Consider the following 72,089-nt stretch of genomic DNA (forward strand, 5'->3'; position numbering starts at 1 on the left):
AAGTGAACTTTGTGGTGGATAAACACCGCGTGCGTGGGTTTTCTCGGGGTTCTCCCACTTTCTTCATTCCACCATTTCATTCATTACTCATCATCACCGTCTCCTTTTGCCTAACCGGCATAACCGTGGGACGTAAAACTCAAAGATTTCCTTTCATTTTAATTTCGAGAAACTTCACCCAAAGAAAACTCATCCTCAAAAGTAAACCACCTCTTGTAGAAATTACTTATGCCATATGTTAAGTAATGAAATATATGTTTATGAAATAATAAAATTGCATGAGTACTATTTTACAAAATTGTCAACAACAAAAAATCATCCACGAGTAAATTGTCCCGTGTAGATATTCTCATGATAACGAAATATTTATGAAATATGAACAAAATCGACTGTCATTTTTGGGAAAATCGTTTGAAAGAAAAAAAAAACACCTCGAAGAATAAACTATCCTTCTCGATTCTTCCCACAGAAATAACTTAAATGACATGATGGGGTTATTTTTTGAAAATTGGTTTATGAAATAGAAACAAAATCGTTGGACCTGTTTTTAAGAAAATCGCAATTTTCAATTTTTACCCTTATTTTTAGGGGTAGCAAGAAAAATCGGGAAAATCCTGGAGGATCACAAAAACCTTAAGTTTAAATATGGCTGAGATACGTTGAATGGTATGACCTCTAGGTGAATGTACACTCATGTCCAAAATTATTGTCGCATATCTTTAAATATGTTGTTGTTGGAATTTAATTTGATAACGAATTCGCCCGGTATTTCTTATAATGTTAATATGTGTACAATCGGCGAAGACATTTATATGGCAAATTTCATCTCAAAAGAGCAGTAAATAAGTACAATAAAACGAAAATAACACTTCTTTTCCATTAGCAACATTTTGTTTTACTCATTCTAATTTTCGTATTTATAATTCTTTTCCTATGAAATTTACCACAAATATACATTTTCAGATTATACACATAGTATCAGTATTTAAAGTACCCTGCAAAATCATTATCAAATTATATTCTTACAAGAAGACAATTATAGATATGCGACAATCATTTTGGCCATGAGTGTACATTAGGACGAACAGATACATATTGATATCCTATGATTGGTATACTAAGTTCTTGTTGTACTTACTGTATTTCTATGTTTTGTGAAAATATAATTCTACCACGAGGATTAACGGGATGAAACTTCATTTATCGTTGTCTATAAGTCTGGCTTACAGAATTAACAATCATCAAACTAAGTTACGTCATGATAAACAACAACTTACTCTCATGGAGGAGTGAATACATATTTCATGGGAAGTTTCATCATCATGTCGACAAACCTATATCAATCAGCTTCTTTCCTCAACCTCCTGGTTGAGGTGGCGGCGTTCTCAGCTGGGCCATAGGATCAGTCTTCTGTAGATTCGGTTTCGATCAGGAAGACTGCATATACAAGAAGAATCTTTTAAATTGTGCAAATACATTTTTCTCTTTCAGGTTATCTATTGTTTGTGTTGTGTGTCTAACATGTCTAACATAGAATAGTAAACACGATTAACATCATATTGTCAAAAAGACATGACAGATACTACTACATTGCTCTTCAGAAGCAACTGTAGTGAGATCATGATAAGGTACATTACAAGATGTCAATCGGGTAATGCTAAAGAAAATTAGAGCTGGGTAATATGATAGAGCAACAAGATTTTCGAGTATCGAATTCTAATAGGGCTCAAAAGTTGCGTATTCGCATGCTAATCAATGGAAAAATAATGAAAATAATCATACTTTGGATCTTCAGTTCGCGAAAACGGCTTAAAGTTTTAAAAAAATGACCCAAAAAAACACTAATTTACGTTTACGCGTAAGAATCACATTTTTCAGTATCGAATTCTAAAAGAGCTCAAAAGTTGCGTATTTGCGTGCTAATCAATGGAAAAATATCGAAAATAATTACTTTGGATCTTCAGTTCGCGCAAATGTCTTTCTTTTTCTTTTTTTTCTTTTCTTTTTTTTTTTTTTTTACAATAAACACCAAAATTTATCTTTACACAAGGAACATACAGATTACTTTTTTCTTTTTATTTTCTAAGCGTCAAAGTATTTTAGTGGTGTGAGGTCATGCTTAATAATTAGTTAATGTGAGTGATTTTATGTATTTTATTTTCATAATGATTTTGCAGCTCTTCGCCCATTTGTCAACGTTTTCTTCTTTTTCTTTTCATGAAATGGCCCAGAACTCATCACGAGGAGGTGGCTGCAATTCGAGTTCCACTCACATCCTAAATTATATTAATTTAGTGGAGGATGCTGTCTTAAATTCAGATTTTTTAATCAAATTTTGGCATTGTGTCTTGAGAGCAAAGTTGCTCTAATGTAGCCATCTCTGTTTTCTTGTCCACACACTTTTCCTGCAGACTCCGTAACAAGTTTGATACCTTTCGACTTCCTGAGTATGGCATGGAAAATTTAAGACGTCAACTCATGAGCAGATTTGTCATGCATAAGTGATGAGATAGTTTCTGTGGTCAAGCTTTCGAGCACTGGAGGGGGTGATAGATTACATTTTCTCCAATCTTATCAGCTCACTGTAGTTCGTGGCATCAAAATTTATTGAAGTTGCCATAAAAGTTCCAACAGAGCAATTCAGGCAGGGCAGTGTGCTCCAGATGTGGCTATAAGAGATTCCTAGACCTCTGAGTTACTTTCAATGGCTGACATGTGCAAACTGGGCCTTACGGTTGTAGGTCAAACAAATCCTGGAAACGAACTCAAAGTGCTTGTAAACTACATTATAAAGACAATGTTCCTATCTCGTTCGACATAAAGAGATATCAGTCAGTGGAATATGGATCTAAACTAGGGATGGCCAAAATTTTCCGGAATCCGGATTCCGGAAATTTTGTTTTCCGGAATCGGAAAATTTACTTTCCGGAATTCGGAAAAATTCCGGAATTCGGAAAAATTCCGGAATTCGGAAAAATTCCGGAATTCGGAAAAATTCCGGAATTCAGAAAAATTCCGGGTTTCGGAAAAATTCCGGAATTCAGAAAAAATCCGGAATTCGGAAAAATTCCGGAATTCGGAAAAATTCCGGAATTCAGAAAAATTCCGGATTTCGGAAAAATTCCGGAATTCAGAAAAATTCCGAAATTCAGAAAAAATCCGGAATTCGGAAAAAATCCGGAATTCGGAAAAATTCCGGATTTCGGAAAAATTCCGACATTCGGAAAAAATCCGGAATTTAGAAAAAATCGGAATTTTTCCGAGATCCGGAATTTTTCCGATTTTACTTTCCTACTATTTTACTAAAATCCTTAGCTAGTAGCTGTTAAAAGAGAAACACAATAATGAATAGGCTATATATACTGTATTAATTTCTTGTAGTTGGATATGTCTTTATCATTTACGTAGACAATTGCTACTGCAGTTATTTACTACTTTATGAGAAAGGTCTTATTTTCACACACAAAAAAGTCGCCGGTATGTCTCAAACATTATCGCGTTCCCACCTGCAGCTGCTCCAAAGCACTGCAAACTACTTTTTAACCAGGCGAAAGGCAGTGAAGGAAAATAAATCTCAACAAATATTCTAATAACATTCGCTTATTGTCAACATACCTACAGTGAGCGCAGAAAGTGTTCGTACACCGTGCATACTTTATATTGAAAACAGCTAGCATGAGAACGGGAGGTGGAAAATATATATATAACCAGAATTAAGGCTACACATTCATACATTTTATTTCTATATACAAGAGAAAGGCCTAACAAACACAATCACTGTTTTGTTCAGAAGAAAAGAGAGAATTCCTTTTTTGTAAACGCAAAAAGTCACCGTACACTTATGCTTGAATTAATGCTTACAAAGTATATTACGTTATTTAATATTTTGTGGGATTACCCTGTGCGTTAATGATTGTCTGTAGTCTTCGTGGCATTGATTTCACCTGTAGTAGTTCGTAGTTCTGTAGCTTCGGGACTGATTATGTCCCATTCTTCTTGAATAGCTTTTCTTAGGCCTTCTTTAGTAGACAAGCTGTGCCTTCTGATTCTTGTCTCCAGAACAGATCATAGATGTTCTATGGGGTTCATGTCTGGGGATTGGGGAGGTGTGCGAAGCTGTTTCAAGGTATTATAGAGTCAGGGGCGGATCCAGAGGGGGGCGATCGGGGCGATCGCCCCCCCACAACAGGAAACTCTTATTTTATATATAAATAAACTCATCCATAACAAGTTTGGAGCTCTTAAAAGTAGCAGTATTACCGCCGACCGCTCCCCCCCCAGAAGTCCGTCCTGGTTCCGCCCCTGGCAAACCTTGCAGACAGGCCTCGTTCAACAGTACAAACAATAATTGCGATGTATAATGTTTCTATCACTGTGCGAAACCATAAAAAAAATAATAAAAATAATAATAATAAAAAAAGAACTGGAAGACCAAGAGTGTTGAGTGAACAAGTTAAACGTTACATTATTAGGGAAAGAAAAAAGGTTACAAAAAGTAGTGCTGTGCAATTGGCAACGGATCTGGAAACACGCGGTGTTAAAGTATCAACCAGTACAGTGCGGAATATTTGCAGGGTATCATGGTCGGATAGCCAGGAAAATGTTCTGGGTGAACAAGACAAATCGTATAAAGAGACTAAAGTTTGAAAAAGAGTATAAAGATAAGGGATCAGGCTTCTTTCTGGAATAGGGTCATATTTTCGGACGAAAGGAAATTTAATTGTATCGAGTCCAATGGGAGGCGTATGGTATGGCGCAAGGTGAATACAGAGATGAATCATCAAAATCTCGTCCCTAAAGTAAGACACGGAGGAGGGTCCGTGCTCGTCTGGGGCTGTATGAGTGCCTCAGGAGTGGGTCGTCTCCACCTTATCGAAGTGTATATTAACATATTAAAGGAATATCTCCATACTAGTGCGCAGAAGATGGTTCTTGAAAACAATTTATTGTTCAGCAAGACAACGACTCCAAACATACAGCGGAAAATACTCGATTGTGGCTACTCTATACAGGGGCGGATCCAGGACGGACTTCTGGGGAAGGGGCGGTCGGCAGTAATACTGCTACTTTTAAGAGCTCCAAACTTGTTATGGATGGGTTTATTTATATATAAAATAAGAAAGTTTCCTCTTGTGGGGGGGGGGCGATGGCCCCGATCGCCCCCCTCTGGATCTGCCCCTGAGGTTTGCTATCTTTCTCAAAGACTTACCCTTCTTATGCACTTTAATAATTACTTTTCTTGTCTCCTCATTTGTTTCTGTTCGGATGCTTCCCATTTCGACAGCCCACCGTGCAGTTTTTTCACTCCTATTCACAACTAAACTCATTATGTTACTCGTCATGCTATACAGAGGTGTATACTCTGGTGAATACTAGTGAACCCCAGTTGTGGTATCTTTGTTTCGTATTCGTACGTCAGGTGTACGATCACTTTTTGCGTCTACTCTATATATTTTCTACGGAATTTATTTACTTTCTGACCATTAAACTTGTCTTTGTGGTTCTTTATTGATATATTCATAAAGCTTAGTTTTCATTATTCATATTGTGTGTGTTATTACACTTCTTAAATTTTCTGTTTCTTTTTCGCAGGCATTCTCGTTTCAATAGCATAGGTGTGCGAACACTTTCTGCGCTCACTGTATGTACAGTAAATACAAATTTATAATTTTTGACTTTACGAAGTATACAATGTAATTGTTCAATAATTAACATAAGCAGGCATTCATTAATTTATATTAATATAATAATTAACAAAACTAATAAGCGGGTGATTGATGACTCAGTGGTAGAGTTTTCATCTATGATATTCTAACCCAGGACATGTGGGTTTTCGATGGCTAATTTTGTGTTCGAAAATTTTCCCGGTGGTACTCTTGGTTCCCTTTCTTATATTTGTTCCATCATCACTCATTAACGAATTTAGTTTATCAAAACTCTATAGCCATATATTCATTCTGTCCGTCAGTGAAACAAACAGTCTCAAGAACTATCTGATGGATTACCAATCAATTTTGGCCATGATGTACAGAGTCAATAGTTAAGAATCGAGTTCCCTGATGAATGTAATATTCAAACCGGAAGCGGTACAAATCAACCATTTCCGGTTTTAACGTTAATCATTATATAATAAATATGGTAATAGATAGCGAGAAGCGGTTTCCAGTAATCGACATATATAACATTCATGTAGATAGAATGTTACCCAGTTTGTGCATCTGCTGAAAATAATGAGCTTAGGTATTTAGAGAGCATTTTCCGCTTTAGAAAATGTGTGCTTGGTAAAGAATGTAGAGAATTAGCTGAGTCAGGCACGTAGCTAGATTATGGTAATAGGAAGGGGGGGGGGTCTGTCACGAAATACTGTGGTTATTTACCAGGGGCTCAATCATTCTAAACTATTTTATTGACAACATATATTGGTTCGTTTAGCCAAGATTTCTAATGGGGGCATGATATGAAATACTGTGGTTACACACCAGAGGCTCGATCAATCTAAATATTTTACTGACAACATACCCATATTGATTGGTTAGGACAATAAAATGAGGATATGTAAGTATTTTAATAAGAAGCTATGAAGAAATCTCGAGTAAAAGAATATAAAAAAAGTATTGAAAAAGATATCGTCTTCCGAGGCCATTCGAACGGTGTCGAGAATTTTGCGTCTGGGAAATTTGCGCCCTACCTCAAGAACAGGGAAAATTGCGCCTGCGATGTACCTCCACCGGGAAGTTTGAGCCCTGCGAAATAAAAGAACCTATTGGAGCTTACGCATTTCCTCGGAGGGGCTGACATTACAACATAAACAATCCTCCCCCCACAACCATGCCATTTGTGATTTATTTTCATTGTGGCTATATAAGGGGAGAATAAACTTCAATATAAGCCAAAAAAACACAACGGATCAATGCAATCACTGCTTCTTCCAGAGATGATTTTGGGGGAACACTGGCCTCCCCAGAGCTCTCAGAGTGCCCCCTCGAAGGAGACCAAAATAATACGTCTATAATATAATAATAAATAGAATAGTACCAGCAGTGACCCCCCTCCGGAATACTAAATGTGCCCCCCGGAACATTTTTCCTGAAAGAACGACTGAACGCAATTGTGTGTTTGAAGTGTAATTCCAGCAAGTAAACACACTGTACATAGTTTTCTTGATAATATTACTGAACTGATTTTACATTCACTTTACATTTTCTTTTCTATATTTTGTGTCCTGAAAAGCGAAACAACTCGCAAGGATTGTGAACAGAGATATCTGGGTAGAGCCAAACAGCCTTTTGTAGATTAAATTATACTCTTTGATCATATTAATAAATAATTATATATCAGTCATTTATACGTTTATTGTAAATTTTGTAGTATAATGAAAAATTGTATTTGTATGGATTGCCCTTTAGTGAACTAAAATTGTATTTTTTTCATTTGTTCGGAATATTATAACGGATGGAGTAACTCACTGAGACGATGAGAGGCAAGCCTAGTTCAAGTGCGAGTGGAAGTTACTTTACACAATACAATAATAAGTTGAATTGTAGGGCGCTAACATCCCAGTGCAAATATATAGCCGGCGCATTTTCCCCTCTTTTTGGGGTAGGGCGCAAACATCCCAGTGCAAATATATTGCGAGCGCATTTTTTCCTATTTTTGTGGTAGGGCGCAAATTTCCCGGGCGCAAAATTCTCGCATTCAAGGAAAATATAATGTCCGTGAAGTTGACAAGCCACTTATGTCAGACTCCAATTTCGACTTTAAACGTCGCTAGTGCTACGTTAGTGTTCGATAGTGACGCAAATCGTTAGTACTCCAACTGCATGCCAACACGCCCACTTCTAAGAATCATCTCAAAAATGAGGTTAACCGTTAGAGCAAGTAAGTGCTCATTGGTGCCATTAACATTAACGTTAATGCCTCCATCGTACGGCCCTTTGAGTAATAATAACACCACGTTTTTTGCTAGTCTCAATGCGTTCCTATATTCTCGCGAACATTCTGACGTGCCCAAGTTAGTTACTTTTTTTGGGGGGGGGGACAATTGTTTATCTGTTATTGTTTATTGTTTATTGCTAATCTGCAGAGTAGTCCTTACATTAAAATGCCATTGTCCTTGATAATCATTGCGTATTTACAAGCAATTTGTTATTACTGTTAGAAGATATCAAAAAACAACAGATAAAATCTACTACTTAACGGTCCATATTTTTCTTTTACAGTACATAAACGATTAATAATAATAATAATAATAATAATAATAATAATAATAATAATAATAATAATAATAATAATAATAATAATAATAATAATAATAATAATAATAATAATAAGACTATTCCAGCATAAAAGTTATCAATTGCATCACACTGGCAACAAGCGACGCATATTTTAACTTCATAAAAAATCGTTTCTCACGATTTTCTGGAAAACTACGTATGATAACATCTTCATTATGTCAAGTTATCTCAGTGTGATATATGTCTTACCTCTGGACAATATCACAGTAAAACAAAAATTAAATATTAGGAGTACATCGTACTTTTGGATTACAAAAAGAAAAAATAATTTTTCCGAATTCCGGAATTTTTCCGAAATCCGGATTTTTTCCGAATTCCGGATTTTTTCCGAAATCCTGAATTTTTCCGAATTCCGGATTTTTTCCGAATTCCGGATTTTTTCCGAAATCCGGATTTTTTCTGAATTCCGGATTTTTTCCGAAATCCGGAATTTTTCCGAATTCCGGAATTTTTCCGATTTTACTTTCCGGATTCCGGAAAGTAAAAATTCCGGAATTGGCCATCCCTAATCTAAACATATTTTGAAGGTATTTCAAACAATTAGACATTTGCCAAACGTCATCAAAAGAATTATCGATCCTCTGATTTAGAGAAACGCATTCTTCTGTCATCCAAAGAACATTGTTAGCTATGACAGTGTATGAGAGATAACACATACGAGTGTTGGGTTACGAGAGAGTGCTAGAGGCAAGATCCGAAGTTGGAATCTGTTAGAACTTTTGTGGCAACTTCAATAAATTTTGATGCCAAGGACTACAGTGAGCTGATCGATTGGAGAAAAGGTAAGCAGTCGCCTCCTTCAGTGCTCGAAAGCTTGACAACAGAAATTAACTTATCATTTATGCATGACAAATCTGCTCATGAGTTTGACGTCTTAAATGTTCTATGCCATACTCAGGAAGTTGAAAGAGGTGTCAATCCAACTTGTCACAGAGTCTGAAGGACTAGTGAATGGACAAGAAAACAGAGATGGCTACATTAGAGCAAATTTGCTCTCAAGACTTACAAGGCCAAAATTTGATTAAAAATTTGAATTTAAGACAACGTCTTTCACTAAATCAACATAATTTAGCACATCCTAATTGGTAGGAGAGTTTAGTAGGATGTGTGTGGAATTCGAATTGCAGCCACCTTCTCGTACGGAGTTCTGGGTCATTTCATGAAAAGAGAAAGAAAACGTTGATAAATGGACGAAGAGCTGCAAAATCATTATGAAAATAAAATGTATAAAATCACTCACATTAACGAATTATTAACAAACATACCCTCACACAACTAAAATAAAGTACTTAGACGCTATAGAAATAATAATAATAATAATAATAATAATAATAATAAGTAGTCTGAATATTCCTTGCATAAAGGTAAATTTTCGTGCTTTTTTGTCATTTTTTTTAACTTTTAGGCATTTTGCGCGAACTGAAGATCCGAAGTGTGATTGGTTTTATTTTTCCATTAATTACCATGCACATATGCAACTTTTGAGCCTTATTGGAATTTGATACTCAAAAATCTTATTTTTTCGCGTAAAGGTAATTTTGGTGCTTTTTTTTTTTTTTAGTTTTTCAAACTTTAGGTCGTTTGCGCGAACTGAAGATCCAAAGCGTGATTTTTTTTCGTTATTTTTTCCATTGATTAGCACGCAATTACGCAACTTTTGAGCCCTTTTAGAATTAGATACTCAAAAATTTTATTCTTTCGCGTAAAGGTAAATTTTGTTGCTTTTTTGGTATTTTTTTTTTTAATTTAGGCCGTTTGCGCGAACTAAAGATCCAAAGTGTGAGGGTTTTTTTTTATTATTATTTTCCCATTGATTAGCATGCGAATGCGCAACTTTTGAGCTCTATTAGAATTCGAACCTCGAAAATTAATTTATTTATTTTATTTTATTTTATTTTAATTTTTATTTTTTTTATTTTATTTTTATTTTTTTATTTATTTTTTATTATTTTTTTTTGCTCCGCCCTACTGCGTAATTGTATTTAGTAAATCGTCTTACTGATTAACACTAGTGTTTAACTGATGAGTTTAGCCGAATTGTCTCTGGAATCTCTTAAATGCAGTAGGCAACAGAAGACTTCCTTTATGGGTGTATATGTGGACACGTACCACTATCATCTTAGCTAACTATGGAGTCATTACGCTAAGCAATATATATACCAGTTGTTCGAGACTAGAACAAAACGGCTGCCATAGAGTTATTCAGAAAGGATTTTGACATAATTTGATGTGAAAATTGTTGCTGATAGGTTATGTCTTCAAAGCAGTTCCAAAAAGAAAAATACGTAATGTGGGGTTAAGAGGATAAAACGAGAGGAGGCAAAGTGGACATAGTGAGTGGTAATGTAAGGGGAGTGGCCTGGGAGAGAAATTTCCCCCAGGGCCTATCTTCGATTGTGCTAAAGTAGATTATCAGTACTGTATTTTCGCAGTACTCTCTTCATCCTTCGTGAACTAAACGTCCTTTCTCGGATAAAACCTTCTGAAGTTGTTCATACATGAACAAATGTGTTAAAACCTACCGAAGATAGAACATACCAAGTGGTTCGCATTATGAATATTATATTATTTTTTCTCATAAAGACGAATTCATCTGTGGAAAGCGTTGAGAGTGGACTTACCTATGCAGGAGTATATCCAGCAGTTTTATGTAGGAGGGGCCAGTCGTTTTTTAGGGGGGGGCAGCTACAATGTACAAAGCCAAAGAAATTGTGTTGCAGCTAGTGCTCTTGAGGCCTGGAAAAACGGAAAATTTTAGTTTCCTTCCGGAAAACTAAAAAGCTGGTTTTTAGCTTATTATTATTATTATTATTATTATTATTATTATTATTATTATTATTATTATTATTATTATTATTATTATTATTATTATTATTATTATTCGTTTTTTCTCCATAAATTATATTCCAGGCAGTTTTTATTATGTTTAACCAAGAACTACTGTCTCCGCCAAACGTTATACCTTTCTACATAACTATTTTAGTTTAAGCTCTTGTATCTTCATAAGACTGATTTTCTTTGAAATTTCACTTAATTTCTTTAAAATTTCCTGACAAAAATATTTATTTATTATTCGTCACTAAAAAAAAAAAAAAAAAAAAAAAACATAATTTTATTAAAAGCTATATCTCATTTACTGTTTTAGGAACACTCCACATATTTCGTAACGATATTTTTTACCAATTTTTACCCCCTTCTCCTCCTTGTCACAGTTCGTAACGCAAGGCCGAACCTCTTCAACTTTGTTACGTAACACTTTTTTATTTTTGTTTTTTCACCAATTTTGATTATTTTGGGGGTTATTACAATTAAAAAAACTATTTTTAATGGTAGAACTGTTTATTATAAAATGCTTATATTATTGTGATATATTTGTAGCGTTTTTCGCCAACAAATCAAAGTATTAAAAAATGGTAGACCCGTAATAATACTGCGGAAGATGCAGTTAAAACAGGAACTAAAGAAATAACATCGACCTCTTCTTCCGAGATCCAGGATGATTCGTGCATTTGAAGTCCGCCAGTGTCAACGACGCAAACTTCTGTTTCTCGTTGACCACAGATTAGAAGTGGCTGCACACGTGAAGGAGCAGGGTCATCACGTTTGTGAACAATTTTTCGAGCATCTTCTTTGGACTTTGGACTTCAGTTTACCACTTTACAAATTCTTCTTGTCCTAAAACAGTACGAGAATGCAAATAAATTCGATTTCTTCAGAAATCTTTAAATCCAAAAATTAAAAAAAATAGTACGATATTAATATTTGACGAATCTTTCGGTTTTTAATATCTTTTGGTCTGCAAATCGTGGATCGTTCCGTCGCGGAAAATATTATTTCACGAAAAAGAGTTTCTTCTGTTTCACATGCGAAACCTCTGAGAAGAAAAGAGTGGGTAACGATTCGAATCCAAAGTTTTAAATAATATTCTCAAAAATAGCAATACGAGTGGGAACGCGAAGGAATTTTAAAGCGGTGGTCACTATCACTAACAACTAACTCCAGAAAAGCGTGTGTCGTAAATGCAATGCTACGATAGCCACAAAACGGAGTTTTATTGTATTGCAATACACACAGAGTTTCTCACCAGTCATGTTGGTGTCTAGTGCATCTTGGAATCCCTACTGTATGATTCAATTTATATAGGCTATAGTTCACAACTTTCCAAAATAATGGAAATCTTTCTCTCTCTCTCTCTCTCTCTCTATATATATATATATATATATATATATATATATATATATATATATATATATATATATATATATATATATATATATATATATATTATATATACATTATATATATATATATATAATGAAAGTGACTACATTTGTAACTTAACTCTTGAACGACCCGACTGATCGCGATCACATTTTCAACATAGATGAGTTTCGGGCCGGGAATGAATTTTATCGCTTCACTTTGAAGATGCACTTTGAAGAGAAAGGGAAGATATGTAAAAATTATCGAAAATGACCAATATTAATGTCGAATCCATAGTTTTCGGGGTGGCTGATATGAACAATGACACTTCCGATGTCATTTAAATCCAAATTTTTGTCCCCATTAGTACTCCTAAGCGGGATGGTGACGTAAAAATTATTGAAAATTACCGATTAATTGGAATCCAAGCTGAAAAAACGAATAACGTTGTTTTCACCAAATTTTCCATCTGATATAAATATGTTTTTTTAAACATTAGTTACAGCATACAAAAAAGGTAATGCAGGCCTACTTACAAATCAGTTTAGAACCATTGTTGTATAGTAGTATTTATAGTACCTTGTTAAAACATTTGTTTTCAAACTGTCAAATATAAATCACAGTAAATTGTGTAATATGCTGTGAAAAGAAAAAGTATACCATACTATTTTCCAATCCGTGTAAGGAAGAGATACCATACTATTTTTCGATTGGTATGGTAAAATAGTATTTTTCCATACTATTTTACAGTAAATTATTAATTATATGTAAAATTTGTTAATTTTAAGTGACTGAAACGAGGTAATCTTACGATGATGTTTTAAACGTTGGTCATTTGGGGGGGGGGGCAGGATATCATTTGGGGGCCCTGGTCCGGATGGGCACCCCCTTGGCTACACCTCTGTACCTATGTAGGAATTGATGCTTTATACCTGACATTGCAAGAAGTTGATACTATAAATACAGACTTGAAGATAAAAAAGAATAGAAGAGCAATCTACGAAAGTTTTGAGATGTGAAATAACTTACATACTTAAAATCAATTTAACACTTATATTTTCTCAAAGTTTTCACCATTACAGTGTACACACTTTTGCATCCTCGAAAACCACTTTTGGAAGCAGTGTTGCCAGTCTTTTTCTTCAAGGTTTGAAAGTTCATTCTCGTAAGCCACTACAGCTTCTTCAGGGCTGCAAAATCTCTTCCCACGCATGCGATCTTTGATCCTGGGGAACAGAAAAAAATCACACGGGGCCAGGTCAGGGCTATACGGTGGATGAGCCATAAGTTTGACCTCCGTAGATTCTAAAAACTGAATTGTGATGTTGGCCGTGTGTGCGGACGCGTTGTCATGATGAAGCAGGATTCCACGCAATCCAGTTCTTGGACGCCGTTCCCGAAGCTTCTGGAAAACTTTTGTTAGACAAACAGTGGTGTACCACTGAGCAGTAACGGTCCTTTGTTCTTCAAGTGGGACAGTTGCAACATGGCCAGATTTGAAGAAAGTTGCGACCATCTTCTTCCCCACACTTCGCGGTCGCTTCACTTTTGTGGGTGGATTTTCGTCTGGAGAGATCCAAACTGTGGACTGGCGTTTATTTTCAGGGTCAAATTGATAGATCCAAGTCCCATCATCAGTAACAATGTCAGAGATGTGTCGAGAATTGCCTCCATCAAATCTTGCAAGCATTTCTTCACACCATTTCACACGCATGCGCTTCTGCTGTTCAGTTAAAGTGTGAGGCACCCAACGAGATGAAACTTTCCTGAGCCGAAGATGATCATGAAGAATTTTTGTTACTGCTGGCGATCCAATGCTCACTGTAGATTCAATGTCCTTGAAAGATGTTCGAAGATTTTCTCGAATCATTTGTTCCACAGCGGCAATATTTTCATCTGACCCAGCTGTTGCCGGACGTCCAACTTTCACTTCATCTTTAAGCGATGTCCGGCCTCTTCTGAATTCACCAAACCACCGAAAAATTGTAGCATGGGAAGGAGCAAAGTCCCCAAATGCCCCCTGCAAACGGTCAAGGCTTTGTGTCTTAAAGGATCATTGCCCGAAAATGTTCCCTCTCGAGCTCCATTCTAGACAGCCGAATACTGCTCACATCAACAAACAAGTGAAGGCGATACGGCCACGCCGATAAGCGAGGCGAGTTGAAACTTGCTTCGCTTTTTCGCTCTGAATACCACTACCGAACGCAATTGTTGGAATTCAAATACTGTGCCAGAACAATGCGTATCTCAAAACTTTCGTAGTGACCCTCGTATCTACTTAGACAAGAGAGTGTTTATTGCACTTCAATCTATTAGATGGATGCATTCTGCCATTTCTAAAATCATGTCAGTGAAAATGGACTATTTCGGGGGTGTACTTTACTCTACATTTTCTGGATAAGCACATACATTATTTTCCATTACAATTGCAATCTTTACAAAAGGAACTTTTTATTTTAAGCCTAAAAATGAGTTTTCAGGGTTTACAGTATATCTGGGAAACATAACATTATTTCAAGTTTAGCTTGGGGACAAGACTCCCCGAAATACATAGTTTCACGTTTTTCATTAGTATACTATATATATCATTAAAATGTATACATATCTGAAACTCAGGAAGTGACGCCTCGGATAAATGTAGCAGAATCTGTTATTTTAATATTATTACAATGTACTCGCTTCGCTCCTATTGTTGGAGCAAAGTGACTAATGCGTACATCTCATTTGCTACATGTTAATAATTTTTGTGCATATTGGTACAATTTCATTTGTAGTAATTAATAACAGTATGGACATTATGTCTCTCTATATATATAAAAAAAATACTTTCCAAATAAACTATCTGCCACCACAACATAGTTTATAATTGAACTATAGCTGATTTATTCGCCTAGGGGTAAAAGTAGATCTGAAAAGGTGGGGGACAGTAGATAGCGGCATGACGTCACGCCGATCCCCCTGCGTATCTTTGCCCATTGCATTCTTTTTAGAAACTGGGGGACGCCGTACATATTTTTTCGAGGTGGGGGGACGGCGTCCCTCGCGTTCACCTCACTTTTCACCTTGTCCCATTCACCCCGCGTTGACTCCCATACGAAAAGCTGTGATTCAATCATGTGCTATGTTTTTTTTTTTTAAATATCTTTATATTAATGATCACAACAAAAATAGTCACAATTCTCTCATATTCCATATCATCATCATCATCATAGGTATTCTGCCTTTATTGGCAGGTCACTTGCTGCAGCTGAGAAGCTTCCATGCTCCACGGTCCTCCGCTTACTTCTTCGTCTTCGCGTATGATCTTTCTGTTTTTATATTATCCATTAATTGTAGTCTCCTTCGCCCCCTCAATCTCTACCGCGTCACCATACCCTCTAGGACGTCCCTCATGATACAATCTCTTCTTAGGCAATGTCCCAACCAGTTTCTCTTCCTCTTCCTAATAATATCTAAAAGTGTTCTTTTCTCACCCACCATTTCTAACACTCTCTCATTCGTTTTCCGCTCGACCCAACTAATTCTTTCCATTCTTCTCCACACCCACATTTCGAAGGCTTCCAGTCGATTTTCATCACCTTTACGTAATGTCCACCTTTCCGTCCCATACAGTACAACACTCCACACGAAGCATTTTATGAGTCTTTTTCTCAACTCTTGATTCAAGGTCCCACAAAACAGACTTTTCTTCCTCCTAAAGGCTTCTTTCGCCATTCCTATCCTTGCTTTTATTTCACTTTCGCACTTCATGTTATTACTAAGAATACTACCCAGATATCGAAAACTATTCACTTGTTCTATTTTCTCCTCTCCTACTTTTATATTTGACACAGACCCCTTCGTTCCAATCACCGTGGCTTTTGTCTTTCTAACATTTATTTTCATCCCATATTCTTCAAAGCCCTTTCTCATTTTTTCTAACATTTTATTGATTTTCTTTCCAGATTCTGTAACAAGCGCCATATCGTCTGCAAATGTTCAACATCTAATCATTCTACCTCCTACCGAAATGCCATCATCATCATATAGGCTCTTTTTCACTATCTCTTCTAGATAGACATTAAATAACGTTGGCGAGAGGCAGCATCCTTGTCGAACTCCCCTTCCAATTCCATAAATAATATATAAATAGATGGTTTAATGACGTCACTTGATGTCTTTCTCGTCCCCCTTCCCACATACCTCGTATTCATCTGAAATATAACTCCGGTAAATTGCAAACCAAATTTTGACTATTATTATGAAAATATACGTAAAATTAGGGAGTTTATTCTCTAACATTTTCAAAAAATAAATTCCAGAAATTACCGTAACAATGACAACAAATATTTAATTTATGTATCCCAATGCCTAGTTACATGTTTCAAATTATTTTACATTGTTTACTCAACAGATGCCGGGCACTAAAGATCTTCAGGTAATTATAAGTTTTCTTAAAGTATTTAGTATTTTCAATAGTGTAATTAAAATTGCTGTTTAGGTTTAATTATTTGTTCACAATGTGAATATGTTCCTTTCGTCTATAAAGTAATAGCATGATGTGTTCAAAAAGCTCTTAATCACATACGGAAAGTGATTAAGAGCCTTTACAAGAGGTCACTTTTACAAGAGGTCAGAGTTCGGGTTTTGGCTGGCTAAAACACTTTGCCTTGCAAGTAAAACAAACAGTTCATCAGAGAAGCAGTAACCTTCCGAAGTCCCTTACTATTTTGGGTTAGTAAAACCCCCTTAATAAAAAGGTATATCTGTTTATTTTACAAATTGATACGCCGAAGCTTTCGTCCCTCTGTAAGCTATAAGGTAAAATTGTCCTTAATTGAAAACTATAATTGTTTACTTGTCCTAATAAGAAACAGCAAAGCAATTTTATGTTCAGTATCAGCATTATCAATTTTGAAATCTTTAAATTGAAAGAGTACAGTTTAAATTACAATTAAATCGTCGCAATATATCACTGTAGAAGTACTCAAATATTAATGTTTAAGTCTAAATATGGTTATGGTCCTTGTTCTAATTTGAAATACTAAAATTGGAACAATCCTGAAGTTGCAATTAAACTGTTACAATAGTTTTAAACCTGCACACCCTTGCGGTATTTATTGGCACTAGGAGGATATATAGTGACATTTATTAGCGTGATTGTGTACTATTAGGGATTAGCGTTTCTTATGTCAGGGTTTCTCAATCTGGGGGTCGCGAGAGTGTTTCATGGGGATCTCCAAGATAAGCGGAAGAGATAAATATAATTACAACCTAACACCGGAGAATATTTTCAAATATTATTTTGAATTTTGTGTGATCGACATGTTTTTAGTTTTATACATAACCTACTGTTAAGAACAACAACAACAACTGCAAAAATAAGTCTACTAAACATTTTCAACAGATGCAGAGTTGTTTGAAAATCAATTTAAATGAAAGAGATACGATATGAAGCTAATGAGAAATACCAGAAAAATACAAATGCAACAAAACCTGCATATTGAAATACAATTAAACTTGAAAGCTAATGAGATACGTGAGCATGGTGTGATTTTACTAGTGTGGCAATGTCCGATTCAATCTTCCTGACGCACATTATCAAGTCATTTAAAATACTCAATAACTTTTTTTTTTTTTTTTTACAACTGTCCACATCTTTTTAATCAAAATTAGAAATCATATTATTTTTCCATCATATGACCAAAAAATTAAGGCAGTTGTGAAGTTTTAAAATTTTCAAATGACCTCCATTTTGAAACAGTATGACGGATCGGATTCGATATTTGTAATATGAAAGAACTGATCAAATTTGGTTTTCAACCATTCGCTTTTAGGGCAGTTACTCTATCCACTATATACGAGAAATGGATTCTACTATTTTAGAAATAGATGGATATCGTGAGATCTCCGTAATAGGTATATTAAAAATTCCATACAAGCTTATAAACCAGAAATTATAAGGGGTCGCTGGCTAGAGGAGTGATAAAATGGGAACCGTGATAAGCATTAGGTTGAGAACTACTGGCTTATGATAATTCATGCTTTTGTATTATATTGACACTAGAACTATGGGGAAATAAGTAATGCAAGAATTACCAAAGGGTTATGACCTCCTGAGTTTGTGGATACTGCAATTGTAAACTAATTTAGATAACCTATAACCTAAAGAACATGTATTATATCAATAATGTGCCTTTATATCTCAATTTATTATACCTAAATTATTAATATTGTCTATCTACATCCATGTGCATATATAGGTCTAAATTTCGATAAATATATGAATAATAGAATGCAATATTTTGGTATCTCCAGTTTTTTCTGAAATTACGATTTCAACATCAAAATAATAACATTGATTCGCACTTCCGATGTTTTACACAAAAACCAGAAGCTATCATGGTGATAGGATTTCCTGTTTATTCAGGACAAATACAGCGGAACCACTGTCATGTATGATTCACTTAAGAATTTATATCGATATCAGCAATCGAAAGTTTAATTTACCTTTCCTTCCCGTTATGACACTTCGATCTTTATCTAGTACAAGTTCGTAATGCTGCTGGTAAAATTTCACATAAAAGAGCTATACGGTTCATTTTCTATCAGCAGCTTGCAATAGTATTTATGTGCCATGTTATCTATTCCAACTTTCTGTTTATTGAAATACGAAATTGTTACGAATTTCTTTTTCTGGTTATCATTCACACTCTGTAAGTCAGTGTGAAGGAGGCTCAACATCAGTACTTTCTGTTCACAATGCTGTGCTGTAAGTGTGATGTCGCCCACGTTTCTGAGTACATTTGTGGTTCACAAATCTTTATTTTAGGAGTGTATATGGTATAGTGAACACAATACCATAGAATAGTGATCATAATTACATCGTATTATCAAAAAGACGCCACATATACTACTTGCTCCTGAGAAGGGTAAGTAGCTTTCATATTACAATAACTGTAGTCAGGCCATGATAAAGTATGGGTCTCAATCGGGTAATGCTAATATGGAGTTCGTAAAATAAGTTCCGTTTCGATTTTTCTCCGCGGAACGCTACGATAGCAGTTCCGCTCATGCGCACTAGTTATTCTGATCCAAGCAGAACGAAAAACGAATTGACGCCAGTTTGAGATCGCTCTGTCTTATGTGTCGTTCGTGATTGTTTCTAGTGGCAGCGTTGATCAAAACTCTCGCAGCTTGTAAAATTAGATCTGTGATTCGTTTTCTGAATGCGAAGAACGTAAAACTAAGTGACATTCATCGACAAATATGCGAGATTTACGGAGAAACTGCAATAAGTGATTCAATGGTGAGAAGGTGGGTCCGACAATTTAAGAAAGGGCGTGATCAAATGCATAACGAAGAACGATGTGGACGTCTATCTATGTTTTCTGGTGAACTGATAAGTGCAGTATGAGAAAGGATTAAGAACAACCGTAGGTTTACAATTAATGCTCTTACAAGGCAGGGTACCCAGGTGTAACACATCGATTGCGATAAGATTGCACAGACATAAAGAACATCGAAAAAGAAGCGACACGTATTTTTTTTTATAGTTTTTTCGTTAAATGCTAATAACACTGTACGATTATTCAATTTTAGAAAGAAAATACGATGATCGAAAGAAAGTGATTTTAGACATGAAATACCTTTACCAATGAAATGAATTCTAATTATCATTGAAGTCTGAAAATAGACTTAAATTGCTAGGTTCTTTAAAAAATGAAATGAAATCTTTCAGTGTAACATCCCACGATTATGCTCTTTAGGCTAAGGGAGACGGGTGACTAGAGTAAGGGAATGATGATGGGTTAATTAGTGGAATGGGAATGTGGGAGAAAACGGGAGTACCCCGAGAAAACCCACGAACACGGTGTTGTCCACCACAAAATTACTTAACCGGGGATCGAAGCAGAGACCTTACACACCAGAGGTAAGTGCTCTACCACAGAGACACCGTGCCCCCTTCTAACAAGCAAAGTTTTCCAACTGCCACACTCCGATTTGCTTGAAACTCCTGGAGTGAATAAAGGAATCAAAAGTAGGGCATATGTGTTTATATATATATATATATATATATATATATATTTACATCAGCTAATGCTTCTGGCAACAAATACTATTCGAAGCTTTCTTGCACCCACTGGAAAACGTGAAGTATATAAATATTTATTTGCATATATTGTTATTGTAGACTGTTCCCATAATGACCACCGACTTCGATTTTACAAAATTTGAGAAATAAATTTCACTTTTTATTTAGTGGTCAATTTGAAGGCATTTTGTTATACTACCATTAAGAAACCCATATACATCATATTACGAATCAATCATTATGGAACAATCTTATGTGTGACACGCAGCAGTGGTTCCAATCTTTGAAAGTTTCATTTACAACTTTTTTGTTTTTTCTTTTTTAACTGATTTTGTGAGTAATGGTGCATTCAGTATAAAGGTACAACAAGATATTCTCTTTCTCTCTCCCTGTCCCTGTGTGTGTGTGTGTGTGTGTGTGTGTGTGTGTGTGTGTGTGTGTGTGTGTGTGTGTTTGTTTGTTTCTAGTTTCCGGCGTAAGCGTGTGGATACTACCAGGTATACTTTCGTGTGTACAAATGCTAGTGTGTGTGTGTGTGGCGCGGGTATATGAACTATTAATTGGGATCGCGTAGTGGAACTTATCAATATTAGTACGTACATACAAACGGCTGTTACTTCACACGATAACTTTGGACGAATGCGAATTTTTAAATTCTGCTTTTTGCAATAAATAAGTAGAGTGATTCCTCTCGAGGGAGTTCCCCTAAATGGTAGCCCCTACCATGTCCAATTAAATCACAAATTGCCGCAATCGTTTGTACATTGTTTGTACAGAAATGTACAGGCCAAATTTTCGTTTGTACACTATTAGGGGCGCCGCCAGAACGAAAACAAATTGGGGCTGTTTAACTGGTACCCTTCCCCCCACCAACATGTTCTATTCAATCACTAATTATCGCAATCGTTTGTACTTCGTTTGTACAGAAATGTGCACCCGAAATTTTCGTTTGTACATAATTAAGGGCGCCGCCAGAACAGAAAAAATGGGGGCTGTCTAAGTTGTAGCCCCCCCCAAAACCAATTCAATCACAAGTTGTCGCATTCGTTTGTGCATCGTTTGTACAGAAATGTGCAGGCGAAATGTTTGTTTGAACAAACTTAGGGGCGTCGCCAGAACGAAAACAAAGTGGGGAGCTGTCTGAGTGGTAGCTCCCCCCACGATGTCCAATTGAATCACCAAGTATCGCAATCGTTTGTACATTGTTTGTACAGAAATGTGCAGGCCAAATTTTCGTTTGTACACTATTAGGGGCGACGCCAGAACGAAAACAAATTGGGGGCTGTCTAGCTGGTAGCCCCCCCCCCCACCATGTCCTATTCAATCACAAATTATAGCAATCGTTTGTACTTCGTTTGTACAGAAACGTGCAGGCGAAATTTTTGTTTGTACACAATTAGGGGCGCCGCCAGAACAGAAAAATATGGGGGCTAAGTGGTAGCCCCCCCACCATGTCCAATTGAATCACAAATTGTCGCAATTGTTTGTACTTCATTTGTACAGAAATGTGCAGGCGAAATGTATGTTCGCACGCAATTAGGGGCGCCGCCAGAACGAAAAAAATTGGGGGCTGTCTAAGTGGTAGCCCCCGACCATGTCCTATTCAATCACAAATTGTCGCAATCGTTTGTACTTCGTTTGTACAGAAATGTGCACGCGAAATTTTCGTTTGTACATAATTAAGGGCGCCGCCAGAACAGAAAAAAATGGGGGCTGTCTAAGTGGTAGCCCCCCACCATGTCCAATTCAATCACAAGTTGTCGCATTCGTTTGTGCATCGTTTGTACAGAAATGTGCAGGCGAAATGTTTGTTTGAACAAACTTAGGGGCGCCGCCAGAACGAAAACAAAGTGGGGGCTGTCTAAGTGGTAGCCCCCCCCCATCATGTCCAATTGAATCACAAATTGTCACAATCGTTTGTACTTCGTTTGTACAGAAATGTGCAGGCAAAATGTATGTTCGTACACAATTAGGGGCGCCGCTAGAACGAAAACAAAGTGGGGGACTGTCTAACTGGTAGCCCCCCACTAACATGTTCTATTCTATCACAAATTATCGCAATCGTTTCTACTTCGTGTGTACAGAAATGTGCAGGCAAAAGTTTCGTTTGTACACAATTATGGGCGCCGACAGAACAGAAAAAAGGGGGCTGTCTAAGTGGTAGCCCCCCCACCATGTCCAATTCAATCGCAAATTATCGCAATCGTTTGTACTTCGTTTGTACAGAAACGGGCAGGCGAAATGTTTGTTTGTTCACAATTAGGGGCGCCGCCAGAACGAAAACTAAGTGGGGTGCTTTCTAAGTAATACCTCCCCACCATGTCCAATTGAATCACAAATTGTCGGAATCGTTTGTACTTCGTTTGTACAGAAACGAGCAGGCGAAATGTTTGTACACAATTAGGGGCGCCGCCAGAACGAAAACTAAGTGGGGCTGTCTAAGTGGTAGCCCCCGACCATGTCCAATTCAATCACAAATTGTCGCAATCGTTTGTACGTCGTTTTTACAGAAATGTTCAGGCAAAATTTTCGTTTGTACACAATTAGGGGCGCCGCCAGAACGAAAACAAACTGGGGGCTCTCTAACTGGTAGCTTCCCACCAACATGTCCAATTGAATCACAAATTTTCGTAATCGTTTGTACATCGTTTGTACAGAAATATGCATGCGTAATTTTCGTTTGTACACAATTAATGGCGCCGCCAGAACGAAAACAAAGTGGGGCTGTCTAAATGGTAGCCCCCACCATATCCAATTCAATCACAAATTATATCAATCGCTTGTACATCATTTGCACAGAAATGTGCAGGCGAAATTTTCGTTTGTACTCTATTAGGGGCGCCGCCAGAACGAAAACAATGTGAGGGTTTGTATAAATGGTAGAAGCATTAAAAAATGTGTCACATTTATGGAGTATTTTTCTAACAGGACTTTGTTCACACTATTGTGTGGTTTGGTTTGTTCACACTATCGTGTGATTCACTATATTGATCTTATCCTAACGATGATGGAATTAAATGTGTTTTTTTTGTTTTTTTATATTTATATTTATACTTACAATCATTATTGCTGAGTTAGTTTTTCACTCCTCGGCTCTTATTATTAAACTTATTCATTATTTCTTACGTGAACTGAATCCTTATGAGAAAAATGTATTTTTTTCTTTCTATCTTGCGCAGAAACCGTTATTCTCATTTCGTACAGGAAATTGATAAGTGGAAGATATAACAAATTCACAAAGTAGACTGTTAAAGGGAAAATTATAACACAGTATTTTGTTTTATATGATCATCTTCATTAAACTCATTTTGCAGAAACTATAGAATGCATGGTGATAGTGTTGTAAATAGAAAAAAAAACCGTTCGTTTTTTTTTCAGAAATGTACGTTTTTTTTTAGAAAAAAAACATTGCCTCTCGTTTTTTTTCTAAATTTCGTTTTTTTTCAAATAGTCATTTCTAATGCATCTTACGTCTATTTAAGTATTAAATATTTTTATGTAGGTATAATCACCGTAAAATGCAACATAAATTAAACGCTAGATACTGATACGCTACAAATATTTTACAATTTACATGAATACCATACCTATTAACAATTCGGGTTTCAGCAGTTTTCATCAATATCAACTAAGAAATAAAAGTAGAAATTAAATTTTGTTTTTTCGTGAAAGCAGGTCTTTAATAAGTACGAAAATAATGTCACTAACAGTATAAAATTCATATAACTTGTCTAAAGATAAAAACTAATACTAATTTGCCTAATAGTATTTTTCTAAATGTCATATATAAATAATTTGTCGACTAGATACATATGATATGCAGAGCCGGCTCTATCATATATGCAAAACGTGCATTTGCATGGAGTGGCAAGTTTGGATGGTCCGGCAAAATCTGTCATAAGTATATTATTTAAATTAAATATTTCTTGTTGGAAACAGACTTTATGATGATGGTAGTTGCATTTACTAAGCTGACCTTCTATTTGAATACTACATTCATAAATTATGTTTAGGATGCATTAGTTTAAGGCCACATGGACAATGCTAAAGCAAATAGTCGAATAAATCCGAGCACAAATTGCTTGATTGTTGCCAAATGCAAGAATTCAATTCTCGAATAGTAGTGAATATCTGTTCCATTTAGTAAATTATCACAGTTTTGACATGACAACTAGTCTTGTTTTTGTCAGAAACAAGTTCCTTATCATTGAAGATAGAAACAAGTTTTTAAGAAAATGTTAACAGATATAGAAGAGAAATCAAGAAATAAAGATAAAAGAACTAGTTGCACTGGAATTGCAAACTGATACATTGAGATTGAAGCTCGATAGTGAATTCTATAAAAAGGATTACCATCTATCCTCTGCAGGTGTGTTTGCTTTATGTTTCACTAACATAATAGATTAATATTTAAAAAAAACACACACACACACAACGGGATTGCATTTTTAGTGAGTATTTAACCCTTATCCGGGCAACCGAGGCCTCCCAGGCCCAGTAGCTTCATTTTTCTAAAATTTCTCAATAACCATACATATTTAGAAGACATAAAATACTGAATTCTTCTATCTTTCGTCGAAGTTAAAATCATGAACATATCGAGTTGGTAAAGCTTTTTTTTAAAAAAAAAATTGAAAATCTTTTCCTGACGTAACCGGGCAAACGGCGCCTAGGAGGCCCCGTATAACTTTAGTGAAATTCCTGTCAAATATTAGATCAAATTGTCACATAATTATATATTGAACACGTGACTATTGTAACCTTTAGTCGGAACAGTATGAGGCAACAGACATTGAATTTTGAGTGTTCTGCACTTAAAATATATACTGGGCCTGACAGGCCCCGGTTGCCCGTTTACGTTACAAAAATGTCTGGACCGGATTTGCTATTCTGCTTGGTCGGCTTACAAAAGCGTGACACGAAGTTTCGCTACTTGACAAAAATATATACCGGTACATTCTAGACTAGTCTGAACAGTAAGTGACAATAGGCATTGATTTTGTGTATTCTGCACTTAAAATATATACTGGGCCTCACAGGCCCCGGTTGCCCGTTTACGTTACAAAAATGTCTTGCCCGGATAAGGGTTAAGCCTTTCTGAGTGCAACTGCACTTACCCTCACCTTTGTTGTTCATGCTGGAGTAGCATACTTAAAATCATGACTTTTAAGATTTGTTCTTTCTGGAGAAAGGGGGAGGCGGCAAATTATGCCATTGCATGGGGCGACAAATTGACTAGGACCGGCCCTGATGATATGTATATAAAAGACACGAATATAGGATGACTCAAATTGAAGCAATGCAGGATGTTTCAAAATTAATATTAGGGTTTTGAAACTTTGTAGTATCTATTACAATTAACTTACAATTATAAATATTATATAAAATGAAAGAGCAACTCAAACAGTTTTGTACGCACGCATGTACATGCATTGTTTCTTCTGTCTGCCGTTAGAAACAGCAAGCAGCAAAGATGTAAACTGGAGAGCAGAAAGTTTTTTGTGTTTTAATAAAGACTGAATCTGTACAGTGCAACGGTCTGTGTGAAGAATATTAAGGAGACACTTGCAACTACATCCTTATCGTTTGCAGTTGCTACAGGTCTAAAGTCTACAGACTACGGTTTACATGCCAATTTCGCAAGTGAAATATTGCTGCATAACAATGAAGATTTTCTGGATCGTGTCGTCTTCAGTGGTAAATCAACATTTCACCTAAGAGCTAATGTGAACACTCATAATGTTTGTATCTGGCCGTCAGCAAATCCTCAGGAGATGGTACACTTGAAACGAGACTCTCCTAAATTGAATGTATTTTGTGCCATATGGCGGAAAGTTTATGGGCCTTTCTCGCCTATCGACTAGATGTGTGCCGTGTGACGAATGAATCTCACATTGAACACTGTAACGTGCCTCGATGGACGCCGTTCTGGGCCGCTGGATATTAGATCCAGGACAACTATATAAAGTATTTGAGGGGTTAGAGTTATTAGACCTATTTTCACTATCAAAAGAAATTAACTGGTGTATTATCAAATCTATGGCTAAAAATTATGAATCTGATTTAATTTAGCATTAAATTCAAATATATTAATAATGTTCTTACGAACTGCACTAGAATTATACCTTTTTATAGGTAATTCAATATCAGGTTCTTTTAAACGGAAAATCAGTATATTATATTTTCTTATTTTATTTAGAAAAAACAAAAAAAAAATGAACTATCAAAATGTATCGAAAAATACAGATTAAATATTGAAACAATTGAAGAAAATATTAACAGTCATGAAATATCTATAAGTACATTCTCCGTTCATACAAGCCAACACGTGTTCAAGTATGTCAATAGGATACATTAACTGACACTACTTGATTAATACTATAATACATTAAATCGTGGATAACTAATAGATTTTAAATTCCTCCTTAAATTCAATAAGTATTTAGAATAATTAAATATATCTCACAATATGATAAATTGAATAAATTACTAGTATTTAAATTGAAAAAGTATAACACTCACCATTTGACAATGACAATTTTATGCCTTGTTAAATACCAGCCAGGAGGAGTATTTCACAATATTGCCTCTGAATTCCATCATATAATCACACAATTAGACACCAATTACAGATGTATATAAATTATAATATAATATAACACTTGATTAACTTCAAGAGAACTTTAACACTTTTAGCTAACTCGGATATTAAATCACTTGATCTTTCAATGAATTACCGTATTCCGATTAAATTTAAATATATGTTATAGAACCAGTATAATTTCGATGTGCCCAGTTCTACATTTCGGAACGTTTCACTAGAATAATTAGGGAAAGTACAGTTGAGGTTTATAATAAACCATGTTCTGTAAGTGGTAAGAAAATGGTGAATTTCTGAGGTAGAATGAGATTTTTTTTTTAAATTTCATGCTTACTTTGTTATATGTCGCCATGATACTTGTAGGATATATTCTTGGAGTACTAAGGTTTATTTTTAGATAGTTTTCGTCTGTCTGATGGCAGTGTTTCCAGCCAAAACAATTAATTCCCGCTTTTAGGTGAAAAATTCGGAAAAAATTCCCTTTTCCCCTCTAATATTACCCTCTTACTGGCTACATTGAAACAAACGTACCACTACCTGAAAGCTTCCTCTTTGCCCTACAGAACGCATCATAAAAAATTTCCATAGGATAATTAGAGAAGTTGTAGCCCCGGCATATTTGATTTTTGCTTGTGAGGCGTAAAAAGTGTCAAAATTTCATGTGTATGACAGATTTTTTTCTTTCTCTCTTTGGATGGAAGCAAACGACTACAGGATTTCAATGTACCTTGTCAACACACCAAAGATTCTTTTTGGTGATTTGAACCCATATAGCAGGAGTGGTACTAGATACAAAAAAAATTGAAATTCGGTTAGGGATTTTTTTGTAAATTTTCACCCCTACATTTCCCTCAATAATTTCCTACCCATTGGCAACACTGCAATGCAACTTACACCAAAAAATAGTCACATCTATTTTCTAAAAAACAAGGCCTTAACCATATCAATCGAATGAATGGTTTTTGAGCAATAAGTCACTAACTGGAAATGTAGGAAAACGCCAAAAATGACCTGGGGCCGAAAGGAATAATTACACAATTTTGCTAGTATATACGTATAAAGAAACAAAAGATTTGTAAGTTACGAGGGCTTCGACTCAAGTTCTGTTGATTATTTCAATAATCTCCAACGTAAATCAATAAATAATAGTTGCCAGAAAAAAACAGAAATTTGAAAAAAAAAACATGAAAAAGAACGATGTTTTTATTGAAAAAAAACTTCACAGAAAAAAAAACCGTTTTTTTACAACACTACATGGTGAAGTATTTTGGTGCATTCAGCATTCTGATTTACGAGTAGAGTTGCTAACTGGCCGGTATTTGCTGTAATTTTGATTAAGGCCGGTGACCGGTACAAACTTCTTATTAGACCCCTTCTGACCGGTATTTTGGAATCTGCAATCCAGAATATAACATTGAACATCGAAATTTTTCAACAGTGCCTTTACAAACACAAATTTCCGTTGTATTATACATTATCGATATTTTTTTAACGTATGGCAGTTTTTTTTATTTATTTAACATAACAAATTTGATAACACTTATATTTTATTGTAAAAGAATTTTATTCATTTATTGAGAGTAGAAAATGACTTTTTAAAGCAATTTCCTTTGTTTGAAGTGAAGTTTATAGAATAAATTTCATTTTATGAATCAACTATTGTTACATAAAGATTAATATCCAGTATTATTCATCTGTTTCGATAATTTTAAACAAGTGGCAATTGCTGGTAAATATAATAACGATCAATACAGTCTTCAGTTTCTCATTTGTACAGAGAATTTTGAGGGTGTGCCGGTAATTTTGTTTTCCTGAGTTGGCAACCTATTTACGAGGTTTTGTTTCAACTCTGCTACGTAGTGGCTCCGTACTGACACTCCGCATGCAAATAAGTATGTAAGGCTACCATACGCCCCGGTTTCTTAAAATTTGTCCCGGTGTGCAGAAATTTTCCTTCTTGTCCTGTTTTTTTTCTTTATTATTATTATTAATTACATATCAAAATTTCTGAAAAGATAATAAAATCGACTTATTCCTTTTGCTTTCAATTCCGACAATACTATAGGAACAATTTCATTCTAATCTTTATTATTATTGCAATCGCTGCTTCCCCGGATATAACATGCGATGTTTAAATCCTCCTAAGTAGCACTCTTATCACTAAAAGTAAGAATGTATACCCCGAGGTGGCAACAAATTCTTGTGACGTTGCAGACCAGCCCCGAAAACACATTTTTTTTTTCTGCTTCAGAAAAACAATTATGCAAATTGCTTTCTTTTAGTTCGCATTTTAGGTTAACAACAATAAATTAGCCTATTGAAATTTTGAAACAACTTCATAAATCTGGATATTTTTCTTTATAGACATGTAGAGCATGTAAAGGTGTTATGCGTAATAATATTGAAAATATAATTTTTGCCTAAATATTGTATGTTCACTGATTGCGTTTATATTGTATAACAGCTTCTAGCTTCTATAATAATTTTTAGCACTGTTGATTAAGTATGGACAGTGGCGTATTTACGATTTTGTTTCGGGAGGGGCTTTGCTAACTTCCGGGGGTGCTTTGCCTGAAAATACGAAAATTCTGCAAGATATTTCATATACTTTACTATAGTAAGTAAGATTTCGGTGGGGGGCTTGAGCCCGGAAGCCCTCCCCCTAAATACGCCACTGAGTATGGACTATATTAATACATTATTTTAAGTTGTATACCTAGTGCGATACTGTAGTAAAATTCGAACGATAAAATTAATACAAAATGCAATATTTATTACTAATTTGTAAGATGTCCCGTTTTTTCTGTTTTCAAAAAGTATGGTAGCCTTAAAGTATGCTAAACCATACAAAATAAATTGTACTGTAAATAGTACCCCTCTGATAGTGCTCTCAAACGGGTCGGGTTACGGGTCGGGTTGTCGGGTCGGGTCAGTCGGGTTAGCTCGTGTCGGGTCACTCGGGTCGGGTCGTCACATTCTTCACTTATTTTCTATACGGAATACTATAAAGAGCTTTGTTGTGGAATTCAATTCGAAGTTGGTGAATGAATGATAAATGTGACTAATTGAAGGTGAAATAGTAATAAAATTTTAATTTTACCCTATATTAACTAATTGGTATTGTAATTGTAATTAATATTACTACTGACTTTTTACCTTTCTGCGTTTCTATGTCAAGTTAAATGTCACATTAAGTGAAATTGAAAGGAAATATCTAGTTAACGTCCCACGTTATGCACCAACGCTAAGAGAGACAGTGATGATGAGAAATAATTGAAGTGGTTGAATGAAGAAAGTGGGAGGAAATGGGAGAACACCGAGAAAACCCATGCACATGGGGTTTGTCCACCAGAAAACTTACTTGGTACGAGCTGGAATCAATACCCATGGACCTTCGGATCAAACATCTGCCTTTGGGCAGGACACATTATTATTATTATTATTATTATTATTATTATTATTATTATTATTATTATTATTATTATTATTATTATTATTATTATTATTATTATAACTTTAAGAGTGCCCAAGAAAGTTCCGCCGCCTTTTCACCAACACCTTCGAACATTGGTATGTAACCTAAGACGTACCTGGAATATCAAAAATCGTCTCCATCAGCCTCGACGACCTTCTGAAAACGTTCTGGAAGGCCATGGATTCCATCGCAGTCGAACTTGGTGGGGCGTGAAGTGAAGAAGATATCAAGTGCATATTGAACCTCTACTAGCTGTTTGAATTGGCGTTCTCTAAGGTGACTGTCCAAGGAATGGAACAGGTGGTAATCGGACGGTACAATGTCCGTGGAGTATGGCGGATCCAATAGTGTTTTCCATCCAAGGCGTAGAATGATGTACTGGGTCATTTTAGCCACGTGGGGCTTAGCGTTGCCTTGTAACAAGAGGACCCCTTTGCGATTCAGAACTGCTGGATCCAGACAGTACACAGTGACAGTACACAGTTGCATTGATGATCTGACCAGCTGGTAGCAGTTCCCGATGGACGATACCTCGAGCAGTCCACAAAATGCACAGGAGAACCTTATTCTGGCGTGGTGCTGGCTTGGGCTGTTTTTGAACCGGTTCATGGGATGCTAACCAACAATGACGGCGCCGTGGAGCTTCGTACAGGACCCACTTCCCATCACATGTCAACACCCTGTTCAGAAATTGCTCCTTCCTCAGACGAGACACCAAAGAAACACAGGTGTCTGCTCGCGTTGCTTTCTGGCTCCAAGTCAAATCATGTAGGACCTATCAACCCAACTTGCAGTGCTTCCCAAGTTGATGGTGGTGGTGCAGAATGGTTTCTCCACTTACACTGAAAGGTAGTACCAGTTCCTCACATGTCTGTCTTCGCCTCAATTGCTGCCCGAAGATCTTTATTTTGAACATCTGTTTGTCTTCCGGCACGTGGTGCGTCTTCGAGTGTTTCGTCACCGTCCTTAAACCGTCATACCACTGCACTCTCCGCGTAGTCACGACACCCTCACCAAAGGCCTGTCATATCTTCCGCTCCGCGGAGCAGCAATTTGAACTCGTACAGCAAACAAGCCCTTATGACGCTCTGTGAAGGCCCCATGTTCACTCAGTCCTTACGCACGTTCACGGTGCATCTGAACAGCCACAACCAAGTAGTATGTTGGATATACTCACTAGTGTTGCTCACGAGACCTGGTTTGGGGCATTCTCGTTTCGAAAATGTGTCGTGAAGGTAGTCTCGTCTGGAAAAGTGCATATGTTTCTATTGAAAGAGCTCTGTCTCATCTCGTACCCTTTCATGAAAATTATGTCTCGTCTCGTCTCGTCTCGTCCAACAACTGACCTTCACCTTATATCCATTCGCATTCAACTCACGGTGTGAGGGCCAATTGAACACAGACCTCCACAAAGAGACAGAACTTTCTTGGTCACCTTCAGATTATTATTATTATTATTGCTGGAGTAGTGATTTGACTTTCTCCGCAATAAAATACTTGCTAATTTTATATAACGTTGCAAATATCTTCTAGATAAACTAATCAAGAAAAAATAAAAGGTAATTCCCTACAGAATGATATTTCAGTGCAATTAGTTCCTTATGATTCTATCAGACAGCAACGCTGTTTTTAAATAGAAAAATCGGAATGTTAACGTGATGAAATTGTTGTTTGTTACACAGCAAAAAATATTAAAAGAAGTTCTATATACATTCCTTACTAGAAAATAATGTTGTCTTCAGAACTTTTATTCTTTTAGCCTTCAGAACTTGTCTTCAGAACTCAGTCAAATTTTATTTTGACTTTTGAACTTGATTGCCTAAATTTTAACCTTGGAAATTTGGATGTGGAGTAAAATAAAGAAGGTTAGCAGGGTAGAGAGGAAAACGAATAAGGAAATGCTGAAAAAATGCAAGAGACGAGAGCAATATTAGACGATATAAGGAAGCGAAAAATGGACGGATCACAAGTTTTGATCTTGCTAAGGGATTGCATTCTGAGGGATGTAGTAAAGGGGGTGATATCAGGAGAGCGAGAGTGTGTAAGAAGGTTGGAATTGATAGATTGTAATAAGGAGGGTGGTACTTTATGTTGGGTTGCGAGGCAGATATTAGCGGGAAATCGCAAAAATGGAAGCTTCTTACCTAATTCACGGAAACTGGCCTGTTTATTAATGGGAGAACACTGAGGAGGAGGAGGACGATAATTATACTACAAGTAAAAAAAGCCGAAACAATGATTTATGCATAAGAATTGGTCAGCATTTTTTTTCTGGTGGCAGTTTTGTAAAGTTCTAGCTCTCTCAAACTGGTTAGATTGTAAGTTCAAGTCACTCGGGTCGGTTGTCGGGTTAAGTCACCTCGGGTTGGTTCACTCGGGTCACTTTGGGTCGGGCCAATCGGGTCAGCTCGGGTCGGGTTGTCGGGTCGGGTCAGTCAATTTGGGTCACGGGTGGGGTCGGGTCGGTCTTCAACACATATAATTTCCACGAAAATTACAATATACCACGGTTTATACCTCATTGGACTTCCAATAAAACGTTTTCAATGATGTGTACACCATGTCACCATTTTTGTATGAGGGAATGTCTAGAGGGATTTTGTGGGAATTTGATGGAGTGTAGATTCCTGTGTGTGTGTGTGTGTGTGTGTGTGTGTGTGTGTGTGTGTGTGTGTGTGTGATACCTTACAGGATACAAGATGTCGAGGAAGTGTGTAAATAAACCGGACAATTTCTGTTATGTATGTGGGGAGCTGATATTTAAATCACAACGTCGATGTTTTACTCCACTTGTGAGGAAGTGTTATCAGTTATATTTTGGTTGCTGTGTAGGAGACCAGGATAAGAACTGGGTTCCTCACTACATTTGTTGTACTTGCGTGAAACGTCTGACTGGGTGGGCAAATGGTGGACGAAACATGAACTTCGCAGTACCGATGATCTGGAGGGAACCAAAAGATCATTCTTCAGACTGCTACTTTTGTATGACACAGATAAAAGAAATAAGCAGTAAATCTAACCACACAGTACAGTACCCTAATTTGCATCAGCAATTAGGCCAGTTCCACACAGTGCAAAATTACCTGTACCGGTACCTCCTCCTTATCTTACGGTAAATGAGGATTACGTACTTGAGGCAACTATTGAAGTTCCAAATGAAGATGATGATCCTACTTATGTAGGAAGCACATCTACATTGGATTCCCATCTGATAACTCCGGGTGAACTAAATGATCTCATACTGGATTTAAAACTCTCCAATACACAGACAGAACTTCTTGATTCTAAACTTAAGGCTGGAATCTGCTCCATCGTGACACTAAAGTGTGTATTTTTCGAAACCTTCATACAGAGTTTCAAAACTACTATTCTCAAGAAAATGATTTAGTGTATTGTAATAATGTCTGTGCTGTGATGGATAGACTTGGACATGCACATATAAGTACAGAGTGGAGATTGCTTATTGACTCTTTGAAAACTAGTTTTAAGGCTGTCCTTTTGCACAATAGCAACAAATTTCCTTCAGTGCCTTTGGCTTATGCAACTAATATGAAGGAAACCTATGAAAACATCGAAATAGTGTTAGAAAAAATTCAGTATGAGAAATACAAGTGGACCGTTTGCTGTGATTTACAAGTCATTTCTTTGTTAATGGGTTTGCAGCTTGGTTATACGAAATATTGTTGTTTCCTCTGCGAATGGGACAGCAGGAACAAAGCGGAACATTACATCAAGAAGGAATGGCCAACGCATGTATTGACTCCTGGACAGAAGAATGCTGTTTATTCCTCACTGGTGAGCCCTGATTATATAATTCTACCTCCTCTTCACATAAAGTTGGGGCTCTTCAAAAACTTTGTTAGGACAATGGACAAAAGTAATGCAGGACCTTGTTACCTCAAGGAAAAAATTCCTCGGGTTAGTGACGCTAGGGATTTTTGTAGACCCCCAAATAAGATGTTTGATTCGTGACCAAAAATTTGAGGATCTCTTAACTCTGGTTGAGAAAGCAGCTTGGTGTCCATTTAAATGTTTAACAGAGATTTTTTTAGGAAACAAGAAAGCCCCAAATTACCGTGAAATTGTGAGTGATTTCCGGCAATCATTCAATGAAATGGGTTGCAACATGTCCCTTAAAGTTCACTTTCTAGACTCCCACCTGCATTTCTTTCCTGAAAAGCTTGGTGCTGTTAGTGATGAGTATGGGGAACATTTTCATCAGGACATTTCCTCCATGGAGAAGAGGTACCAGTGACAGTGTAGTTCAAAAATGCTAGCTGATTACTGTTGGACACTTAAGAGATGTTCCAGAAACCAAACACAGAAGAAAGTCGACAACTAAAACATATTAGTTGAGGTAAGTAAGTGTCCATTTATTAAGAAGATACCACTCACTTCTTTTGTATTATTTATTAAGTAGATATAAAATGATGACACGGTGTATACATCATTGAAAATATGTTTTATTTCAAATCCAATAAGATATAAACCGTGCTTATATTGTAATTTTCGTGGAAGTTATATGTGATTTTATCTGCACTAATGAATATTGTAAAATGAACAGTACACATAGCATATTTTTTATATAAATATGTTTATTTCTCTAGATAGAATAATGCTATTCTTATGAAACTTAGAGGGCTTACTAAGTATAAATCAGGCTAACATACAATATAATTTGTGCGTTTATATACCTAAGGTACCCAAGCTACAAGTATGAAAATGGTTTTAAAAAAAGAAAAAAAGAAAAAGAACAGAAATTTGAGGGGAAATTTTCCGAAAACACCTCTGTCACGGGAAAACTGAGGGCGATGGAGAAAAACTGATTGCAGATTCGAATTCTACGTGAAAAGTTCTATTAGAATCAGACATTTTCTTCCGTGTGCCAGAGAAAAAGAATTTTTTTTCAACTAGTGCAATAGGAACCATTTTCAAACTCATCAACCGTTATCCAAACCGGTTAATGTTGATCGCAGATATTAAAAATACTCACATCCGTATATTATTTAATACAAACGAAAATTTTACCTGCACATTTCTGCACAAACGATGTATAAACGATCGCGACAATTTGTGGTTCAATCGAACACAACTGGTGGGGCTAGCACTTAGACAACTCCCCTTTTTTTTCGTTCTGTCCACGCATCTGATAGCTTAAAAAAAAATTTCGCCTGCGCATTACTGCTCAAACGATGTGGAAACAATTGAGATGATTTTCTTTTGAATGGGACGTAGGGGGTGCTACCAATTAGGTAGCCTATACTTTGTTATCGTTTTGGCGCGCCCGCAATTGTGTACAAACGAAAATTTCGCCTGCAAATTTCTGTACAAAACCGTAACAAACAAGTGCGACAGTTTGTGGTTGAATTCGACATGGTGGGAGGCCTATCAATTAGAGAGCTCATAGTTTGTTATCGTTTTGGCGGGGCCACATTTATGTGCAAACGAAAATTTCAGCTGCACATTTATGTACAAAGGCGTACAAACAAGTGCGACAGTTTGTGGTTGAATTGAACACGGTGGGAGGGCTAACATTTAGACAGCCCCCCACTTTGTTTTCGTTCTGGCGCCGCCCCTAATTGTGTACAAACGAAAATCTCGCCTGCACATTTCTTTATAACTATATTCAAACGATTGCGACAATTTGTGATTCAATTGCACATGGTGGGAGGGCTACCATTTAGACAGACCCCCCCCCTTTGTTTTCATTCTGAGGTCGCCCCTAATTGTGTACAAACGAAAATTTTGCCTGCATATTTCTGTACAAACGATGTACAAACGATTGCGACAATTTGTAATTGAATTGAACATGGTGATTGGGCTAACACTTAGAAAGCCCCCCACTTTGTTTTCGCCCTGGCGGCGCCCCTAATTATGTACAAACGAAAATTTTGCATGCACATTTCTGTACAAGCGATGTAGAAACGATTGCGACAATTTGTGACTGAATTGGACATGGTGGGGGGCTATCACTTAAACAGCCCCCACTTTGTTTTCGTTCTGGCGGCGCCCTTAATTATGTACAAACAATAATTTAGCCTGCACATTTCTGTACAAACGATATAGAAACGATTGTGACAATTTGTGATTGAATTGGACATGGTGGGGGCTACCACTTAGACAGCCCCCCCTTTGTTTTCGTTCTGAGCTCGCCCCTAATTGTATACAAACGAAAATTTTGCCTGCATATTTCTGTACAAACGATGTACAAACGATTGCGACAATTTGTGATTGGATTGAACATGGTGATTGGGCTATCACTTAGAAAGCCCCCCACTTTGTTTTCGCCCTGGCGGAGCCCCTAATAGTGTACAATCGAAAATGTGGCCTGCACATTTCTGTACAAACAATGTACAAACGATTGCGATACTTTGTGATTCAATTGGACATCGTGTGGGGAGCTACCACTCAGACAGCTCCCCACTTTGTTTTCGTTCTGGCGGCGCCCCTAAGTTTGTTCAAACAAACATTTCGCCTGCACATTTCTGTACAAACGATGCACAAACGAATGCGACAACTTGTGATTGAATTGGACATGGTGGGGGGCTACCACTTAGACAGCCCCATTTTTTTCTGTTCTGGCGGCGCCCTTAATTATGTACAAACGAAAATTTCGCGTGCACATTTCTGTACAAACGAAGTACAAACTATTGCGACAATTTGTGATTGAATAGGACATGGTCGGGGGCTACCACTTAGACAGCCCCCAATTTTTTTCGTTCTGGCGGCGCCCCTAATTGCGTGCGAACATACATTTCGCCTGCACATTTCTGTACAAACGAAGTACAAACTATTGCGACAATTTGTGATTGAATAGGACATGGTCGGGGGCTACCACTTAGACAGCCCCCATTTTTTCTGTTCTGGCGGCGCCCCTAATTGTGTACAAACGAAAATTTCGCCTGCACATTTCTGTACAAACGAAGTACACACGATTGCGACAATTTGTGATTCAACTGGACATGGTGGGAGGGGCTACCATTTGGACAGCCCCCACTTTGGTTTCGTTCTGACGGCGCCCCTGATTGTGTACAAACGAAAATTTCGCCTTCACATTTCTGTAGAAACGATGTACAAATGATTGCGACAATTTGTGCTTGAATAGGACTTGTTGGTGGGGGGCTACCATTTAGACAGCCCCCACTTTGTTTTCGTTCTGACGGCGCCCCTAATTGTGTACAAACGAAAATTTCGCCTTCACATTTCTGTAGAAACGATGTACAAATGATTGCGACAATTTGTGCTTGAATAGGGCATGTTGTTGGGGGGCTACCATTTAGACAGCCCCCACTTTTTTTTCGTTCTGACGGCGCCCTTAATTGTGTACAAACGAAAATTTCGCCTGCACATTTGTGTGCAAACGATTGAGACCATTTCCGATTGAGTCTGATAAGGGGGGGGGGGGCTGTCTAAATGGACGTCTCCTTTTCACCTCTACTGTAATTAAATTCTTCCTCGAGAAAATCTGTAATCAACACTGTCAGTAGCTACGTCCTCGACTAATATACCTTAACAAGTACAGCTTTATTTTCGTATATTTTTCAACAGTTAACCAATTTAAAACTATCGCAAACAAGAATATGTAGTCAACTTCTTAAATACTTCGCTCGCCGAAACCCGTTCAGCGCGTGCAACAAGCAAAAACAACATGTTTGGCGTCTCACAAATGGAAAAGGGGAAAAAAGAGAAGGAAAAGCAGCACGGCAGTGCCTTATCGCAGTCAGAGCTGACAACATAGTTTCGGTCGTCACTAACGCGAATAGACCTACTAGCGGTGTACAAGAGTTATACAGTTACAATATACGTCGTGCCACAGTAGCGCTACAGGCGGAATGTGCACGAACTACAAATGAATATGTTCCCTTACAAGCATCAGTCACTGTTGCACCCTCTTTACATTCTACACATCCTTTTTTCTCCCACTTTTTGACCTTGACAAGCAGAAGTACCAGGCTTTCCGAGTTCACAACCATAAACTGTTTGTGTACAGAGTACGTTTTCAGTTCTTCGAATGACTGTGCGCGCGAAGAACAAGGGTGATGATCGGGCTACCGTATACGGAAGTCAGTAACACCCGGTTGCAATAATAAATGTAAAATACAAATATAGAGCCTTGACAATGCCGTGAGGATGAATATATATATATATATATATATATATATATATATATATATATATATATATATATATATATATATATGCCTACGTGGAGGAGAAGGGAGTAAACACCTGCCTAAACTGCTAGCATACACAATACTATTAAGAAGACTGTAACTAGTTATGCCGTTAGAGATGCACATTGGCTAATGTTGGAAAATAGCTATAAGTTCGGTCAGTTTACGTGAAACAATATTGTGCGCCTGCTTAAATGCCCACAACAACGTTTTTGAGGTCGTTAAGTAATCCGAGGTTATGCTCCTGACTTGCCTGAGAGCCCATCCCTGCAGATCTACATAATGCAGCGGTAAATGTGCACCGACGGCGGTTCAAAAGTTCTGAAGCACGGCGAGCGACACCTTATGCAATTTGACTTTGCATGTTTCCTGAAGAGACTTGCTTTTTCCAACGGCACGACTGTTTTCGGGACGTTACTCTCTTTTAGTGTCGCATAACGGACTGTAACGACAATCTCTGTCGTTTTCCACTCTCCCGTAATTCAAATTCTTTCCTCTTGTATTCCAAGTCCACAGACTCACCACTCATATCACCGCAGGTCCCCGATGGTCTCATTAGCACATATTCCTAGTAAATTTCATCCACGTTTCCAGAGTCGTTAATGGCATTTGCTTCCATGACATCCTCATTCAAATCAAAGTGTACAGTTTTCGCTGTATATTGGCATGGCTTTGTCTGCAGCGTTATTGATCAATTCCCGGAGGTAGTTTGCAAGGTGTTTTCTGCCCTATTTGGAGGTGGTTCTAGAATGTCTACAACAGCAAAATAGGCTGCAAGTAGACGAATGACATTTAATGGATTTACATCCATTTTGGATAAGGTCCTATAGCTTTGACTTATTACGGTCCAATAAACACAAAGATAGGCATGCTTACTGTTCATATATAAATTAATTTATATACATACAGGGTATTTCAAAACAACACCGACACCATTTCAGAAGTGATTCTTGACGCCAAGACAAAAAGTATAGACCAACCTGGGTGCACAAATGCTATCTTTCGGAGTTATAAGTTGCCGAAAACATGAAAAAATAAACTTTCAATTTCTATAGCTCCAAAACTATGGGACCTACCGTAGTGCCCTATCCAAATATCCATGTTTCAGAATCCTGCGGTACTTCCGCAACAACTTTTATAGACGTAGTTGGTGATCGCACTTTAGGGGATGTTTACCTCCTTCATCCCTCACATTGACCGATATAAAAAACACGCATGTCCTACTTTTGATTCCTTTATTCATTCCTGGAGTTTCAAGCAAATCGGAGTGTGACAGTTGGAACACCTTGCTGGTAAGTTCTTAGTTTCCATTCGTAAGTTCCATTTATTTTGTAGATTTTCCTAAAATTTCAACATAATAAATAAACAGTTTTTTGTGAAATACAGAGAGAGATACCTATTAAATAAATAATGAAATTGTTTCACGAGAGAGTATTCAACATGTAACCACCAACTACATTATTGTCAACTTATTACTTACAGAACGGGAGACAACATCTATACTAATCGAGGAACACAAATTAAACTAACATTGAAAATTCATTAAATAAAGGTTATATAAGAAAACATAATAAACTGGATTGTGTAGCACGAACAACAAGACCCAACTAAGTAAAAATCTTTATGCAAGTAATTCAGTATAAACCATTAAAAAGTTTACCTTGAATAACATTAAAGAAGGCTGAAAAAGACTTACCAGGATGAGAGGGAGAGGACAACATAACACCTGAGTAAAGAAATACTAACAAAAAATCTAAACCATGAACTAGCACTAGCCTTCTAAAAAAAATTGAAAATGATAAAGATAAACAAGATTCAATGATTAGCAAGAGAAGTCAAACACCAGAATCTGAGCCCATTGACTTAATCATAATTTATTACAGAACCATTGATAACATTTATTAAAGGAGTTAGAGAAGGGTCACTGACGTGGATAAGACAACTCATAGAATTTATCATAATTTATTAAAGAACGATTCAGACTATTTATCAAAGCAGATGAAGGAGGATATCCGAGGACGAGAGTCTCAACCCATTGACTCTATAATTTATTAAAGAACGATTCAGAACATTTATCAAAATAAATGTAGAAGGATAACTAAGGACTGGAATATAATCCATCTACTTCATAATTTATTAAAGAACGATTCAGACTATTTATCAAAGCAGATGAAGGAGGGTAACCGAGGACGAGAGTCTCAACCCATTAACTCTATAATTTATTAAAGAACGATTCAGAACATTTATCAAAATAAATGATCTAAGGATACCTAAGGACTGGAATGTAATCCATCTCCTTCATAATTTATTAAAGAACGATTCAGACTATTTATCAAAGCAGATGGAGGATATCCGAGGACGAGAGTCTCAACCCAATGACTCTATAATTTATTAAAGAACGATTCAGAATATTTATCAAAATAAATGAAGAAGGATAACTAAGGACTGGAATATAATCCATCTTCTTCATAATATATTAAAGAACGATTCAGACTATTTATCAAAGCAGATGAAGGAGGATAACCGAGGATGAGAATCTCAACCCATTGACTCTATAATTTATTAAAGAACGATTCAGAACATTTATCAAAATAAATGTAGAAGGATAACTAAGGACTGGAATATAATCCATCTTCTTCATAATTTATTAAAGAACGATTCAGACTATTTATCAAAGCAGATGGAGGAGGATATGCGAGGACGAGAGTCTCAACCCATTAACTCTATAATTTATTAAAGAACGATTCAGAATATTTATCAAAATAAATGAAGAAGGACAACTAAGGACTGGAATATAATCCATCTTCTTCATAATTTATTAAAGAACGATTCAGACTATTTATCAAAGCATATGAAGGAGGATAACCGAGGACGAGAGTCTCAACCCATTGACTCTATAATTTATTAAAGAACGATTCAGAACATTTATCAAAATAAATGTAGAAGGATAACTAAGGACTGGAGTATAATCCATCTACTTCATAATTTATTAAAGAACGATTCAGACTATTTATCAAAGCAGATGAAGGAGGATAACCGAGGATGTGAGTCTCAACCCATTGACTCTATAATTTATTAAAGAACGATTCAGAACATTTATCAAAATAAATGTAGAAGGATAACTAAGGATTGAAATATAATCCATCTACTTCATAATTTATTAAAGAACGATTCAGACTATTTATCAAAGCATATGAAGGAGGATAACCGAGGACGAGAGTCTCAACCCATTGACTCTATAATTTATTAAAGAACGATTCAGAACATTTATCAAAATAAATGTAGAAGGATAACTAAGGACTGGAATATAATCCATCTTCTTCATAATTTATTAAAGAACGATTCAGACTATTTATCAATGCAGATGAAGGAGGATAACAGAGGATGAGAGTCTCAACCCATTGACTCTATAATTTATTAAAGAACGATTCAGAACATTTATCAAAATAAATGAAGAAGGATAACTAACGACTGTAGAATATTTATCAAAGCAGATGAAGGAGGATAACCGATGATGAGAGTCTCAACCCATTGACTCTATAATTTATTAAAGAACGATTCAGAACATTTATCAAAATAAATGTAGAAGGATAACTAAGGACTGGAATATAATCCATCTTCTTCATAATTTATTAAAGAACGATTCAGACTATTTATCAATGCAGATGAAGGAGGATAACAGAGGATGAGAGTCCCAACCCATTGACTCTATAATTTATTAAAGAACGATTCAGAACATTTATCAAAATAAATGTAGAAGGATAACTAAGGATTGGAATATAATCCATCTACTTCATAATTTATTAAAGAACGATTCAGACTATTTATCAAAGCAGATGAAGGAGGGTAACCGAGGATGAGAGTCTCAACCCATTGACTCTATAATTTATTAGAGAACGATTCAGAACATTTATCAAAATAAATGATCTAATGATAACTAAGGACTGGAATATAATCCATCTTCTTCATAATTTATTAAAGAACGATTCAGAACATTTATCAAAGCATATGAAGAAGAATAACTGAGGACGAGAGTCTCAACCCATTGACTCTATAATTTATTATAGAACGATTCAGAACATTTATCAAAATAAATGATCTAAGGATACCTAAGGACTGGAATGTAATCCATCTACTTCATAATTTATTAAAGAACGATTCAGACTATTTATCAAAGCAGATGAAGGAGGATAACCGAGGATGAGAGTCTCAACCCATTGACTCTATAATTTATTAAAGAACGATTCAGAACATTTATCAAAATAAATGTAGAAGGATAACTAAGGACTGGAGTATAATCCATCTACTTCATAATTTATTAAAGAACGATTCAGACTATTTATCAAAGCAGATGAAGGAGGATAACCGAGGATGAGAGTCTCAACCCATTGACTCTATAATTTATTAAAGAACGATTCAGAACATTTATCAAAATAAATGAAGAAGGATAACTAACGACTGTAGAATATTTATCAAAGCATATGAAGGAGGATAACCGAGGACGAGAGTCTCAACCCAATGACTCTATAATTTATTAAAGAACGATTCAGAACATTTATCAAAATAAATGTAGAAGGATAACTAAGGACTGGAATATAATCCATCTTCTTCATAATTTATTAAAGAACGATTCAGACTATTTATCAATGCAGATGAAGGAGGATAACCGAGGACGAGAGTCTCAACCCAATGACTCTATAATTTATTAGAGAACGATTCAGAACATTTATCAAAATAAATGTAGAAGGATAACTAAGGACTGGAATATAATCCATCTACTTCATAATTTATTAAAGAACGATTCAGACTATTTATCAAAGCAGATGAAGGAGGATAACCGAGGACGAGAGTCTCAACCCATTGACTCTATAATTTATTAAAGGACGATTCAGAACATTTATCAAAATAAATGTAGAAGGATAACTAAGGACTGGAATATAATCCATCTACTTCATAATTTATTAAAGAACGATTCAGACTATTTATCAAAGCAGATGATGGAGGATAACCGAGGACGAGAGTCTCAACCCATTGACTCTATAATTTATTAAAGAACGATTCAGAACATTTAGTAAAGGAGTTAAAGAAGGATCGCTTAGGTGGATAAGTCAACTCATTGACTCTATCATAATTTATTAAAGAACGATTCAGAACATTTATCAAAGCATATGAAGGAGGATAACCGAGGACGAGAGTCTCAACCCATTGACTCTATAATTTATTAAGGAACGATTCAGAACATTTAGTAAAGGAGTTAAAGAAGGATCGCTTAGGTGGATAAAGTCAACTCATTGACACTCTCATAATTTATTAAAGAAGGATTCAGAACATTTATCAAAGCAGATAAATGAGGATAACCGAGGACGAAAATAGCAACCCATTTGACTTCATCATAATTTATTGAAAAACAATTGAGAATTTATGAAAGGACGATAGAGAAAAGTTATCGACGACAAGAATATCAATCTACTGGTCAAAAATTTATTTTTAAAGAACGATATTTAGATAAAATTTACTAAAGAGCTATAAAGTAGGGTCGGAAGAGGTGAGACTTTGTCAAGTTTTCGACTTCATTTATTAAAGAACAATTGAAAAAATTAGTAAGGAATGATAAAGAAGGATTACCAAAGACAAAAATATCATCTCATCTAATTCTTCGTAATTTATTAGGAAAGAGTTAACGTTTACTGAACAATGATTAAGAAGATCAAATTTATTGAAGGTGATTAAGAGTTGTTATTGAAAACAAGATTGTCAATTCATATGTTACATCGAACTGTGTTAACAAACATTTACGGATTGAAGTTGTAAATCTAAGTATAATATATTTTGATACTTAAATATATGGAATTCAATTAAGGAATGAATCTTTTCATCAGATACCATTGTCACTAGAGGAAACATAGAAGCAGATATTCACAATATTCGTTGACGTAATCATCTTTATTTACTCAATTTAAAATTTAGAAAATAGCATGTCAAATGAGAAAATTGTCTTATTCTTTACTTAAAAATGTATGAGAAAACCCTCATTAAAATATATATAGTGACCACAATTGAGTATGTAAGTAATATTTTAAATCCTAATTAATTTACGCATTGCAAACGTAGGATTAATTGCATCGTAATATTAGCTTAAACAAAGTACTGATCAAAATACTCACTTAAAATGAAGGATAATTCTATTCATTACAAACTATTTAAATTCAAGTACTGCAAGTGTATGCATGCACTGATTTCCGAATTAGTGGGCTAGACGCCTATGCTGGAGCCAGAGTTTATAGAATTAGTATACGAGTTTTGTTGGAAGGCAAAATTTTGGAGCTCTGTTATATGTAGGATAAGGGTGAGAGAGTTGGCGCACTTTTTTAGAACAAATGGAAAAACTAAATACAGGGTGGTCCATAAGGCTTAGTACAGTGTGTTATTTTGGAAACAAAGATGATTAAAGCAAATTTGACTAGCGGAGGGCGGACTTAGGTAAAGGAGCTATCGAATGATGTATGCATGGTGTATGGTGGCCATCTTGATGGCCACCATATTGGATCTAGGTTATTTTTTAAAATAAGAAGGTAGGCATATGACATATCAATTAACACTGTTTTTTGCAGGGAAATGCGGTCTCGCACGCAGAAATGCGTTATCATGTCCCGTTCCAAAGTTATGACGCGTCAAAGTTGACGGTTTTCTGTTTCCTTGCAGGGAGAGCAACATGGCACTAACGCTGCAAGAAAGACGTGATGCCCCAAATTTGACAGGTTTTCTTTTCGTTACAGATAGAGCGAGATGGCACTGACGAAGCAGGAAAGAATTGAAATCATCCTAATGTCTATGGACAGAAGCAGTCGTGTGATCGCTCAGGACTTCTCGCGCCACCCCGAAATACCTGCAATAAGCCACAACACCGTTAGCTACCTCATTAGGAAATTCAGTGTAACTGGTAATATTGCCGACAGCCCACGGTCAGGTCCCCCACGAACCGCGACAGATGAGGAGACATCCACAATGGTGCTTGCCGCGAGTGTGAGAAGTCCGAAGCGCAGCACAAGACAACTATAAACGATAACAGGCGTACAACGTGCTTCCGTGATGAGGATTCTCCATACGAACAAGTGGCATCCCTTCAAGTTGCAGCTTGTCCACAACCTTTCAGAGGATGGTCCAGACCGGCGCATGGAGTTCGCCAATTGGGCTTTGTCACAATATGACCGAGATCCGCATTTCCCAACCAGCATTCTCTTCAGAGACGAGACAAACTTTTATTTGGATGGGAAAGTGAATCGCCATAACATGCGATATTGGCCGGATGCAAACCCACATGCGATCAATCCCTGCAAGAGGGTTACCCTCTGCTTATATCACTGTGTGGTGTGGCATATGGAACACGTCGATCATAGGACTTTTATTCATTCCCGGCACCCTAAATGGTGTCCGATATCTGGACATGTTATAGGAGTTGGCGTTTCCGTTGCTTTTCCGCCCTGATCCCTCCTTGCCGCGATATTTTCAGCAAGATAGTACACCATCGCACTATGCGCTGCCTGTGCGGGAAGTGCTTGGATCTGCATTTTCCTAGACGTTGTATCGGTCGTCGAGGCCCTGTGGTGTGGCCAGCCCGTTCGCCGGACCTCACTTCCTTGGATTTTTTATGAGGACACTTAAAACACCTGGTGTATCAGATTCGGCATGTTGCACACCTACAGGGACGTATTCAGGATGCCTGTGATAGCATTATCCCCGCTGTGTTGTTACGGGTTCATCATAATCATAGGTATTCTGCCCGTATTGGCAAGTAACTTGCCGCAGCTGAGAAGCTTCCGTGCCCCACGGTTCACCGCTAACCTCTTCGTCTTCACGTATGATCTTTCTGTTTTTATATCATCCATTACTTGTAGTTTCCTTCGCCCCTCCTTCTCTTTCCCGCCACCATACCCTCTAGGACGTCCCTCATGATACAATTTCTTTTTAGGCAATGTCCCAACCAGTTTCTCTTCCTTTTAATAATATCTAAAAGTGCTCTTTTCTCCCCCACCAATTCTAACACTCTCTCATTCGTTTTCCGCTCGACCCAACTAATTCTTTCCATTTTTCTCCACACCCACATTTCGAAGGCTTCCAGTCGATTTTCATCACATTTACGTAATGTCCACGTTTCTGCCCCACGGTTCAAGAGGACTGGATTAAGAGACTCCGGTTGTGTGTTGCAATGGACTGGCAACATGTGGAGCACATACTGTAGGTGGGACTTTGGGGCGTCATAACTTTGGAACGGGACGTGATAACGCATTTCTGCTTGCTGGACTACATTCCCCTGCAAAAAGCAGTGTTAATTGATGTGTCACATGCCTACATTCCCACTTGAAAAAATTAACCTGGATCCCCCCTCATCCACCCTCTGAAGAAAGTCAAGTCAGTGCTCTCAGCTGGAAAAGTGATGGCTACATTTTTCTTGGATTCGGAAGGGATGGTGATCGTTGGTTATCTTCCAAAGGAATGAATAGTGACTGGGAATACTAGGAAGGTGTGCTACGACAGCTGTGTGATAATAATCGACAAAAGTGTCATGAGAAACTGACATCACATGTGCTTCATCATCTAGACAGTGTCACTAGCCAGAAGTCAGTCATCGGAATGGCAGCAATTCACGATTGCGGCCGCGGATTTGTCCCCCCACACATTTTATTCGCTTAATTTGGCACCTTTTGACTTTGGTCTCTTTTCAAAGCTCAAAAAGAAATTGGAAAGTACTCATTTTGAAACTGTTCATGACGTCATGCATGCCGTAATTGAAATTTTACACGCCTTCGACAAATTACTTTTTATTACTGGCATTAACACACTTGAACATCGATAGACAAAATGTGTTGGCTTGTCAGGGACCATGTTGAAAAGTAACACTATCCATAAACTCTTATTTTACTCCTTTCATAGGTAGGCTTACAACTTACGTAACAACCCTCGTATAATAAGCGACTCTAGGAAACATAATAGTATGTCACATTTTCTAACTTTCAAGTAAACTGGTAAAGAAGGTTCAACAATCCCATGCAATTCAATGCTGCATATACCAAACAAGCTTCCCCTGCAATCTGCAGTACATCTCTGAAATATTATACCTACCTTCTTACATACATACTATTCTATGGTTATGGTTCAATCCCAATCCATTCTACCTAATAACTCAATTTCACCGAAGTGGCGGTTATCATTATGTTTGCCCAAGCCGCTAATATACATAAGGGTAGTCCTCAATTTTTGATTATCGAGACCTTGTGGATCTCAGTCCCTAAAATGGTTCCTTATCCGCCAAAGTAGCCCATAAGAAAAAGAAGCTCAATTGAATAATAATAAATCTTGCCCTAAGCGACCTCAAATTTTGAATGCATTTATAGAATACAATATGAGACAAGACTGTGTGATACACCCTTGTAACTTAGGAACGGCTAGACAGAGCGACACTATATTGTGGTAAGGATAATGGAGATCTACTACATTATAGGGTGGCCCAAAAGTAGATATACAGTCCCGTACTGATCGGCTCATGGCATTTTATATCATTTACTTATTGTTATGCACACAGCTATAGACTTTGTTTCTTCCTTATCTGTTCTTAATTTATTTTCACTTATACCTTAAGCTCGGAACAGACCGAAGCAAATAAATGCATTATCTTAATAAATTAAAATGTCGTACTTGATCAATGCAGGTCTGTATACCTACAGTACTTTTGGGTCACCCTGTATAATACCACCATTGCGTCCACTTTGAAGTCCGCCATCTTGGATTCAGATCATTTTTCAGTGAAAGAAAGAGGGTCATCTGACATATTGTTTTGGGCTAGGTTTTCACCTCAAATACACGTCTGATGTGATTTACAATCTTCTAAAATAATCTTTACTACTAATAAAATTATGTGTCTGTCTGTCATCAACTTTTCGCATATAAAAGATTGACCTAGAGCCGCCAAAATTTAGTACAAGAATAGATCTTCAGTAGATTTAATTCTGTACGAGGCCCTTCTTTTCTAATTTCGGCACAGGGAGTAATTATGGGGGTCAGAATGTATGCATAAAGGAAGATGATAAATACCTGGGACGTTGGATAATAGTGCCAAATTCACAGTTTTCGGGGCCGCTGAGGTGAATAATAAGTATTATTGTCAAATTCATAGTTTTTGGGGTTGTTGAGATGAAGAGAACACTCCTGATGTCGTTCAATTCCAACCTTAGTCCCCATCGTCATACGGCTCTTGGGGAAGTAAAAAATAGCATGTTCAAAATGACCGATATCAGTGTGAAATTCATAGTTTTCGGGATCGTTGAGATGAAAGACATTCCCGAAGCCGTTCAAGTTCAACTTCACTCCACATCGTCATTAAGGTTAGGGAGCATGAAAAAATAAAATGTCCAGAATAGCCAATATTAGTGTCAAATCCATTGTTTTCAGGATCGCTAAACTGATTAGTGATAGTCTAGTTGACATTTGAGCCCAAATTTTGGCAAGAAGGGACATGGCAACTGATTCAGAAACTTACATGGGCAATGCTGAGTGCGTTGCTCTTCTTTATTTACTTATTTCACTCATATTGAGGGGGACAACGACGAAGACGTTCCTATTCACTGTGTATTTATTGATTGCACTCTTATTCACATTGTTCCTTTATTCAAATGATACTGTAATCTAATTTCGTTTCGTCGACAAACTCTCCAAGTTTTATCTCTTGCAATTGGAAGATCGCAACACTACTAAAGGCTATTTTTTATTTTTATTTTATTTATTTATTTTATTTTTTATTTTATTTTATTTTTATTTTTTATTTATTTATTTATTTATTTATTTATTTTTTTTTTGTTTACGCAAAGTGGTGTTGTTTATAGTCCACCAAAAAGTTGAGGATGCTAAATTGAAATATTCTCTAAGCATACTGAGAAAACCCAGACAATACCTGCAAAAACCCACAAGAGAGTCATTCCACTGTTCGGTCGCATAAACAAATGTTGGATGGATTATCCGTTGAGAAGGGAAGACATGACGTTTACTTTTGATTCTATAATCAGGCCCACTGACATAACTTTTCTAAGTTACTTCCTGAGTAAAAATGTAATCCAAACATGTTTCAGTAACAGTTCATGGGTCCCCTAACCTCATTCCCTTCGGCCTGAAACTCAGAATATGTGAGAGCGTAAGGTACGCCACTGATCGGCCCTTTTCCTTCCGTATAGTTCCTACCATATAGATACACGTTCACACGTTCAATCATGGCGTTCGCCCTTTCCCCTCCCCACACACACACATTGTGCTTAGATGTCACAAATTTTCTAGAGAACCATTTTTCTCAGAATTGCATTAGATACTCGTATGGAGGCCAAGCAGTCTTATTCGTTTTTCCTAGACTTTTTGGTGTGGAGATAGACTGTAACAAATCTCTTGTGTACCAAACACCAGTTCAAGGTTTGCGCGATCTTATCTTTGTATGTATCTATAAATACGATGCCTCAAACATTTCAGACCACAGTCATGTTGAGTACTATCTTGATTGTTCTCGAGCAAATGTGGAAATCTGTTAAGTACACTGTTGATAATAAAACCGGAAAATCCTATCAACATTGGTTGCCAAGCCATTTTAATTATTACTTACTATTCAGATATCCTGTATTTAGTCTTCTAACAATCTAAAAAGTATGGGAAGGAGGATTTAACTTTTTCCAAAGAAAAAATACCGAGTATTTTTCGGAAGTTCCAAGAAAAACTTATGGAACTTCGGATTTTCCTAGTACAATCGAAAGACAGGCCTTGCTTTACGAAGGTAATAGATAAGCTGTTTTCACTAATATCGCGATTTCTTCTACCTATTGTGTAACCTGTGATACCTGTGCTCTATAAAGCACAGAAAAGTGTTTCACTTCTGATTTCCTCCATTTAACTTGAACTTTATGGATATAAACTTCTAATCAAAACTCAAATCTATATTGTAAAACTCTTACGTCAATATGAAAGATTCCATTGGATTGAAAAAAAATTGAGATTAGAAAAACCAAAATTGAATCAAAGGTGAAAGATAACTTTCGAAACAAGAGCTTTAGGAAAACCAATAAAAATGATCAAAAGATTGCGATCTTGGCCAATCAGGAGCCACAAAATTTTTGAACGGTCCCAAAATCGAGTTTTCGTATTTTCTACGGAATAAGCACATCATACTGAGTTAACTGATAGTTTGGGTTTGGCTACACTATATGTAGTTCTCCATATGTAAGGACTACAAAAAAATTTTTCATTGAAATGTATTGGATCTTTTGATCAAAAAAGAAAGAAAAGAAAGGAATTAAGTAGTATTTCAACAAAACTTGCAACCAGCTTCTGGTGAAGATAAAAAGTCGATTTTAATTAGAGAGTCAAAAGCAGTTTTTCGTACAGAGCCGAAGCAAGTTTTATTGGAACACTGTAAGGGATTGAATATCTAAAACATGAAAAAGTTTTTAATATAAAGAAGTCCGAACTGAAACTGGTATGTTTAAAAACCGATATTTGCCTCGCTGAAAATTTCGGGAAGTTGTTTTCGAGAAACCGGAAACTGGTTTCAATCGAAAAGCGAACACTTCTTTAAAAAATGCTCAAACCGGTTTCAGTGAAAAATGGTATCAGTTTTTAGAGAAAATCGAAACTGTTTCGAAGAAAACCGAACCGATTTCGATCAAAAACCGAACCGATTTTTTGGAGAAAACCGGCAACAGTTTTGGAGAAAACCGGCAACAATTTTGGAGAAAACCGAGCAGGTTTCGGTGAAAAACCGAACAGGATTTTGGAGAAAACCGAAATGTCGTTTTTTCTAAAAACGAGTTTTGCCAATACCTAATACGCATATATTTTCTTTGTATGCATTTTCTAACACTCCTTAATAAAAAGAAAAAAATTCCTCTATTAAAAATTTGCTAATTCCAATGTAAGATAATAAGGAATTTGATCTACTTGATCATTAGATTTTTCTCAATATTTTGAAAAGAATAGTGCCAGTTGGAAAGCAACAACTATCAACTTACTAGAAACCGATTCAGATAAGTTTGACTTCGAAAACTAGCTTTATATTTTAGTGATATGCAGAATCTCATATTTATTATCTACGCAAGTTCTGAATTTTTAGAAAATCAAAATGTATAAGTGGTTCCAAATGATAAGACGTAGCAAACTCTTATTGATTTTTGGTTACAAATACACTGTATTTTGTTTTTGAGAAAAATAAGAAACGTGAGAATGGAACTTTTAAACTATTTCACACTTGGATCCTTCTGCCATCTATATTCTTTCCAAGTCATTGCAGGAAGAGTTTTCCTTGCCTATGTGCTAGCAATCTTACCATGGACATATAAACCTTTAATTTGCTTTGCCACATAACGTAGGTAAAATAGAACTTAAATTAGTCGTACTGGAAGATAAATACAGTACATTTAGTTTATGTTGTTCATTTAATGATTATTAAGTTAATATTACCTCATGTTATTCATTCATGGTATATTTAACAATCAAAATTGTTGTTGTCATGTTATGTAACCTTATCTTGTCAGGTCATGTCAGGCACTTTTGCCAGTTTTTCAAATATAACATTGACACCAAATGGAGTACATACGATATCCATTATATTTATTTTACAACCATTGGCCCAGTAGATATGTCATGAAATGAATTGCATGTCCGTATGATGTTCATAAGCTCCAGTGACATTTTGGATCATTAAGGATACCGATAACTAATGAATATGTGAGTTGTGTCCATAACATACAGTGATATATTGTAGGCGTTCATTAGAAATGTATAATATCTGTAGCTGCATAAAATGGGCGTTCATTAGACACCCACGCACTGTGCGAAAAGTAAGGATAAACCAATCATGAGGATATCTTCTAGCTTTCACTAATCATAGTCACAAAATCTCCTACGTAAGCCAAGTTGACTGTCACAGGTGGTCGGACAATTTGGCGAGAAGAATACTACGAATTTTAAAGCGAAACATGAACAGTACATTATATCATCTCTATATTAGCGCAGGTAGAAGGTAGACGTGTGTTGACTCAGGCAGATGCTGATGGAAAATGGGAGACATTCTGACTTTCGAAGAAGCCAAGTTCTGGATGCGCAGTTAGCACAAGTGTACGTAAGTTGTCGAATGTGTCGCGAAGAACAAAGTTGATAACGGCCTACAGAACTCGTGGCAAAACAAGATCGACGAACAGTAATAGTGAACGGAAGAGAAGCCTCAACGATTGGGATTGCCGAGTGCTGTAAAAGATTGTCGCCAAGGACCGTACAGCGAATTGGGCAAAACTGACTGCGGAACTCAATCACCGCCTAAAACAGCCTATTTTGACACAGTGCGACGCGAGTTGCATAACCTGAACATTCACACTCGGGTTGCAATTGCCAAACCAAGATCATCGCAAAAACACTTTAGCGCAAATAAAATGATGCCTAAATGTAGAGTAGATTGCCGATGATTAGGAACGTGTAATACAATCCGACGATTTCTTTTTCATCTTATTTCCAAAAGGCCATGTTTACGTATGGTGGACACCCAAACAAGCTTATGCTGCAAACTCTACCCTCCTTATTCTGTAACACGTGACGGTTCTTGATGCTGTGAGCCGCAATTTCTTGTGACCTGGTATTTAACGTCCTGTGAATAAGATACAGGTCGCATTATGTAAACCACGTATATCGTAAGTAGGCGACCACGTATATCCTATTGTCCAGATGTTATTTTAGGCCAATAACGCAATAAACAAGATAAACAATGCACCAATTCACTTTGCCAAAGCTGTTGTGACATGGTTTCATGAACATCGGAATGAACAACGCTTTCCTTCGCCCATCCAGTATCTAAACCTCAATATTATGGAACAGTTGTGACCAGCGGTGCAAATCTGTCTTCAACATTGGGGATAACAAGTAAGACCGTTCCCATAATCTTTCTTTTTTAAGCGATGTCCAAAATATTTATGAAATTGAAAAACAATGCTGTGGAGAATCATGGGAGCAGAGTTGTCTTCAACATTGGGTGGCGGGCAAGATTGAGGCTTACTCTGGGGGATATCAATTTCATCTCTCATTTGTTTGTGGCAATCGGACACAAATCATCACACTTCTCCCCCCCAAAAAAAACACATCTCAAATCGGATTATTGGAGGGACAGTCCTCCCCAGTTCCAAGATTGGAGGGAACATGTACCCTTCATTCCCCCGAGATTTGCGAAAGTGGTTGTAACCAATTCTGGAACTAAGATTTCCGAGCAGATACCTGCTATTCACGTATCCTTCTCGCTGAGGAACACGTAGAATGCTGCACAGCACGAAAAATGCTCCAAACTTCCTCTGGAAATAGTGTATGATTTATATCATGGCATTTGACAGTGAATCAGAGCTGATTTGCAGGCTAATTGTAATCGCACGCCGTATTAATCAGGTAAGTTGCATATTCTTCAGTTTTTTCATTATTTCGGTAAACGTTTCCATATATGTAGAGTGAGACCGTTAATTTTTAGCAAGTCTTTAATTTGGATTGGATTGCACGTAAGTTTTGGAAAACAAAAAAAAATGTCATATTAAATTACAAATATCAAATATAATGATGGTATTTGCAACTTTCAAAATTAGCAGAAAATGGTCTGTTTAGAACAGAAATGAAGTTTTTTTTTTTTTTTTCAAACTGAAAAGTAGTAAATTTTTATCCAGAAACTTATCTCAAACTTTTTTTAATGCCTCCTTTGATCTCAAAATGACATTGAAATGTGATGACAAAATCGAACATAATGTCACACAATTTTGGTTCTAAAGTTGAGGAACTTACTTATCGAAATGTTTAACTAACTAACTAACTCTATGGCCTATGGAACCCGGAGGTTCAGTGCCGCGTTCACAAAAGCTCTCCACTGACTTCTATCCTTAGCTAATTGCATCCAGTTTCTACTTTGTATTTCTATCTCTGCGAGATCCATCTTAATATTATCCTCCCACCTGCGCCTAGGTCTTCCTAATGGTCGTTTTCCTGTGGGTCTACCAGTCAAGGCTTTGAAAGCGTTTCTACTTTCTTCCATTCTAGCTACATGACCTGCCCACCTAAGCCTCCTAGACTTGACGACCGTAACAATGTTGGGCAAACCGTATAAACTATGTAGTTCCTCGTTATGAAGCTTCCGCCATTCCCCATTCTCGTTCCTCTTGGGTCCGAATATTCTTCTCAGGATCCTGTTCTCAAATACTTTCAGTCTATGTTCTTCCCTCAGAGTAAGCGACCATGTTTCGCAACCATACAGAACAACAGGCATGATTATCGTTTTATATATTTTAAGCTTCAAATTCCTCGACAGAATTCGCGACGACAAGAGATTTTGAACCGAATAGTAACACGAATTCCCTGCTTTTAGTCGACATTTAATTTCTTCGTGAATATGATTTTCGTCTGTTAATATTGATCCTAAATATTTGAAAGTATCCACTTTATCAAAAGTATTATTTAATATTTTAACGCCTTCACAATTTGCAGTATTACGGTCCGACGCACTTCCATGTATTTAGTTTTCTCTGCATTTACTTCTAAACCCATGTCCCTGCAAGCGTTTAATAAGATCTCTGCATTTATTTCTACTGTTCTCCTATCATCCCCTATTAAATTCACATCATCAGCATATGCCATAACCTGGTGAATGCCGTTCAACTCTAGGCCCTGGTTGCTATCTTTGATTTTCCTTATGGCGTATTCCAGCACAAAGTTAAATAATAATGGCGACAACGCATCTCCTTGTTTCAGGCCATTTTCGACGTGGAAGCTCGTGGACAAAAATTTTCCTACCCGGACTTTACTTTGGGATTCACATTATCGAAATGTTTAATGCAATTAAATTCTTCCTGCTAAATTCAATGGTAAAAGTGAAATGTGATGACAAAATCGGACATAATGTCACAATTTCGGTTCTAAAGTTGAGGAACTTACTTATCGAAATGTTTAATGCAATTAAATTCTTCCTGCTAAATTCAATGGTAAAAGAACTATATAGAGCAAGCCACTACTAAAAAGTACCCACGTTTAGACTAATTTCTAATTGTTTTTTTTTTAACTAATTTGAAGATACTGAAACCAATGAAAATATTTCAAAACACATCAGTCTATGGAGTTACAAGAAAGATTATCTCAAAGTTGCGATCTTTGGATACCGCTTAAACTAATGCCAAAAGTACGGGACGACTTGTGCAATGGGGACCAGTAGTCCACAGGGATATAATAGGTATCATTCAATTCGTATAGACAAGTAGATCAATAATTTGTATGAAATTTTCCCGAAAATTCAATTTTTACCCTGGAAATTAATAAATACTCGGTATTTTAAGCAATGGAGACCAGTTGTTGACAGAGACTAGTTGGGTGGGAAGTGGGAACCAGTTGTCGACAGAGACAAGATGGGTATCATTTGATTTGTATTGGGAAGTAGATCAGTAATTGGTACCCATCTCGTCCCTGTCGACAACTGGACCCCATTGCCCAAAATCCCGAATTTTTGTTAATTTTCCGGGCAAAAATGGAATTTTCGGGAAAATGTCATACCAATTATTGATATACTTGCCAATACGAATCGAATGATACTCATCACGTCCCTGTCGACGACTGACCAACACTGCTCAAGTCGTCCCGCAGCTTTTACACTAATTTCAGGATGCTAAATCCAGCGGTACTATTTTAAAACATATCCGCCCATGGGGTTACAGGAGAAATGCTTCAAATTTATGATCTTTGGGGTACTGTTTATCCTAATTTTAAAAGCGCCCAACTTGGATATAACGGCGCCTACTTTTCAAAATGTATGTGGGGCATATCAATAGCGGGACGTGTTATATGTTTCCAAGGGAGTCTCGATATTTTTTGATTGATCTCCCTTTACTTAAAATCTTTTATTAACACTGTCACAAAGGGCTGTGCTCGAATCTAGTCACAATATAGTTTCACTTTCTATTTTGAGGACTGCCCTTGACTAGGCCAGAAACAGACAAGGAATGGAAAAGTAGTTGCTTTGCACAGACACATTTGAAACAATTATGTTTTAGAGGTTAGAAATTTTAACTTCCATCTCAATGTTTTAATTCTTTATTATTTTTTCATAATGGCAAGTGAGAAATATTTATTTTATTTTGTTTCTATCAACCTAAAAATCTTGTGGGTGCGTCGCACCCACAAGATTATTTGTGTGGGTGCTGGAGCCCCGGAGCACCCACCTAGTCGGCGCGCATGCTTGGATATATTTCTAACTGCACTTTTTATTCTAATTTCATTAGCAGAATTCAATGGAACTGTTTATAACATATTGGTCTGTCGGGTCAGGAGGAAAATGATCTCAAACATTTAATATTTATATCTGTCAGCGTGCCCACGAGGTCACGGTGGATCAGTGGTAGAGCGTACACTTCTGATGCATGGGGTCCTTGGTTCGACCCCAGCTCGCGCCATGTGATCTTTGTGGTGCACGAATACCGGGTACGTGGGTTTTCTCGTTGTCCTCTCGTTTCCTCCCATTTTCTTCATTCCACCATTCCATTCATTTCTTATCATCACCATCTCCTTTAACTTAGCCGACATAAGCATGGGACGTAAAACTTACCCAAAGATTCCCTTTCATTTCATTTGTAAGCGTCCCAACCCAATCGTGAAAACCGCGAAACCATCAACAAACAGTAGATCTCGAGTAATGTGAATACGTCATGAATTTCGTTATCAAATCCTGAAAATCTAGAAAATTTTCAAATTAATAGAGAAAACTTATCAAGGAAATAAAAGCTGTATTGAATCGTAGAACTGTACTTTGGAACTACAGTATTTGGAATTTAAAAGCTGGAGAATTGGGAAGAGTAGGGTGCACCTTAAGTCAGTACCAGGCTGTTTTTATTCTCATATGTGGTAAGTAAAAGTTATTTTTTTATTGAATTACAAGAAGAATGTTCGCAGGGAATGACAAATATAACAATTGCACTTCGCTGCAGCAAAACGTATGCAGCCGGTCGAGCTAAAATTTAGTACACAGATGGAGAGTAAGGAGTGCCAGGTCTGAAAGGACGCTACTGAATATAGGTGGAAAAAGGTGGGTAATAAATCGCAAATAGTTCTAATATATATACAATATAGGCTGTATATAGCTAGATAGCTAAATCAGTATGCTCCAGTATAACTGTGGGATATCTGGTCCCAGCATGACTATCACTTTAGCACGTTATTTATTCACCAAAGTTCCGGTGTTACAGTAACACAGGCATGGTGTTATGGATTTGTCAAAGAGACAGTGTTAAATTGTATGAAAATAATAGCTCGGTGGTGTTACAAAAGCAATTAAATGAACGAAGGAACACGGAAATACAAATAGTGACACACACACACATACACAAACATATATGTGTGTGAAAGTTGATGTTAAGTGAAAGATAAAACAAGTCTCGACTCTTGAAGGTAAGCCTGTGGGTCAAAATGTCAGCACAAGCGTGTTGAAACATTATAGTTTTTTGTTTCTTTGTTTGTTTTGTTTTACACCTGTCTTACCGTTTCAGATTAATAGGAGTGGGCATAGACATTTCAATGACGCTTGTGTTGACATTTTGATCCACCGTCATTTTGCACAGCTTATCATCAAGAGTCGAGACTTGTTTCATCTTTCACTTAACACCAGGTTTTATGAGATACTCAACTTGAACCCCTTTCCCATTTTAACATTTTGAGTTGGAGCCCGTCTGGGACCCTGCGAGGGACCCTGAAACAGTTTTTTTTAAACTTTTAATTGTTATACTTTTGAAATAATGATATATCCGTGTTTTTGTTTTTACACCTATCCCACCATTTCAGACTCATACGAGTGGCCATGAACTTTGTAATGAAGATTGTGTTGATATTTTGGCCCACCGCTATCTTGCACAGGCTTATCAGAGAGAGTCGAAACTTGATTTATCTTTTTTTCATTTAACACCAACTTTCATACGATATGCAAGTTGGCCCCCTTTCCATTTAAAAATTTTGAGTTGGACCTCGTCTGGGACCCTGCGAGGGACTCTGGGAAAATTTATTTTACTTTGATGTGTTGTGTTTTTGAAATGATGAAAGACATGTTTTCCTGTTTTCATATCTGTCTCAACGTTTTAGACTTTTCGGAGTTGCAACAGACTTTATAGATAAGCTTAAAGATTTTAATAAAAATGAGTAAAATGCTGCTCCCAAGGGAAATGCGTGAGACCTCCCCAATTTTGGTAACCAGTTTTGTTCTTACATTGATCCAAGCTTTCAGGAAATATATACATCACCCCCACTTTGTGGGTTCAGGTTCAAGTACCTCCCGGGTTAGATAGGATTTAACGACTACCATTTTAATATTTTACTACAACGTCAAAGTGCGATGGAATTGAAGTAGCACCAGCATTGTGTCAAAATTTAACACAATTCAGATGAAACAAGGCCATTATGTTGAAGTGACATAGACATTTTTTACTGTGTATTATAGAAACCAGCAAAAAGTTTTCCACGGAGTAAGGATTACAAAAAAAAAAAAGAAAAAAAAGAAAAAGGAAGAAAGAAAGAAAGGAAGGAAGGAAGTTGAGGATGCTCGAAGAGCATTGTCAGAACGAACTTAAAAAGAATTAATTTTTTTCGAAATTTATATGAAATTGTATATTAATTTAATTATAATTGTATATTAAATTTGAGTCAATAACTGGTACTAGTATTGTATCAATATTGGTATTGATCAATATCATCTTTCTGTGACAGTTCCCGAGATATGGCTCCTTAATCTCCGGAAGTCGGAACCTTTTTGGTCTATATCTCGAGAACGGTAAGAGTGACGCAAAAAAAAAAAAAAAAAAAAAAAAAATCCAGCACTTCTTTGAGATAGTTTTTGGTGTTCCATCGAATGGGGAGCTCAAAATTGGAAAATTCACAAATAACAGACGCATTCACACACACACACACATATAAACAACAACACACACACACACACACACACACATACATACATACATACATACATACATACATACATACATACATACATACATACACACACAAGCACTCAAATATAGAGTGAACAATAAAATAAAGAAACAATAAAATAAAGAAGCAAAATATCTATATCCATGCAAAGCACAATAGCATAATAAGAACAGCTTGCTTATTCAAAAATTGTCAGGGAAATTTCAGAACTCTAGCGTAACATGGCTTTTTTTTTTTTTTTTTTTTCAAGCATCCAGACAGGTAAGCATTTCGAAGTAATTGAAGTAGCAAGGTAAAATTTTGAGAAACCATTTTTAGTATTTGCCTGCAATTTCTGTTCTTATCCTACTATTATATATATATATTCAAATGTACTACGACTTCCTTATGTCAAATCATCGTCATTAACATCATCTAAACAAGCAGCAACAGAAACAACTTCATTTAGAATACAATAGATCTCTTGACATTTCTCTTTCTTTATTTCTCCATTCATCAAGGTCGTTTCAGGTTTACATAATAAGTTAATTTTACGTCACAACGCACTCTTGATGATTTCTTCAAGAAGGAACACGATATAGTCTATACTGGATGTTTCTACTCTAAGTAATGCTATGTACAGTGTAAAACACAGAGTTAAAAATAACAATTTTGGTGTGTAATACCTCTTATTGACAAGTGTAACGTGTTAATTAATACCTTCTGTTTCAACCAAGTAAGTATTCTCACATATTTCGTTAACAAGTATAATTTTAAATTATTATTATATTACCGGAAATGCAAAAGTTCAAGGAAATGGCTGAAATGATTTTCTTCAAGACAATGACAATGAAATGCATATGCGAATGTTTTACTGCGTCTCCAATTGCTATTTGAATTTTAAAATGGGAAACTTAAGCAGAAAAATGATTGCCGTCTCTCACCTTTGTGTACAAAACTCTAATACAATAGAAAATTTAAAAAATTAAACTTATTTTAGCCACACCTTTGTTTCAACATTTTTCTATAAATTTTAATGATTTTTTGTACGGTGATAGAGTATCGTGAGGTGAACATGAGCAGGTGCGCTACGGGGGCCGAGTCGCGTATCAGCGCCACAGCTTTACGTGTCCACTCCTGCAGAACTGTCTGCCACAAATGCAACATTAAAATTCCTCTCAAGTACAATCACATATTTGAAGCCAATAGACTCATTAAAAAATATTACTTGAAGGGCATTTACTCTGACTTTATTATTATTATTATTATTATTATTATTATTATTATTATTATTATTATTATTATTATTATTATTATTATTATTATTATTATTATTATTATTAAAATTATTATATTATTAAACTTCCGCATTTTTTCATCTTGCTTATTAACTTTCGTCCAACGTGCATCCCTAAGCCCATTCCTAATGGGCCTAGTAGTGAATCCGGCCCTGTACACAGGCCACAGTATGTACACACCAAAACGCAACAATTTATATAATATTCATATCGTGCAATACTATATAGTAATTTCCTATGTATGATAGCAATAATAGGAGTAGACATTTAAAACATGCTTAAATTTTAAAGTGCATATATCAATCGTTGAACTTAAATTATTTTAATGTTGTGTAGAATTTTATTTTATTCTATAATTAGCTGTCTGAAATATAACTGCACTGTTTTGTCAACTTTTTCAGGTTATTGCTGTTTTTAAGGTATTTTTCTCTAATTATTTCTTAATTATCATATCTGCATTTAAGAAAAATCTAAAGTACCTTTAGTTGTTATACAATTTTGGGAGAAAAAGTTAACCTTTATCAATAATATATCAGTATAAGCAAATTGATATTCAAACTTTGAGGTTATTTTTCTCGTAACTACATGGACGGATATGCTTTAGTTAAAATAGTTAAAATAGTTCCAATGGATTCCACATTCTTAAATTTATACAAAAAGTGCAATTAGAAAGTAATGTAACCCTGGACGCTTTTTCCATTGGCATAAGCGGTAATTCTTTAATTAATTAGAATACAATGTTATCTCCTACGCTTGGGGAATCAAACTCCATGAATCATTCTGGTTACTCCACTTTCTCCCTAAGAATACATTACCCTAATTTTTAGAGTTCTTAGCTACATGTCCGTATTCCCATTCGTTCGTGGAGCTTCCTAGTGGATAAGTGGTTAGCGTACGCACCTGTGGCTTGAAAGACCTGGTTTCAATTTCCGGCGGAAACTCATGTGGTTCGGATCGCACGTTAAACTGTAGGTCCACGTCTCATGTAGCCTCGTTACTGAGAGGTATACTAAACCTAAAAACAAATCAAATCAATTCCTCTCGTTTGTTCTTCAAATTTTACTTCTTTCTCCGATTATCAAAGAAATGAAATGAAACACTAATTTAACGCTTACGTCATTTATGCTAGAGATAATGGATGGCTAATGAAAGTGAATGGTTGTAGAAGAATTGGTGCAATGATAGTGGGAGGAAACGGAAGAACTCGGAGAAAAACTCCACCACAAACTCACATCAGAAGTGAGCGCTCTACCACTGAGCTGTCGTGCCTCTCTTTCCCACCATCAAGTAGACTTGGAATCAACATGCCCTTGCAGACAACGATCACTAATTTTTGCTATTTGAAGCTAATATCATGTACCCGTCAGCAGCGGCAGTTGGTACTATATGTTGCATGGTTGTGCAACCGGATATTTTTTTTAATACTAAAGATATTTTTAGGTATTAAAGTAGTGTATTACTAAAAAAAAATAAACCTTTGCTCTTGAGCACAAAACAGTATTGATGCATTTCTAAAACATTCTTTAAAAAAACTAAAAGAAAGAGTGATTTACATTTCCAGTTGCAGTGAGCGTTGCCACTGGAAGCAGTAACATTGAGCATGTGGCAGCGAGCTTCTATCTCTTAAGGCTGCAGACTACTACATATTTTTGAAAAACTAATAATTTTTCTTTTGCCCGTTTCTCGTAAGTGGAAAGAGGTAATAAAATGTAACTTACCACAATAATAGATAATGTTATTCTACACCTGAAAATACGAATCGGAAGAATTTTCAGTGTTGCCATCCATAGAAATTACAGTGTGACCAGAATCTGAATTACTCAAAAATCTAGGTAAAGGCAGCAACTAGGAAAATGAATTCAACGGTAATTGATGACTTATCATGCTGTTTATGTTCCTTGTTTACTACTGACAACCCAGTCACTCTGTGCCTGATTTGGGGATGCTTTTAGAGTGAAACTGAGTGCCTTCCACTCACCATCTAGAATGAGTGGGAATGATTTACTATTCATATGCGAGAGGTTTACCAAATGGGGATTACTCCAAATAAGAAAACATTAACTTCATTTGATTAATAACAACTATATTTCCCATAAATAAGATTTTATGACTGCAAGCGTTTGTGATGCGTTAATGACGGATAATTGGAATATTTGCCAGACGAGTATTGCTATGATCGAGTATTGAGCCTTTGAGCCCTGAGTAGGAGTAACACATACCTGATGGTTCTGATGATGCTCCAATGATGACCTCGGTGTTGGATATAGATCCTCCAAGTTGACGCTCCCAATTACTGGTTGGTGTGGACGAGCATTGAGTTATGGAATTCTCCCAAATGCTTATGTTGACTCGACGTTCTACGTGGATCGAATAACGTATTCTATGATGACTGTCCGTTGACTGTCATTTGGCTGTCCGGCTATCTTTGACTAAACTCTCAAAGACTTAATTATGAAGACTACTAACAATTACTTGTAGCCGATTCTAAAAGCTGTTTCAAGACTCTCTCCGGGACTGACGATCCTCCAGATTGATCTCCTTGGAACTGATCTCCTTGGAACTGATCCTGAAGCTCTCTTGTCCTCCAGTTTTGTTCAACCTGGTCCAACTCCTGTCGTCTGCTGGACGGCACGTGCGACCCCTTTTCACGTGGAAAAACAAATTCCTTCCATGTGTCAAGACTCAAAAACTGCAACTCTCGACACACTCTGATTTCTCGATTCTAAGCAATTTCCTCATATCCGTGATTTTGTGAAATGTGTGAAAGCTTACAGTTTCTCTTTTTACAATGTACAGAATTTGGCTAATGCACGGATTGACGCATTGTCTGCACTACCTTCCTGCATTGCCAGACTCTCAACGAAGACATTTTATTAACATTCTATTTACAACATTATGCTGACTCTTGAATAATAACATTCTGCAGCTTGCATTATATCAGATTCGTAACACTTAATGACCTTAACCTTAATGTTTTATAATATGCAATCCTTGCAACATGAACATTGATTAAAAATAAAATTGAAATTATACTTAATTATTAACTTGAAAAACGAGTAGTGCCACACTACTTTTTAAATAATGTTTCTATTTATTTTGTAATGACTTATTTATTTTGTAATAATTTATGTAAGGTTTATAAAATAAATAGAAATATTATTTAAAAAATGGTAAACAAGAAAGATAGACAGCATGATAAGTCATCAATTACCGTTGAATTCATTTTTCTAGTCGCTGCCTTTACCTAGATTTTTGAGTAATTCAAATTCTGGTCACACTGTTATTTCTATGGATGGCAACACTGAAAATTCTTCCGATCCGTATTTTCTGGTGTAGAATAGCATTATCTATTATTGTGGTAAGTTACATTTTATTACCTCTTTCCACTTACGAAAAACAGGCAAAAGAAAAATTATTAGTTTTTCAAAAATATTTAGTAGTCTGCACCCTTAACATGAGGAAGTGGATTTATTTCTGCGTCGCTGCTATCCTCCTATATTGCTCCCTTCCAGTTGCACCTTCTTCTGTCACTGGTATATAGTCAGCTTCTGTAATAGTTACGAATTCCTAAGCTTGGCAGCGCTTGACTCAATTGATAGAGTGGGTGAGATAGAGACGCCCGAAAGAAGTAAGTTATTCACAAAACAGAAACTCGCAAAGAACAAATACGCGTCTGGTGTTAGCAGGGGTGGATTCAGGCTGAATGTTTGGGGGAGGGCAGTCGTTCGAAGTCAATAGGTTTTATTTTACATTTATAACACAAAGGTGAAAATTCAGGTTATAGGTTTTATTTTTAAAATAAAAAATATCCTATTCTGGGGTGGGGGGTGCGATCGAGTCTCGAAGCAGAAAATGTCTTACCACTGGTCTAATTCCTAGCTTTGTGTCTTTCGTGCACATGATCCCGTGTTCGATTTCCGGGGGAGAGCATATATATTCGAAGGAAAAGTCTTAGATTTCATGCTTCTTTATAGTAGAACAGCAGACAAAAATACGTGGTTACTTAAAATGGACTCTTTCCTTATATTCATACGAAGAAATGCTAACAAAACGCAAATTGTCGAAGGAGAGGGGTGTTTCTGTATCCTAAAGAAAATAAGCAGAAAATATTTGCGGTAGCGATGCTTTCTATTCAGAAAAACTTGACGAGCAGCATTTCAGATTTCAATGAAGTCATAGAAAAATTTGAAACTCGAAAAGAACGAAGAAAGATCCTCCATTTTAAAATAATGCATAGTTTACTTAATTAAATAATTTTGTGTAACTGTGTGCATGAATATATGCAATTTTCTTGGTTTTTTTTCTTCTTTTCGGGTTAACGATATCATTCATGGCTTACAGCACATGCTATATATTCGATTTATCTCTTGTTCAGTGACATGAGTGAAGAAGTTTTGTATATAAATAGTGTATAAACGTACATTGATAGTGGTTGTTTGAAAAAAAAAGGAAATAGCTTATATTAAACCAATATTAGAGAATACACTTTAGTCAATAAATATACAAATAGAGCTTAAAAGGACTTTCCTCTTCATATTTCCTGAATATGCTTTGGATAAGACTCAAGAATGCTGGGGGAAGGGAACACTTGCGTGTACTTAAACATCCTTGATATTGCAACATTGCAACCGGTGCTTCTACAGGCCACGAACCGCTACTGCCCACCAGGAAGGACAAACGAAAAACCTTGTTAAACAAAATTCACGATGACCACGATGACTGTTAGTGGGGGACTGTCACGCACCCGCGAGGAAGAAAAAACGATTTTTTTAAGTGTTAAAAACAGTTTAAGATAAGAAACGACTGATAACGATGGAAACCAGTATGCAACTGAATAAAACCTGACCCCGCATGCTAACACCCAACATTTAGATAAATGATATGAAAATGGTTTTTAATAACTAGACAAAAGGAAAAAACAAAGATAAACTTCCAAATAAAAAAGCTGGGTGGGAACAGCGAGGCCATCTCTCTGACTCTCATCGCCGCTCTTTTCATCTGGTCACTCCACTGCAAAGCGATCGAGGACCAGACCTTTTTCTGGAGCATGGAACTGGACCGAAACTATTTCGATCTTTTAAAATATCGATTTCGATTCTTTAAAGAGACAATTTTTAGAGATACGTCTTAATTGTTAACTTTGGCTATTGAAAAATTAATTCAATTTGAACGATATCTAATTTATTGGCGGTTACAGTTAAACAATTAACAAATGGTATAGTGGATACCAGTGAATGTATTATACCCTCACGGGATACCGATTTCGCTACCCAATCCACAGCTCATAGATCGGAGAAAAGGGAAAATGACTTACACTGTTGTCTCCAGTCTCATGCTCCAGAAAGGTCTGATCCTCGATCGCTTTGCAGTGGAGTGACCAGATGAGAGTGAGATGACCCCGCTGCTCCCACTCAGCTTTTTTATTTGGAAGTTATCTGTTTTTTTTTCTTTTGTCTAGTTATTAAAAACCACTTTGATAGTCATTTATTTAAAAGTTCGGTGTTAGCATGCGGGGTCAGGTTTTATTCAGTTGCATACTGGTTTCCATCGCTTTCAGTCATTTCCTATCTTAAACTGTTTTTAACATTTAAAGATTAAAAAAAAATGTTTGTCCTTCCTGACGGGTACGTGATACTAGCTTCAGAATATATATCATAATTACAAGTAGTGATGGTGTCTATAAAAATATTATAAATTAAATTTTAAATCAGTGAGAATGTTCCAAAAGAATGCCAGAACGAATTTAAAAAGACTTACTTTTTATTATTAACATCCACAGGCTTTATATCAATTATTCTATGTACTTTATTATTATACTCATTAAACAATTCTTTTAATATATCTATCCATTTATCATATCTTGCGTACTAAATTTTTTCCACATGTTTCGTTGAAAAGTACTGTTAAAACGTTCTACGATATTTTGTTTAACGAAGACACATACTCAAAATGGAGGGCTCAAAATTGAAAAATTCGAAAAATATAATCTCTCTGTGACTTACGGTTCCCGTGATATGGCTCCTTAAATCTTCCAAAATCGGAACTCTTTTGGCCAATATCTAGAGAAAGACGGCTAGTTGGCCAGTAACCACCGGTTACTATTTGGCAAAATATTCACCATCTTCTTAGGGGTTGATCAACATCAATATCATCTCTTTATGACTTACGGTTCCCGAGATATGGCTCCTTAAATCTACCGAAATCGGAACTATTTTGGCCAATATCTCGAGAACGGTAAGAGTGACGTTTGCATCACATTCTCAGATAGTTTTTGTTGCTCTATCGAATGGAGGGCTCAAAATGGAAAACTTCGTAAATAACGCAGAGAGAGAGAGAGAGAGAGAGAAATTAAGTAATGAACTTTTTAAATTCGTTGAAGATGGGTATTTCCATTTCGTCTGACCTTCAGGCTGAGAGCTAGATACTTCATTCTTTTACCTTCTTTGACTCAAGGAAATTTAGCAATTCAGATGTGTCATGGCCAAGGTAAATCCGTCTTCTGACGTCTTTAGCTTCCAGAGAAGGTCAACATAATGAAAATTGTGTTGCAATCAAGTTTTAGTTTTTCATCTGAGTCAGAAAAAGCACATTGAATCACTTTAAGTAATTTTCTAATTAAGAAGCTAAATTAGATTTACATACAACATGTCTAGCTCCAAAGTGTAAAGCGACCTCTTTTGGTCTAATGACTACCTCGTACTTTATTTGGTGCAGGTGCTCCGGGGTTCCATTCCCTATGGCAGGGTTTCTCAACCTGGGGGTCGCGAGATTTCATGAGGGTTGGGAAGATAAGCGGAAGAGATAAATATAATTCGAATCTAATGCCGGAATATTTTTAAATATTATTTTGAATTTTGTTCTGACAGTCATATTTTTATTTTTATACATACTGTTATATAACAACAAAAATTAGATTTACTAAACATTTTCAAAAGATGCAGAGTTGTTTAGAAATCAATCTAAATGAAAGAGGTATGATATGAAAGTAATGAGAACTGCATATTGAAATACCAGAAAAACGCAAATGCAACAAAACCTGCATATTGAAATACAATTAAAATTGAAAGCTAATGAGAGCTGAGCATGCTGTAATTTCACTAGTGTGGCAACGTCCGGTTCAATCTTTGTGACGCACATTATCAAGCCATTTTCAACTGAAGCGATTTCTTGTCTTCGTTTCAATGCTTACCATGGAAGAAAAAACACTTTCGCACAGATACAATGCAGCAAATGGAATTATTACTTTCAGTTACCAGACCAGGATATTCTTCTCTCATCTTCAGGCAGAACTTTCGTTTCAGAAAACTAGTTGCAAGGATTTGTCGGAGGATACTTCTATTAGTTGGTCAAGAAGTTGTGGGCTTAGATCAGCTGCTTTGATCACCTCTTCAATGAAGGAGTTTAATATCCATCTTGAATAAAACACCTTCATCGTAGGGAATATATTACTGTTACTGTATCCACTATCAGTGCCGTGCCATGGGGCGAGGGGGACGAGCGAGGCGATGGCCCAGGACACTGAGGAAAGGGGGGCACAAAATTCGGAGAAAGTGTGCTACTCAGGAAAATGCATGTGCACATATATAAAATGGAAGGAAAAAAGTAAAGAAAAAAGTGCTCAAAATCAAGGAAAAGCTGGGTTTATATTTGAAAACTATCTTGCGCTTCGTGCCAACAATGGTGGCGCTTCGCTGCTGGTATGTCGACCACACTGACATGTACGGGGGCGCCGTCGTATACTCACGCCCCATGCGCTGATTTTCCTTGACACGGCACTTTCCACTGTATACAAGAAATAGATTTTACTATTATAGAAATACATGGATATCGTGAGATCTCCGCAGTAGATATATTAAAAATCCTACACAAGCTTATTACAAAACAGAAAATATAAGGGGATCGTTGGCAGGAGGATGTGATAAAAGGAGTCGTGATAGGAATTGAGTTGAGAGCCATAGCCCTATAGGATAGAAATTAATACATTACGGTGGTTGAGATGCCATTTTAATCTGTAAATCCCTACCTCAGTGCAGAAAATAGACGCTAAAATTCAACAAACAAAGAACTTCAATGTGTGGAATCGAGAATTATGCTCTGATGCAGCATACGGTTTCTGTGGTAACGGTACTATAACAGAAAACTGAGAATGTCAAAAGAAAATTTATCTTTGTCTTACAAGTATTTTCTGCAGTAATACCTTTTACCCAAATTTTGTGTGAAAAGGAGAGACTCGACCGGCGAGCTTCTTATATTTGCGTAGTGAATTATCAGTTTAATTAAGTTTGGAATGATTGAAATTCCTGTAAATGTAAAATAAATATTTTATAGTAACCTTGTTTGATTTTATATAGAACAACTATGTCACTGAAATGAAAACAATTTTTATTATTATTATTATTTTACACAGTGCTACATAATGCACATGTTGTTCACGAGACGAGACATAAGATTTTATAGTCTCGTCTCGTAAATTTTGTAGAAGTTTCGTCTCGTCTCGTCTCATTTTGTAAAATTATGAAAATAATTTACGCCCTGGTTTTCTTCTTAATTTCGTCTAGAAGTTATAATTCTTCCGTGTCATGAGAGGTAGATGAAGAGAGTGATATAACAACATGTAAATTTATTATTGCATTATATTGTGTAGTGACTTGCGTATCTTTAAACTTTGATAAATGCCCTTAATTCTCTCAAATTATATTTAAGTACTATGAATCAGGTAATACTAAAATAGTGTTTGCGATCTAAAACGTGGGTGGACTGGAGTTGCCCATGAAATTCATGAAATTTCTCTTCTCACCTTGTCTGAATTGAATCAGTTCTTTCGAAAAGGCCATATATTCACCAAAGTAAATTGAATTGAGGCAATAGTGCAGCATATGTAACATAATGTTACCATACAATTGGTCTTTTCACAGGGGAGGCGCGTTTCTTCGCGTACGTCTCGAATTTGCACTAAAATGAAAATGTAGTGGAGATGGACTACAATTGGCCTTTTCGTAATGACTGATTTAATTTGAAAAACTACTTCTCGTCTTAAGTCTTGTGTCATGAGCTACGTCATGATATGACGCTGGTTTAAATATTTTGTTTGATAAAGTTTTGAGTTTAGTCTGTAAAATTATTCACTTGTTGAGTAACAGTTCGGATATTTCTAGAAGCAGTTTATACGGGAAACAGTTTCATATTTAAGAGGGAGTAATTCCGGGCTTATGCGCCCCCGAAATTTTATTTACTCTTTTAAAGTAAATGAAATATCTTGCAGAATTTGCACATTTGCAGGAATGAAGTTAGCAAAACATTCCCCCCTGAAACAAAATCGTAAATACGCCATTGACTGGAAACAACATATCTTGAAAAGTGACTGGAGAGATAAGCTTATCTTTAAATAGCACTTACCTGGTGTAACTGCAAAAGAGCTTTGGATAAACCTATCAGGATGGCCAGCTCTTCAGATTCGAACCTGAGATATTTGGATGGGAGAGCAAGAGAGATAATCGCTATCCTATTCTAATAAAAAATGTAAATAATTAGAACCAAAGTAGAATATCCTAACTATATATAAAACTACATGAACTGACATAAATTAAAGGGGTACTTCCGGTTGACGTGGAAAGTTGAAATTTGGCATGATTGTAGCTTTCCAGGACTAACCAACAGGAAAATTGCAAAAAATGAATATTTTTAATTTTTAGGCGGTCTAAAGGGGCGATGAAAAAGTTCCCATGTGTTTTAAATGGGCCTTTTTTTTACCTATAATCTCATGTTATAGGTACTTGGAATTAAAATAAAAACTTGAAATTCGGTATGCTTGTAGATTTTCGTTGGTATTATCTAAGTGAATCAGTAAAAATAAAAATTTCCAACTTTAGATTGGTTTTATGGGAAACTGAAGAATCTTTCCTATGTGATTTATATGGGACACCTTTTACAACCCAAAATTATTGGACACTTCCTGCAGGGCTACAATGATTAAATTTGACATGATTGTAGCTTTTCGGGACTAACCGAGTGAAAAATTGCCAAAAGTGAATATTTTTAATTTTTAGGGGTCTAAAGAGGGGATGAAAAAATTCGCATGTTATTTAAATGGGCCTTTTTTTTTAACCTATAATCTCGTATTTTAGGTACTTGGAATTGGAACACAAACATGAACTTCTGTATGATTGTGCGTTTTCGTTAGCGTTACCTAAGTAAATCAGTAAAAATAAAAAATTCCAAATTTAGAGTGGTTTTATGAGGAATTGAAAAATCTTCTCATGTTATTTATATGGGACGTCTTCTACACCCCAAAATGTTTAGGCACTTCCGGCAGGATTAGAATACTGAAATTTGGCATGATTGTAGCCTTCTGGGACTAAACTACAGGAAAATTACCAAAAGTGGATATTTTAAATTTTTGGTGGTTCTAAAGGGGAGTAAAGAAATTCCTATGTTATTTAAATAGGCGTTTTCCTGGGGTAGAAAATCTTATCTTTTAGATAGTTGAAATACGAAAAGAAACTTGAAATTCGGTTGAACTGTGGATTTAAGAGGTGCGAGGTCGTAGGTCGAGCAAAGGCGGAGGTATGGGGTGAAGCCCCCAGCTGGGCAAATTCAGGAAATAAGAAGAGCAAATGCATGAAATTCACTGTTAATGCAATGATTGCTACATAAGACATGTGAGACCGTAGGCCGAGCAAACGCGGGGGTCAGGAGGCGGAGACCCCAGCTAGACAAAAGCTATTACACAAATAAAATCTAACAAGTAAAGAAACGAGCTTACATAGTCTCTGATTCGATTTCTTTGGAGCACAAATAATAACTTGCATCTTACATAAACTTAGCGCATTAGCTTCAGATGTGAAAATGAGTTGTTAAACTTTAAGGAACGAATCAATTATTCATTGTTAATTTTGCTTTTGTATCAGTCAAACGAAAGGCTATAGCTATGGAATGCGACATTGATATTTGCGGTCGCTCCTAAATCAATTGGAATTGACTTAAATGCC

Source organism: Thermobia domestica, chromosome 12 (genome assembly GCF_964235325.1).
Source record: "Thermobia domestica chromosome 12, izTheDome1.hap1.1, whole genome shotgun sequence".
NCBI classification, from domain to species: domain Eukaryota; kingdom Metazoa; phylum Arthropoda; class Insecta; order Zygentoma; family Lepismatidae; genus Thermobia; species Thermobia domestica.